The 72,089-nt window shown below is 33.9% G+C and overlaps 5 protein-coding genes across 12 annotated transcripts in view; 2 read left to right on the forward strand and 3 right to left on the reverse strand.

Moving 5' to 3' along the window:
• The first annotated feature begins 2,620 nt into the window (after window positions 1-2,620).
• LOC105344633 (heat shock 70 kDa protein 12B) lies at window positions 2,621-9,095 on the forward strand. Of its 3 annotated transcripts, none has more exons than XM_066084421.1 (5): window positions 2,621-2,759; window positions 5,687-6,054; window positions 6,248-6,469; window positions 6,846-6,990; window positions 7,250-9,095. In XM_066084421.1, the coding sequence occupies exons 2-5, from the start codon at window positions 5,701-5,703 to the stop codon at window positions 8,299-8,301; spliced, it is 1,773 nt and encodes a 590-aa protein (XP_065940493.1). In that variant the 5' UTR covers window positions 2,621-2,759; window positions 5,687-5,700; the 3' UTR covers window positions 8,302-9,095. The 3 variants fall into 3 exon arrangements, with proteins under 3 accessions (XP_065940493.1, XP_065940494.1, XP_011450748.3); XM_066084422.1 differs by lacking the exon at window positions 2,621-2,759 and adding an exon at window positions 2,977-3,099; XM_011452446.4 differs by lacking the exon at window positions 2,621-2,759 and adding an exon at window positions 4,194-4,497 and having other exon boundaries at window positions 7,250-9,094.
• Window positions 9,096-11,188: 2,093 nt separating this feature from the next.
• LOC105344635 (uncharacterized) lies at window positions 11,189-28,059 on the forward strand. Its single transcript, XM_011452449.4, has 12 exons — window positions 11,189-11,569; window positions 16,663-16,851; window positions 18,142-18,201; window positions 19,848-19,910; window positions 20,872-20,949; window positions 21,396-21,485; window positions 21,862-22,080; window positions 22,531-22,569; window positions 23,258-23,488; window positions 23,809-23,838; window positions 24,546-25,028; window positions 26,092-28,059. Exons 1-12 carry the CDS (start codon window positions 11,482-11,484, stop codon window positions 26,763-26,765), a joined length of 2,244 nt encoding a protein of 747 aa, XP_011450751.3. The 5' UTR covers window positions 11,189-11,481; the 3' UTR covers window positions 26,766-28,059.
• Window positions 26,319-38,796, reverse strand: LOC105344634 (cytochrome P450 3A5). Its single transcript, XM_011452448.4, has 14 exons — window positions 38,522-38,796; window positions 36,386-36,482; window positions 36,130-36,182; window positions 35,036-35,132; window positions 34,037-34,159; window positions 33,729-33,820; window positions 32,120-32,274; window positions 31,470-31,594; window positions 31,185-31,266; window positions 30,858-31,039; window positions 30,579-30,667; window positions 29,111-29,248; window positions 28,680-28,842; window positions 26,319-28,587 (listed from the first exon to the last, which is right to left on the reverse strand). Exons 1-14 carry the CDS (start codon window positions 38,575-38,577, stop codon window positions 28,507-28,509), a joined length of 1,533 nt encoding a protein of 510 aa, XP_011450750.3. The 5' UTR covers window positions 38,578-38,796; the 3' UTR covers window positions 26,319-28,506.
• An 8,985-nt stretch (window positions 38,797-47,781) lies between these two features.
• On the reverse strand, window positions 47,782-53,727 carry LOC105344637 (nucleoporin NUP35). The gene is made up of 12 exons (XM_066085208.1): window positions 53,604-53,727; window positions 53,336-53,445; window positions 52,954-53,054; window positions 50,613-50,727; window positions 50,458-50,518; window positions 50,073-50,175; window positions 49,896-49,949; window positions 49,725-49,794; window positions 49,639-49,642; window positions 48,773-48,885; window positions 48,205-48,339; window positions 47,782-47,934 (listed from the first exon to the last, which is right to left on the reverse strand). The coding sequence occupies exons 1-12, from the start codon at window positions 53,632-53,634 to the stop codon at window positions 47,857-47,859; spliced, it is 975 nt and encodes a 324-aa protein (XP_065941280.1). The 5' UTR covers window positions 53,635-53,727; the 3' UTR covers window positions 47,782-47,856.
• Window positions 53,728-56,837: 3,110 nt separating this feature from the next.
• Window positions 56,838-72,089, reverse strand: part of LOC105344638 (calponin homology domain-containing protein DDB_G0272472) — a 23,045-nt gene continuing 7,793 nt past the window's right edge. For 2 of the 6 annotated variants that reach the window (XM_011452453.4, XM_011452452.4), the window contains exons 3-4: window positions 60,964-64,784; window positions 56,838-58,436 (exon numbers count right to left, since the gene is read on the reverse strand). In XM_011452453.4, coding sequence (XP_011450755.3) covers window positions 58,433-58,436; window positions 60,964-64,769 — 3,810 coding nt within the window. In that variant the 5' untranslated portion in view covers window positions 64,770-64,784 and the 3' untranslated portion in view covers window positions 56,838-58,432. Of the gene's footprint in view, window positions 58,437-60,963; window positions 64,785-65,313; window positions 65,458-65,638; window positions 65,757-66,125; window positions 66,299-70,861; window positions 71,045-72,089 lie in introns of those variants that run through there. The other 4 variants (XM_011452451.4, XM_011452456.4, XM_034469109.2 and 1 more) reach the window with 4 other exon arrangements.

Genomic DNA, 72,089 nt, shown 5'->3' on the forward strand with positions numbered 1-72,089 from the left:
AATATATATTTAAACTCACCAATATTTTGCTTTAAATAAATTTCTACTCATATTTTTCAAAGTCACACTGATAAATAATTGTAGTAGACCCTGTATTCTCGTGAAATTTAAAAAAAGACATGAATAAATCTCGACAGCTCGATAAAATGTGAGTAACAGTCTGTTTATGCAATGTAAGAATCCATAAAAGCGATATCAGCAAGCCGTAATATTTTCGTTTAATTACATTGTATTTCGTTGTGTTAAACATTTGATTCGACTCTCAGTTACGAGAGTATTTCAAAACGAGCCAAGAATGCCGCCTTTAGTTGAAGGCGGCGATTTTCCAGTTTTCATAATGTCGCCGGTTCCGACGTTTTCCTGGTAAGTAAATTATCAATATCCGTAATATAGCCAGGAAAACGTCAGGTATTATGTATTTCAGACTTTTTCGTCCGTTAACAATTTTACATTTTTAACTTCTTCTTGAAAACTACAAGGCCGATTGTTAACCATTTTTGGATAGAAGCATCTCTAGGATATCAGATGTTATATAAATTGTGACATTTATGATCATATCACTCCAGGGGCTTCATGGGTGGGGCCAAATGAGCAGAAAAAGGCCAAAATCAATAGTCTTCTTCTCTACTCTCACACATGTTAGGAAATTAATAGTTATGATTTCCATAATGCCTTCTACCAAAATAATGAAATTCATGGCCCTGGGTTAGAGGTTCAGCTCCTAGGATATGGCCAGTATGATCATATAGTGAAAATGTACTAAATCTTAGAAAATCATCTTCTCTACTCCAATATATTTTTGAGAAAATCAAAATGCAAGGTTATGATGTACATGAAGCCATCTACCAAAATTATGAAATTCAGGGCCCCTGAATCTGGGGTTCTGGCCTTAAGGCAGGGTCAAAATGGTCATATATACTAGTAGTGAAAATGTATTAAATCTTTAAAAATAATCTTCTCTATTTCCATATATCTGTGAGAAAAACTAAATGCATGGTTATGATGTCTATGAATCCATCTACCAAAATTGTGAATTTCGTGGCTCCTGGTTCAGAGGTTCAGGCCTTTGGGTAGGGCCAATATGGCCATTAAATAAAAATGTAATAATTCTTGAAAAGTTTTCTACTGTACTTTCACAGTCGTGAGAGATAAACTAAATCCGGATCCATTGTTATTATATCCTTAATGTCCTGTTCTGCATTTTATGAAATTAATGTCCGTTGGGTAGGGGTTGCGGCTTTTCATGGGGAGGGGTGACAATTATGGCCGTGTCGTTAAGATAATCATGTATTTTTAGGTCACTTGAATCACTAGAGTAACCCCTTGTCCTCGTTTGTATTCCGTAAATAATTATATATTTTTAACTGCGTCTTTAAAAACACACGGTACTAAATTGTCACTAGGCTATATTAAATTCAATATGTGTAATATTTTAGGAAATCTACGTTTATTTAAAGTGCATTTTATGCTTGTAGAAATAAACTGTATGCATGTTATGTGCATTATAAACGAGACTGTGAGTACATTCTATTATGAAAGAGTGACCTTTCAAGGGGCATGGTCACGATTTTGGTTAAATTCTATTTTTCTGTTTAGGGAAGAATTTCTAATGATCACACGAAATTTGAGCCAGTCGTAGAGTTATAAGCAAGATACAGGTCTCACAATTCTTTGTCATGTAAACAAGGCTCGTGCCCTGTTTTTGTTCACATATGTTCAATATACCAGTAAGAAATCTTTTTGAAGCTAATTTGTTTACATTTATTTTCATTTAACCATTATACATAAATAGTTCCTAACTCGAACACATTCAGTTTAGGTGTAAAACTGGAATTTTCACATCAACATTCAAAATATACACAAAAACTTTGTTTACATAGCAGATAATTGTAAGCTGTTTAACTCGCTTATAACTCAATGAATGACACTCACATTTTGGCTGCCTATTAAAAATGCCTTATTGAAGCATTGTAATTTTAAAAATCGGAAAGATAATTTTCGACCAAAATCGTGACCATGCCCCTTCAAAAGCCCGAAGTTCTCTTTTTACCATAAGTTGACACATTTGGCTCCTTTACTAGGTACTCAGGTTACCGTCAAGGTATGTAGGCCTCTTGTTTTTGTTTATAAGTAAATAGTAAAGGGACAATACAGTACGAGTTCTTTCCGATTTTAATAAATAGTTAACCAAATTAATGTCGTGCATTACTTTGTTGTGTCAAACAATTAAAGAACGATATGTAGCTATAGGAAGAAACACAACCCGCACATGGCCTGTTGTATCGTATAAACTTGTTATTGAGACTCTATGATTCGTACGCCATCTGATATAATAGATCATATCAGGTCATGTATCCTTCTGTTTACATGGAATAACTGGTTGGCCATTGTGTCTGAACATCATGCAACAGGAAATATTTGAAGCATTCTATTGCAAATGCAGGTTTCACGAGTCACTCAAATTTTCACTAAATGCATATACATGAATGTGATATTTTAATTCCTGATCTCATGTTACTGTTAGTAAAAGGTATTTTAAATGCCCTTGGGTATTGAATTTGTCCTCTACTCCCTGACTTCTTCATTGACTGGGTACATAACAAAAGCGCTTTTATGACTCTGAATTCAGAGTTGAACTCATTTTCAGAGAAAAAATAGAGTTTCTGTCTGTTTCCTTTATGCACAATACTAGGCGGATGTTAAAATTAAAAGTTTATATGCAGACAAATATGATAAGAAAATTGTGTTCCTTTTCTAAGGTAGGGATGATTTATTTGATCCAATAATTATCTATGAAATAATAGATTCAGATATAGTCATATTTCATTTTATAATATGGGTCAGAAGTGAAAGAATCGTAATCATAATTATGATTTATAGATAAACTAGGAATAAACTTAATCCTCTATCTGTATTATTTCTTATGAATCGATTTATAAAATAAAAACAGAAAAATGATTCTTTATTACAGGACATCTACGTTGTCGTTGCACAATTGCACTATCAAATATTGAAATTATTCAAAGGTCTATAACATACAATAGATGGATGTAACTGTAACAATATAACACATCGGTGTTGACAACTTTAAATATTGATGTAAGTCATAAATGAAATATTGTACAAACATCAAAGTATATAAATTATATATATTCATACACTTAATCTGTGACAGTAACTCCTCTGGTCAGAGTCACACAGAGAAGTGGTTGATATGTTAAAAAAAAACAAATATAATAATTCTGACAAAACTGAGGTAATAATTTGTTTTTAAAAAAAATATACAGGAGCAAGCCACTGAAATTAAGATACTTGATAGTCAACCCCACTGTTTTCAGAAAGCATTTAATTGGAATTGTGTTTTTTAATTAAAGAATAAGATATTACTATTAATATATTTATTTTACAAGCTCATACTCCTATGCATCATTTCATACATGTACATGTATATTCATCCATGACATCCAGAAGTCAGGGACGGGCATCAATTGAGAACTTCAATTAAAATGATATGAAAAATAAGATATAAAAAAAATTCGCAGCAGATAAAGGCTAAAATTTGTTATATCAATATGAAAGCAAGCCAGTTCAGAAAAACCAAGATCGAGGGGAAATTTTACCATGGCGTTTTGGGGTGGGAAGGTAGCACAAATGGACCAAAAGTGACATTGAAAATGTAAATTGACATTTATTACAATTTGTCCTGTATTCATTGTATTATTGTATTTGATGTAGTTTAAGATACTTTGCACTATAACTGTGTTTGACGTTATAATCAGGTGAACGGTGTGGTCTATGTGCCTTTTGTGTGTGAACCACCTTGCCGTCGTAGCCCAGTATCGTCCTCACAAACACCAATACAAACTGTGTATTCATTTTTTTAGTTTGGGAAATCGTAAATGGTTTCAGTTTCAGTTTCAAAACTCAAAGAACATATTTGAGTAAGGTACAATGCTTTGACATGGCGCTTCGAGTGCTCTCTGACATGATCTACCATCGTGGATTATATCTCTTATACAAAATACCTCAATGTCTAGTATTTCCGATTGTCAGAAAAAGTAAAAAAGAGTGTCTTCTGCAAATGCAGGTTTAATGAATCACTACAATTTCCCCTAAATGCATTTCCTGGTATGTGATATTTAAATTTCTTATCTCATAGGGGTGTAAGTAATAGGTATTTTAAACGCCCTTGAGTATTGAAATTGTCCTCTACTCCTTGACGTCTTCGTTGTTGTATGACTGGGTACATAATAAAAGTGCTTTTATAACACTGGATTCAGAGTTAAACTCATTTTAAGAAAAAAATATCGCGTTCCTGTCTGTTTCCTTCTTGCACAATACTACTATTCAAGTCGGATATTAAATAGAAACAACACAGCAGTCACAAAGGATAACAATACGTCACAATACTTAGTACTCAATGCGGATGTTAAAATTTTTATAAATTTACATGCATATGAGGCAGATATGATCAGAAAAGGACTTTTCTTTTTTAAGGTAAGGATGATTTATTTGATTCAATATAATTATCAATGAAATAAAAGATTCAGATAAAGTAATATTTTATTTTATAACGTATACATGTGGGTCAGAAGTCAGAAAAAAAATTAATAAAGGGCAAATTAAAGTAATTTGATTTAATTGATTGATTTCAAATGAACGATAACAAACACTCAAATGTATGCTTAAATAAAACACATGAATTACATGCACTAAGAATAAGAATAGGTTCAATTTTTCTTAGAACAAAATTAGGTCAGAAATACATTTAAGGATCATTGAAAATTTAAGAGATATTAAAATAAACAGTATTTCCTTTTGAAATGGCATCTATTTCTCCGAATGTTTTTATCAATAAAGATTCAAAAGGACCAATTTATAGATTGGTCAACTATTTTGCATATCACATACAGGTACAAAACGGAGTGAAATGTATATCATCCTTTCCGAAATTTAATCCCTTTTTTTTAATTTCGTCTATTCACACGAAGAGTTTTCATAATCATATTCAAATCTAATATGTTTAAAGCCTTGACAAGCAATCTTAGACAGAGTCCAAAATGCAGGTATAACTTGTTCACGAATGAATATAGCTTTTATACTGTTGTGTATGAAAAGACATGTGGTGAAAGATATCGGATGTATCACTTATTTCGCTCTTCTTATTAGAGATAATGTAAAACTTTTTGCTTGTAATCTCCCTAGATCTATAGAACTACTCAACCTTGATATGATAAAAAACATTTTACGTTATTCATGAATATTGAAGTGAAAATGCATGTTTGTAGTTTACAACGGATTTAAATTAACGGGGGAAAATAGAAAAAAAAATTATTGAATCAGAAATGAATGTAACCAAATCAAAATGTTTTGATGAAAAAATTGAATAATTTCAATATTAATTAGTGAAATTTTGCAACGACAACGTAGATGTTCTGCAATAAAGAATCATTTTGTCTGTCTTATAAATCGATTCATAAGAAATAATACAGATAGAGGATTAAGTTTATTCCAAGTTTATCATTTTATTAATCATAATTATGAATTAATGCAAATGAGAGCAAAATCATCGAAATATTCCTTTGTTTAATAATATACGTTTTACTTTAACAAACATCAGTCCATACCTTCTTCGCTGATCAAATTTCATGGATATAAAATGTATATGCTGATATTAAATTTTCAGTAATCCTATGAAGAATGGCAGAAGCAAATTCTTCAATGTCGTCTGAGACAAAATCAAAAATCAATCCAGATGAATTCCTCTTTGTCATTGCTTTGGATTTCGGAACCACATATTCTGGCTATGCATTTAGCTCAAGAAGTGAATTTGAAGACAATCCTCTGAAAATTCAAAACAATCAAGAATGGATTGCAAGTGGAACGTCCTTACTTTCGCTGAAAACACCCACTTCACTTCTGATTAAGAAGGATGGAGGCTTTGTTGCTTTCGGTTACGAGGCAGAGGACAAATTCTATACTGCGCTGGAAAACGAAAGCCATAAAGATCTAATGCTTTTCAGAAGGTTTAAGATGAAACTTTATAATAAAATGGTAAACAATGTTTGTTATTAAGAGGATCACAACTGATTTATCTTAAATTTGCGTTTTGAAAGAAAAAGACTTTCTATATTACAAATGTATCCTATTTAACGAGACCTGTATCTCATAATTATGCATTTTTTTTTTAAATATTCGAACGAATTTTCATTATGATGTTATACATGATATGCAAAGTGTTTTAAAGGGTATAAACGAAAGCCTGTTGATAGAAGATGTGACAGGAGAACAATTTCAAGGAAAGCACATCTTCACGATTTTCCTTAAAGCGTTAGCAGACCATTTCAAGACGAGCATTCAAAAGCAAAAGCTTACCATAAATTTGAGACATGACCTCAAATGGGTATTAACTGTTCCTGCTATCTGGAGTGAAGCTGCCAAGAAATTCATGCGCCACTGTGCAATAGATGTAAGTTTGTGGTCTGATGTTAGTGTATTTCATGGAATATTCATTTTAAAATAGTTAAGCATGATATCCATATATTCACATTGAAAAGCATTTAACTTGATAATTATTGCACATTTGTTTAGTCAAGATATAATACACAAAGATGTCTTCAATATGAATACCATGCCATTTAAACGCTTAAGTATTTTGTCGATGAAATCAGCTTTAATAGTTTGTGTGTACATGTAGCTACAGGATACAACATCTTGGAACAACCAATCAAATCCAAAACTATATATATATATATTAACATGTATATATAAACATGTATCCTATTTAGATTTTGCACTCATTACTCGTCAAGTATATGTAAACAAACATGGTTGTATCGAACTAGGCTGGGATACCAGACGAAATGCTGATGATAGCCCTCGAACCTGAAGCTGCCTCCATTTACGCAAAATACTTGCCAATCGAAAGGTACCCAAATGGGTTTGGAATGACCAAAGACGGAACCAGATATATGGTGGTTGACATAGGAGGTTAGTTTATCATTATTTAAATACTTTACATTAGTGTTGAAAATTAAAGATGGAGATTTTAAAAAATATAAGTACTAGTTCCATACTAGATTGCATTGTGTAATATGCATTGGTAATGACATTCAAAGAATACGCATAACCTAAACACAGGAAAACAAGTTTAACTATCTTTCTCACAAAAGATATCATTCACTACCTTTAAGTACCTGCATGTTTTGTAAGTGTTACAAGAATTATAAAGCAGTTGTTTTATTTACAGGCGGCACAGCTGATATAACCGTTCATGAAAAGGTAAAAGGGGGTAAGCTACGAGAGCTTCATCAAGCTACGGGTGGGGCTTGTGGCGGGACAGCTGTTGATGCTGCCTTTGAGAGCCGCCTTAATGACATTCTAGGAGAGAAAGTCATGAAAAGGCTCCAAGAAAAGAAAACAGAAACATATCTAGACATTTTTCGTGAATTTGAAATAGCCAAACGAGCTCTTCATCCAAATAAAACAGGCACTATTCGAATGACGATTTCCTTTGTAAGTCTGAATGAGCTATGCCAAGAAATTGAAAAGAAGACATTGACAGAAATGTTTGAAAATGTAGAAGGAATGTACATAAAAGGAGATAAACTGCATATTGATGTGGAGACCATGAAACAATTTTTTAAACCATCAATTACAGAACTAATCAACCACATGCAATCTATAATGGAAAATCCACAAGCAGATGGAATATCTATGATATTGCTTGTTGGAGGATCGGCTGATTCAAAACATCTCAAATCAGAAGTGGAAAAAGCATTTGATTCCGTTCAATTGATAGTCCCCCCAGAGGCGGGATTGGCAGTACTTAGAGGGGCTGTAATATTTGGTCACTGTCCAACGGTCATAATGTCCAGAATTTTGCGTTTCACCTACGGAACCGCTGTCGGCAAAGAATTTGATCCAGCCATCCACAGGGAAGATAAGAAGGTTACAATAGACGACAAAGATATGTGCGTTGATTGTTTCTCTACTATAATCAGTGCTGGCACTGAAATAGAAATAGGACATAAGGAAATGGCGAATTTTTCGACCACTTCTTATTACCAAGAACTTGCGACGGTCAAAATATTTTGTTCCCCACATAATGAAGTTCAGTATACAGATGATGAAGGATGCTTTAAGCTTGGTGAACTGAGTGTTTCTTTGGATGGAGACATTATGACTCATGACTTTGACGTTATATTCGTCTTTGGAGATACAGAACTACAAGTGATGGCGATAGAGCATGGCTCAAGCACTCTTAGTGCTTGCACGCTTAAAATGAACGAAGAGTCATGAGTATATTAGACATAAGTTAGAGTAAGAACAAGATGTCCTAATGCTTAATAATAGAGTGAACTATATACATGTATATATTATTTATTGGAACTATGTAAATGAAATGACAATTTTAAATTATAGGAAAGGTTTGAAATTATTTCGAACAATTATATGTAATGTCTTTTTTATGGGACTTGGACACGATAAGAGATCAAAAATTTTATTTTTATTTTTTATGTATAAAATGGTTTACTTGTGTATTTTAAATGATTGATCAAAATATTGAATGTTAAAAGTCAAGTTACAAGCGAGATACAGACGTAAGAACTGGTTGATATGTAAACAAAGCTCGAGTCCTATAGTTGTTTACAAAAAAATAATGTAGAGAATTACCATTTCTTAGACTAAATGACATGTAAAAAACAATTTAAACTAACTCAATTATTATTATTAGGTATTACGTAATACCTTAATTAAATTTAAAGTCATCTGCTCGACAAATGAAACTTACAAATTACATTTGTCTCTATATTTGTTTCTAGAATTGTCTCGCTTATCAAAGAAAGTCACCGCCTGGAGAAAAAATGAAAAATTGTGTTTGTTGATATACATGTATAATATTACATAACTCGAGGATTGTGATTGCAGACATTTAATTGAATAGATTTAATTATAACAAAACGTTATTTATATGAATAATTGAATATTGGTATTTGCGATATTAAAAATTTTTTTAAAAAATAATATCGTCCGAATTACATTATCTGCAATCAATTTTGTGCAAATAAAAAATCATAGCAAATCAAATTGTTTCATTAATTTAACTACAGGTCAAAAATTAAAAAAAAAAAGCAAAACTATTTATTTTTCATGATAAAAGAAAATAAATGCATCAAACACTGAATAAAAAATAAAACTCTTTCCATTAACAAACGTTTGTCATGCAGACACTAAAAATCATACCATATAAATACTCAGCCAAACGTAAAGTGGTTATAGAAACCCCCCAAAAAGTAAAATCTTTTCTTATTATTTATCAAATATAAAACTGAAGCAAGATTATATAAACCTCAAGTTTATTTATACCATGATCCTCGATAGTCAAATGGGCGATGATTACAGGTCCAAATTGAAGTTCTAGAGGAAAAAATGAAGGAAACAAATTGTGAGTGAAATAAACATAGGATATTTTTAAAATCAATAATTTTAAAGTGTTGAGGGTCAATATTTTGAACCCCTCTCCAAATGCAATTACAACATGGGGTAGCGGTTTCGTCAAGTCGAATCCCTTGGGAAAAAGAAGTTTCAATAGTAAGGGATTCATTGATTCATTCTTTAAAAAAAGTGTAGGCTTTAATATCGGAGGCGATGATGCAGGCAATTGCAATGAACTATAAGGTATTTTGTTTTTTTATTCCCATGGATCATAAAACAACAAAGGGGGCCAAGTTTAGAAAAGAAAATTATCCTTTAAAATATTTTTAAAAAAAATTAAACATAGGCTTTAATTAATATGTGAAAGTAAAAGTAATGGAAATCATTTAAATAGTTACCATTTTTTATATAAGGTAAAAAAAAGTCACTTTATGGTTGTATCGGATTGAATAAATTAAATATTAAGGGAGCTGGTTAAGTTGATTATTGTTGCCCGGGTAGGCAATGTATTCCATGGGCCTCTTTTACAGTGTAGCCAACGGAGCACAGTCCTTATTCAAACTTTCACAATTGCAGATTTAAGCGTCTGATATATTCAAATCTAACACTTTGTGATTTTTTTTTCTTTGGATTTCTTCTATGTTTTAATAACGCCGTATTATACATATATGATGTAAAACTAAGATTGTTGGTAATTTTTCATTTAAATGGATGACAATTAAGTAAAGAAAAAATACCCAATCTAACTCTTCTATAAGATTGGACCATTTCTATAGAGAATCATCATTTTGCTATATTAGGGAGACCCTCTTGTTGTGTGTAATACAACAAATTTAATGAGGTTTTATCGACTGTTTTTAAAAATATAATTTCAACCCCCCCCCCCCCAAAAAAAAATCCATATAAAAGAATTAACAGCCAATATTGGTGTCTTATTTAAGAAATCATTTAAAAATGATCCTTAACGTTTTACCAATAATATATTGGTGTGTCGAGTCATCTTAAGCTTGAATTTATATTATGCATTTGAATGTGCAATGTGCAGAGAATCATATTAGACACCAAGTTAAGACATTTAATTCTTTCAACTACAATAATTGTACGTAGTCTTAGAAAAGTTTCTGTTTCAAATCAGTAAACATATGACAAATTTTGTTGATTTTCAATTTAATTGAGTAGTATGTTGTAGATGGGGTTTTTTAAAAATCACATTATGTATGTAAAGTTAGTTTAGCATTTTCATACTCGAATATTGTAGAATCAATACCATAATACATGTATGTCTAGTGACCGCATCATTCTTCCATATAAGATAAAAAAAAAAAGACATTGACAGTGATATATTCTCAGCTTTTACGGGGTTTTTTTAACCAAGTTTAACTTGTATGACTAAGACTGAGAATATTCAAATATTATATTTAGTCCATCACTCAGTACCTTTCGTTAACAATCAACACTTAATGCAAACCACACCACTGCCAACAGGATAATAGGAAAACAGAAGAAACTACAAAAACCCGCAATAATGTAATGCGGTTTCTGTAATATGGTAAAACATAAGAATTGCTGGAGTCTGCAGAATATTAGAAAACCTATCCCATTTTGGTTTAGGTCAATACCGTTATCACATCTCCATAATTCATGCTGTGAGTCAAACTCCATCGATCGAGTCTTTCGAGTTTTGCCAATCTGAACTGTATCGTCGGGACCAAACTGAAGAATAAAAAATATTTCAAGTTCTCCTGATGATCGATAATTCGCTGACTAACACGGAACCAGTTCTTTTCTCTCTGTGTGCTGGGATCCGCTGATGGTAAGCCGGTGTCGTATACGTGAGTTCTCCCATCGATCTGCGCAGAAATTCCTACCTCCAAGTATCACTATTTTATATTACATTCCTGGATTCCGCACAGACATTTATTTATCATTGCTGCATATCGCTGGCGTCCGTTGACTAGGACAGGGAACCCGGGATGCGAGTTTGAGACAATATTACGAAAGACTTTGCAGAAGTTGTGGACTAACAGTTAACAGCGAAACAAAATGAAGCCAGCTTTGACTTATTTGGTTGTGTTTGGAATATTTCTTACCTTTTTACACAATTCCTATGAGGAACAGATTAATAAATCAGGTATGGTTTAGAATCCATCTTTGTCTCAAATTGTAACTTTGTATATTATTGAGAATTTATTAATGTAGTACCTGTAAGTATTGATACATGAATATTGAATAAATTAATTGATTCGATACATTTATGTTTTCAAATATTAAAAGTTAAAAGGACGCTTACTCTCCTTGCAAAACGAAAGCAATGTTGCGCTTCTAATGTCTAATGTCTCCTGCACCATCACAGTGGCGACATCGATGAAAAAAAGGTGGATGCAATTGTTCTCTGAAACTTAAACAGATGGTCAATGTCAAAAATTTGTCTTATATGTATATGGTGAATACAAAATACTTTGGTTGGATATTTATATGGTTTTCTTAAATCAGATGAATTAAAATTGCTATAAATACTATGAAATTATTTTTCATGTCTTTAAAATATTAGCGATATATATAAATTATGGTAATCAGTGTATTGTTCTTGTTTTCTAAGAAATACCGAATTAACTATGATTTAGGGGTGATTTTGTAGTAGAATAAGTTCTATGACGGCGACAGTCAAGGTTTATAAATCAGACGCCGGTCGTGCAGTATTTAGTCGCTTTACTGAAACTTCACAAGAACCAATAACTGTAAAGACATAAAAAGATAATTCTAGTCTGACAGGCATAGAGAATTTATAATGGCGCATTTCTATCATTATTATTAACGCGAGTTTTTGAATAATCGATATGCGATTTTTTTTTTCATGTAGCGCAAAACCGATTTAACTTTTAACATGCTACCCAGAGCGAGAATTAAGAAAAGAGCCACCAAGTGATGCTTATTAACACGCATATCATAAAAAGGATAAATTTTGTTATAAGCAACACTAAGACAATAGTCAAAGGAGGTTGATTTGAATGCAAATATTTTTCTGCCTATCAATTTTCGATACAGTACCTTTCTATTTGGTCATTTACCATGATGTACTAATATTGATTTTGCCCATTAAGTGTTTAGCCGCCAATTAATGGCATTCAGCCATATTCCGATGGGGAATCGGCATTAGATACCAAGTCTGGTCTCCAATCATTGATGAAATATCAGTGCTACTGTTAACCTCGGTATCCCTCCCCCGGTCTGATGATTCAGGTTGACAGGCATCAAATTTGGTATCCATTTTTCTCTCTATACATTTTAAAAACTTTTAATGACCGGTAGGGTGTAAGGATTGGACACTGTTCATTCTTTACAAGGCAATCTATAGCTACATTTAACCTAATAAACGGACAATGTAAAGGGTTTATATACTTGGAGCATAGAACACCAGTATTTTGCCACTTTGCACTCTATTTTCTTTTCTTTTCATCCCTTGCCAACTTTGTAATAAAAAATAATTTAAATTGTTCAGTTGCAGGATTAGTACAGTATTAGATGTCAATTTTGTATGACGTTATAAGAAGAAGAAATAAAGATATTAAGCGATCAATTCTCGGATATGGAATTGTGATTGAGTACTCACTTACTATGCCTGGGTTGTATCGATTATGCAAATCACCCACCTCGTCTTAGACAAGCAGATTATGTTGGTCATCTTTATTACCTTATTATATTCAGACAATACGATATGTTGGTTTAATTACTAGTATCCTATGGTTAAAAAAAGAACAACCATCAAATCAAGAATGATTATGTTTTAAATCAGTATGTTACTTGATCGGAACGGTACTAGTATTTATTGATATGTACATGCAACTAACATAATTTGACAAATTTGCCCTAAAATGAACTTTTTGCTTAAAAATAATTAAATGTAAAGAAATGCTTTTTATATACTTGGAGCATAGAACACCAGTATTTTGCCACTTTGCACTCTATTTTCTTTTCTTTTCATCCCTTGCCAACTTTGTAATAAAAAATAATTTAAATTGTTCAGTTGCAGGATTAGTACAGTATTAGATGTCAATTTTGTATGACGTTATAAGAAGAAGAAATAAAGATATTAAGCGATCAATTCTCGGATATGGAATTGTGATTGAGTACTCACTTACTATGCCTGGGTTGTATCGATTATGCAAATCACCCACCTCGGATAATTTTTTTTTTTTTAAAAGAGGAATTGTTTTATTAAAGATGTTCATGTATTGTATATAAAAGAGGACATTGTCGATTTTTTATTTAAACACTTCATGTAAAAATCTTATGACAAGTTATTTCTTATTTCATTCATCGCTTGAATGATCTCATTATTTTAAATACTAGTACAACATTTAATCTTCTAGTGCGCTCACTAGCAATTGTAAGGTCTATGTAATACGATTAAATTTAGTATGGTAGTATGTTTAAGGTCATTTTTTTTGGTCCCGAACATGTTCTGAACAAAAAAAGAGGCCACTAATATTCGATTTGTTTCATATTTTGAGTGCAACGGCACTGCCATTTTCTGGCTGCCCTGGGTAATCCGTGATAATCGTTTGTATATCTACCCACCCACATCCAATCTCTCTCAGGACTGCAAATGAAGGCAACCAACTAAAAACGGTTATCCCGTTCCGTCTGATATAAATGCCGTGTTCTTTGTTCAGCTTTGATCATATTAATTTCAATGTCACTGCTGGAACATTCAGGATGCTGACGTTCCAGATAAATTGCTTTTTTCCCCTTTCTTTATTGGATGCTGTGCTTTCGTCATCCTTTTATTCTAAGCAATGTTTCACCATTGTTTTCACATCTTCATCGTTATGACAATTGTGACTTTATAATAACTCAGTTTTCAGTAATTTTTCATACTTACTAGTACGTGAATATATCTGTAAGGCAGAAACCAAAAATCGAAGAATTTATTATCACAATATGTATAATTTCTTAAAATTATTTAGTTTGTGGTTAAATATTTGTTTGAACCATCCTTTTACGGCGTATTTAGAGTGAAGTACCCCTACGCTTTACTTTCTATGTGTAAAGTATATTTGGGAATGGTTCTTCCTAAGCACTTTTAAGCATTCATTTAACACTTACCATGAATGCATATATGTAATAAAGCGTTTCCCATTTGGTCCAATAGTCAAATTATAAACCCTTAGAGATGTGTTACATACATAGCTGAAACCCACGTTTTCCATTGTATTTTTGCTTGAAACAGTCCATCAAATTTGCAGATGTCATTTTGTAATCTTAGGAATGAAACCCCAACATGTTTGATGATAAGATTTTATTTCATCATTTGATGATAGATTTATTCCAAGCAAATGAGTTTATTATTAGGTTAAAAACGTGTTGAGCGAAAAATTATTAATGCATTTACATGTATTTTAATCTATAAAATGTCAGTGACAAATCAGCTGATATAAAAAAGAAAACATTTAATTATAGTGTTGCCAATGCGTTTTTAATGCGATGTTTCATTTCACTCTCGTGTTTAGTTACCTCGTTAGTATTTCAAGATACTATAAAACTAATCAAATCGACCAACATGCATGCACTGTCGTCATGAATTGTAGATGAGACATGGGGGATGCCTTAGGTCGATATCACTGAATTAAAGGCCCCTATTTCTGTCCGCCGTACGTCTTATTCAATCAGGATGATGCCACGATGGCGGGTCACGAAGCTTCCTAAATATTTAAACAGCAGAAAACTTCCTTTTCGTATTTTGTAGATCTTTCATTAGCTTGTACCATTGTTCATTATATAAGGTAACGGCCTTAGGGTGGGGCCAATATGGTCATATATTGGGAAAATATTCAATTTTCTTCTTTACTCTCATATGTATTTGAGAAAAAAACAGATGCATGGTTATGAAGTCTTTAGCAAGAAGGTATAAAATTTTAATTTTTTTTCTGTACTTTCACTGTTTTGCGGGAGAAACTAAATGCATTGCAAATGTGTCCATAAAGTTCACAATTTAAATTATGACATTCACTACCCATGGGGCAGGGGTTGAAGCTTTTAACTTTTTTTTTCAAGGTCACTTGAGTCACTCGGGTAATCTTATTGCCGTTGGTTGTACCTTTAAGGTAAATTGTCCTTTGGCCATTGAAGATTAAGTACATGTTCTATTTTAGGAAATCTACTTTAATATCCTGTGCATTGTTCATTATAAATGAAACCTTGAATATTAAAAAAGATGTACCAATAAAGGCCTGTATGCCTATTTTTACCAAAAGTTTACATTTTTTTGGCCCATATAGAGCTAGGGGAGAGATGATCCGAAATTGTTCTGACACTTGCCCCCCCCCCCCCATGAATTCATTTGATGTTTGCAAACGTAAAATAATAAAAGTGGGGATATTAGTCAGAGGAATCTCGAATTAGCTACAGGGTTTAGACTTCAAAATGAAGCTGAAACTGCAAACATGAGATTCCCAGGGATGGTCATCTAATAGTTCTACTAATAAGTTGTATAATTTTTTTCAGTCTTCTTAAAAAAAATCTTTTTTCCTAATAAGGTAGACCAGTAATTTTATAAAGTGTTTAGTCGATGGTATTCAGATTTCTTTCCATATTTCATTCAAAAATATGTTTTATATTCCAACCTCATACATAGACGTACGTATCAATTCCATTCTGTCCGCATATGATGAAGAAATAAGCCCCCAAAGTAGTCGTAAATAGCGATAAGTCATAGAAAAAGGGGAGCCTTCCATATCAAATGAGTTCGTTTCGTGTTTCAACTATATGTGACTCATTTTTTTCCTGATTACAATCAGCCGGAGACTGGCTTGAGGCTGGCAAACTCTTCAGTTTGGAAGCACTGGCGTAATATGATTTTGATATCCTTTAGCTAGGTAATTTATTGGGATGTCCACTCGGACAAATTTGTATTTATCCTGTCCTGTGGCGAATGATGCAGTTCGTTAAATTTCATTCCGGATCCATAAATTCAGACTAGATGTCTTCATTGATTATACTTCACGTACATCGCTTTCCGGGAATCAATAAATTCGTGCAAGTTTTCGCAACTAGTCTGTAATTGTTTTTGTGGAAAAGAAACAAGTCGTCAGAAATTTCTCATTAATTTACTACTTTCACTTAATTGGTATGTCATCAAACTAAACGAGAACCCTGTGCACGGAAATAATTAAGATTACCGTTCGTGCAAGAATTATATATTAAGGATATTCGTTTGTGTTCCAGATAATGGTCCTCGTCCAGATTTGATAAACATAGACGAAGGATCCCAACATTCCAAGGCGAGAGCTAAACCCGCCGATAATATTGACAGAGATGACGAAGACGGAGACGATGATGAAATCGATGGTTCCGGTTCCGGGTCAAGCGAGGTCAAACAAGAGACAACAACATTATATCCAACGCAATTCCCAGGTCATTTCTTGCTCTAAGAAAATTAATTTTATCTTTAGAATGTACTTTTAAAGTGTTTATTACACTAGTTATGACTTGTATTCCTTTCACGGTAACAGATTTCTGAATCAAACAACAAAACTCCCACTACAACTAAACAATCAGAATGCACGAAATAAATTGTAATGTCCTTGATCTGATTTTTTTTCATGATGGTTTAACCCAATGACATCAATTTACAAAATCGGTTCGGTACAAAGCTTTTAGCTTTTTTTTTAAAACAGTCGTTTTGGAGTGAACTCGATGTAATTATCCGTAATGATCCATAAATTGGCATCGATTCTTTAAATGTGAAGAAACAGTTGTCATTTTCGTCAAATTATTCAAACATTTCGATGAATACATTTATTCTTTGGAATAGTTTTACATTTTATCATCAGATAATTTTCAATTAACACACTGACATACCTATTTCAAGCCTGTATATACATGTATTATTAAATGATACCTGAATATAATGAATAAAAAGGGCTTCAATTTGTTTAATTTTACATGTAACAAGTAGTAGCTTTTTGCTGGATAAAGAAAGCTGTTTTCAAAAGAATATCTTAACGTAGATGATTTTAGATTAATATACGTGGTGTCAGATACATTACTAGCGCAAATGCCGTATCCCACGAGCCTTCTTTGGTCTCAGATGTTTGCCTATGAATTAATTACTTCTGATTGTGCCCATTCCATGCATGAAGTCAGATTAACAAATACCAAACATACAAGAAACTGTTCACAAAATACATAAGCCATCAAATATAAATGATGATCAGAATTGGATTTATTTAATTTCATATCATCTGTATAATTTTATTCCTCGGGAGTTTTCAGCAAAAAGTCGTTGCTTAATGAAAAGGTCATCTAAATCAAGTAACTAACATGTAGGTTTACTGGTCTTCTATTTGACGTCAACCAAATTCTTAGGGGTGAAAAACACTTATAAATAGTCTGATATGACAAGACCCGTACAAATTTTAATTTTGATAAGTTATTTTTTTTAAAGTTTGAGGTTTAGGGCCAAAAGGTTGTTTAGAGTTTTCCTGGTCAATTTAGTTTTTAATGGTTTTTGTAGTAAATAATAATTTCTTCTCTTTAGTAATAAGTTAACAGGAAAATTGTCTTCTGGTATGAACATTCTTCGAAGAATAAGCTTTTTGTATGCCTTGATGTTCATGCGTATCAATTTAATTAATCAATCTGGTACGTTATTGTAAGGATATCTATGTCATCTTCTTTAAATAAGATATCCTTTTCATACAGGTCCAGTTGTCATGGAAACACCAGCATCGTCATCTTCCATTGACGACAGAAAAATCAAAGGTATGATGTAGGCATATGGTCTCCAGATAGTTTTATATTTTGCTCAAAAAAAATTTTTAAAGGAGAAATGGACTGCCTAGACGCAAATAGTTGCTTAATTGTTGACTTAAAAGGTTTGAATTTAGACGTTTTCTTATAATATTTGAAGTTATCATAAGAATTTGCTTTTTTGACATATTATTTTCGCGTAAGATAGTGCCACATAAAAAATAGAGGACTTACATTTTGCTATTCATATGTGCAATTTTTAACTATAAATCAACTAATGTTAAAAAATATATATTTCCTTAAAGACTGGGACTTTTTAACACTAACTTTTAAATCTTAAGGTCAGGGCTACAATTTCATGCCAATGATATTATTTTGTCTCGAAAAATATAATTAGGCTCCAAAGAGTTGATAACCTTTGTTTTATTCCCGACAGTGACTCAGCAGTACATACGATATGTTCTATGACTCAATTATCGATTTGTTCACAGAAAGCTTACACTTTGATGTATTCAAATTATTCTCGAAATATGTAAAACGAACACTATTTTCAATTCCCTTGGTTGTCATTTGTTTGGGTTTTTTTTCTAAATGATGCGCCTCTCAGGACAACATCTCATATATTTTTCGTAAGATCATATACATGTATAGGTTATACGTAGTGAATTACAGACGATGCATTCTTTATGACATACTGCTGACATAAACGATGATCCCTCGTGTGAACCGCACAAGTTTGTATGCATGGTTAAAATACAATTGATATATAGACCCCTCCCGAAAATAACTGAACCGCAAAACATATTCTTCCTCAAAAACCAAAACAGAACAACAATACCATAAGAATTGCGGGAAGGGGTCAAAAGGTTATCACTCGTAAGTAGTTTATTGGAAAATACACTGCATAAGTTAATATATAGATCTTTGGCACGGAGTGCTTAATAATGCATTACTTTGTTTCTGTGGATCTCGCCTAAGGACCGCGTTATGAAGCGCTGATTGATATATATCAATTAGTCAAGTCTTTGTTCACCGGACACACCGCGACTTGATCCCTCCGCTAATGGTGTCTTTGACACCCGATTCCATATAAGGTAATGAGTCTGTTTGGCAAACAAGATGAACCCGGGGATTAATTCTCACATTTCCTCCTCCATGTTGGCTTGAGTTTGTAGACGGTGTAATTGACCGGTCACGCGTTAAATAAGCCTTTGTCACCACTTTATTGACACCATCAAGATATAGACTTCTGCTGCAGATTTTGTTGCACATAGATCTTTATGATTGCGGCAATAATGGGTATTCTCGTTTTCCCTTGTCGATTCTAGAATCAATAAACACCACAAGGTAATACCATGGGCTTGAATGTATGAATTTGGGTTTTCTTGGGGGTGGGGTGGGGTGGGGTGGGGAGGGTGGTATGGGGGTTGATGGTGTCTTGTTATAATTTTATGTCTTGTTTTCGTTTTATAAATGTTTATAATCTGTATGTTTAGTTTTAAATTTTTAGATTTAAACTTGATTTATTGATTACCCCCAAGTTAATTAAGCCGCTTGTTGTTTGCTTTGATTTTAAGAACAGCAATCAAATAACTTATTTACGTCTACTAGCATTTCAGCACCATGGAATTTATTTCAGATATTTTTTTTTGTTTCAGAAATAATTATTCAAGAAAAAGGTTCGAAGCTCCTTAAAGATGTTACAGATAACAATACAAAAGGTAGATATATATTTTTACTGTCTATGATATTTGATAAACGTACATGTACAATGGATAATTTCAAAACACCTTGCAGTGAATTCATTTCAGACAATCTGTGGTATAAATGCGTTTGTAATATAAATCAGTAAAAGGTTATATATAGTTTGAACAGTTAAACAGTTTATTTTATCTCTTAGGTTCATAGAGAATATAACTAATACATACACAAATTTACACTTTATGCGTAGAGAAAAAATAAACATATATAATCATCTTGTACAGAGTATATATGAAGTATGTATGTAGGAATTAGTAACCAGGAAGTTAGAATTCTCGTTAACAATAAATTCACATAACTTGCTTAATAAGCTTAAATTGTTTGAGGGAAAAAACGCATTAAATTTGACATTATTTGGTCTAAAAAAAAATAGAATTTTAGTAAATACGTGTACATTTGTCTCTCATTTTTCAACACGGTGCATTTCAACTCATTTTAAAATACGTTGTTTATCTTGTTATTGTAGTGACGTTTTAATCATAAACTAAATTTATGTCGGTCTGAAACATAAATTCGGTTAAACTCGGTAAATTACAATCAATTCGATCGAACATCGACTATTAGTAAACAAAACACTAGATTAGGATGGTTTTCAAAATGAGATTAACAAGACAAAAACCTTTAAAATGGTCTGGATTTAGTCTTATTTTGGCATTGTTCAAAGACCGAGAGAAATCACAATTAACAATATCTGCATAAGATCTAGAGGTAATTGTCTGACATTTTCTCAGACATTTGGATAAAATCTTCTCCAAGGCAAACGTATGATAAAAGCCAGCTGATGTAATAATCTACTGTTTCTGGTGCAAGTTTCGATTCTAGTGTTAGCCTTTGTTTTATCAGCTTTCATCTGAAAGGTCATTGATTTGTAATAAGACTTTAAGACCTTGATGCATCGGGTTTCTTATCTTTCCATTCCAGTACTGGTTTATGGCAATAATGTTATTACTGTGGTATCCGACGACAATGGTGATGATAAGCAACCTTTGACCAATAAAGGTACATATTTACTATAGCAACTTAGCAACTCTTTGGTATAGAAGATTTTCTTAAGGAGGTTCGATGGTTTACAAATTAACAAATAAATATGCATTGAAAATTCTAATACTGGCATGATATTTTGTTTATTAACTATTCATAAGTAAAGAAAAGTCCAAATATTTTAGATCTACAATTTAACTATTTTCTTACATCTTTATACGAAGTTTTCATTTGAAGGAAATTAATATAGTCTAAAATGTCCAGGACCATCCGGTTTTTAAAATATTAGAAACAATTTGTAGTTCTTACATTAATTTCATTGAAGGTTTGCGTAATAAACAAACACCTTTCATTTAAGGGTTGACAGTGGATTTTCAAAAATTATTTTGAAAAATTCAAAACATTTTGTATCAACCCAAATAGGTTAAATACAGCTTTTGATCATATCAATGATCTTTTTGCAGATAAGAAAGTTGCATCCAATTTGTTGGCTGCAAAGATTAAGGAAACTGGTTCAAATCCAAAGCGACCACAGGAGAACCATTCAGAACAAAGTACGTTTGTCTCAACAATAAGCCAAACCTTGACAACAATTATATTGCCTCTAGAATATAACATTTGTGAATGTTAATATTTGTCTGTAATATGTCTGGATATTGCCATTCAAATGTCAGACAACATTATTCATGTAATTCATCCCGTGAAGATCAATATTATAACGTCATCGTATCAATGGAATATCAACATACAATACATGTTTGGTAATTTTATTTTCATTAGATTAAGTTCATTTTAAATGAATCCAATATTAATTAAGGTCATTATTATGACATTCGACATAGTTTAAATTTTTAGACATACATGTATTAAATGAAGTCAACGTTGCAAAAATTATACATTTTTCATCACCATCATCATCTTTGTTTGTAGGGGAGAGGATTTGCAAAGCTCTTGACTGTAAATTTGGCGCAGAATGTGTAGAGAAAGAGCCGTTAAATTTTGAATGTGTTTGTCCGGTTGGTACATGCGCAGACGAAGAAGGAGCGGAAGTGTGTGGTTCTGATGGGGTCACATACAGGGGGTCATGTCAGCTGGGGATGGAGACCTGCAGACAGCAGAAGAACATCACAATCGTCAAACAGAGAGGATGTAAGCAACGCCATTTGTTTCAATTAATTCCTATTTACTAAAATACTTTCGCTAATACCCGAATAAACGTAAACTCAAAAAATATGATGCAAAATTGTAGAATTTCTGTACATGTGCTGTTTTACAAAAAAATCAAGGGCTGAGCGCATTCAACCGATTGGCAATGGGTGGCTGTTCTTGATATGATTCTATTAATGATACATGTTTTATGACAAAGTTAATTATAACGAATGGCTTTCGTACATTGGTTCATGTTTTACATGTACTCTTGGTTTGTATAGAATAAAACTATATACTGTAATTCATACTTTGTCAAACGTAGGTAGAAAGAAAAAATGTTATGTTTACATCTACAACTTATGAAATGTTTTACAGCTCTAGAACAAGTGCGCGGTGCTCCTATTTAAAAATAAACACTTACTTATAATAATCATAATTAAATGTTTGCAGGTGATGAAGAAAATCCAGAAATGTGTCCTATGTTCCCAGGTTGGTGATCAGAATAATATTTCATAACTTTCACTTCTTTTAAGTTAACAAAATTACGTGCAAGTGTGATTTTGCTGAAATTATGATTTCTTAATATTTACATACTGTGTTACATTTTCCCTAGAAGAAATGATGGATAATCTGTCTGTCAAGTATACAAAGCACTCGGATAACGTGCATAAATCACTTAATAGCCGGTTATAAAGTCTTTGATAGACATTAGCCCAGATAGTTTTTGATAGATTTGATATTCCTGAAGGACAGTTACAAAGTGTAAAAGGCCCGAGAATATTCCATTTATACAGCTGATCCACTCAACATTAAGCTACATAATACAAAATCTAGAAATAAAGCGGCTGATTTATTCGACACATCTCCATTTATGATTTTTATATCATTATATATATATTCATGTCAACGACTTTACCATTTTCGAAAATTGGCGGCCACCTTCAAGCATTGACTTATTTCAAAAAAATATTTTTTCATGATGACATATATGTAGATGTTTTAAATTTTTCCTCTAAATTAGAACTTAAATATAACTTCTTAGTAAGTATATTTGAACATTAGCGGGACTTAGCTGAAAACAAAGTCCTTGCCATAGGCTTGCAAATTGCAAGTGTTTCTATAAACAGCACAACAGCAAAAGTAAAAAAAAAGTAAATAATAAATTATGTATGTTTAGTTCCTAAATGGAGTCCGTGGTCTATGTGGATCCAGTCCGGAGCTTCAGAATTCCGTTTCCGGGTCTGTCTTTCTGAAGAGCCCGGAAGTCCTGGGTGTGTCGGGAAGTCAATTGAAGAGAGGTCGTGTAGAACTCGTCGCTTTGGATACTGTCAGACAGCACTCGGAAAAACTGTTTCCAAACAGGAGCACAAATGTGATGGAACTGATGTGATCGACTATACAAAATTAGGTAGTGCATATACTAGTACTCAAAAATTTAAATGCGAATCAATTCTACCTTTCAAACATTATATATTTTGACGTTACGTATAGGTAATATCAATTAAGTTGTCATTCTCATAGAAATCATATTAAGTTGATTTCAGATTAAAAAAGAATCCATCTGTTAAAATTTTTAAAATTTAATGCATTGTTTATAGATTGTTCAACATAGATGAAACAAATCTTGATTGGCCAAATACATGTAAAATATAACCATATTTACATTATACTCTGTAGAAATTATCAAATCAGAATTCGTTGTTTTTAAATATATTTTTATTCTAACAGATATTCTGCTCCCTGAACTGATGAAAGAAGGTGAGTGGGTTCTACTGTAAAAAAAAACAGACTTTGAAATATGATTGGTTTATGGTTCCAATAACATCCAATTTTACGTAACCAAGTTTGCGCAGATCTAAAGTGCTAGAGTCTCGCGCTATTTACATGGCTTAGCCAAGTTATCAATCCTGGGAAATTTCCTAGGTCTATGAGCTGCACTGTAACTTTGATGATCTGGGTAATTGCTTCATATGGATGAAATATCGAGGGATATGACTCATGAATTTATCAGGGATCTCCATTTTGTCTCTTTGTAAAACGCAACACGTAGCCCTCATCTAGAACCATATCGATTTATTCGTGCATATACTGCAAAACAAAAGCGTTTGATTCATGGTACTTTCATAAATCTGTTGCGTGTGGGCTTTTTTTTTGTTTTTTGGTTTCATTAAATAGTATAGAAACTATTGATGGAATTGAAATTGTTCAAAAAATTAAAATGATGTATTCATTATTGATTTAAAATTTAACTATCAAACAGTCCATACATATAATAGGCATATTTTTAAAAATTAAAATATAAATGCAATGTAATTAGATATTTAATCTTCTGTTTTGAGAAAATGTAGTTCCTGTTAACTATTTTTTCGGATTTAATTTCTTTCGATTCTCAATTAGTCCTAATTTTCTCTAGAAATTCTTAACATATATTTAAAAATCCATGTCATTTTTTCTTCTTTTTGCAGAGTATGATTGTTTATTTTCCCTCTACGATACGTCGGATTCTAAATTCGTTCATACCAACTGGACGCATGCCCAGCTCATTAACAAGGGAGACCCAGTGGTTTGGTGTGCGCATAGAGGCATGTTTATCCCTTTCTCATCGGGACACAAGAGGTGTACGCAAAAACTAACAGATTTCTGCGCCAAGCCCAAATCATGTGGGAAAAGAAGGAGGAAAGGCCTCAAAGACCGTGGAGACTTCAAGAAGAAGTGTTGGAAAAAGTTCCTTCTTGGAGAAACTCTCCCTGCCGCTCTTCCAACTCACGACAAGTATTTCATTTGTCAACGATTCGCAGACGACACCGAGTTTGCCCAGATTTTTGGAACCAAGTCTATGTATGGCACAATCTACGACACGCGGAATAAGATCCCTTTGATCTCCTTTGGTCGCTTTAACAGTCTGGGAGATGCTTCCTGGCCAGCAGTATCTTCTATGATCGAGAGAGGTGAGATATAGTGGCCAGATCATTTATGTTGTGCATCTAGCTTAATATTGTATCTTGAATTAACTTTGAACAATAAATATTCATGTATATATTAAATTATCAAAGTCGGGAATTAGAATCCAAAACTATTTGTATATGTAACTGGTATACCGATTATGTTGGCAAAAGAGGTGCAGGCAGCCTTATTTCATTGGGTAGTACTGCTGTATTTTATCCCGTTTCTTTCGTTAGCTGAGACTATGCAAAATCTTTCTTCTTGAATTTGCTGGTCTCATGATTCTGTTGCTATTATGTTCTTGTCAACAAACGCAGTTACTCAATTCAAAACTTTTCCGACCAGTAGTCTGCTTGTGACATTCCTTGCATACTTAATGAACAGAAATACCGGTAACCTATTTCAAATCTTTCCATTAATACGAAGATGAAGGGATAAGATAGCGCAAATGCTCAATGACATTTGGTTTAGTTTCAAGTTTTTGTTTTTTGTTTTGTTTTGTTTTTTTTGGGGGGGGGGGGGGTTCAATTAAATCTACTAGTTTTTGATAGTGTAATAATACAAGTTTCAAACTATATTCAGTTTTGAATATATATTTAAACAGACAATAAGAAAAAATATTGCCTTTACGTTTTTTGTAGTATTGAACCCACTACCTAAAAAGTCTAGTTCAATAAGGTTACCTAATGTCTGGAGCTGTAACCACTGATCCATTTCAGTCTCAACAATATGCGTTGTTTAGATTCTATATGGGACTTTGTCCACGAATTTACAAACTTGTATTTTTATTCTAAAACGTTTGATTGTTGGGATACAAAATGATATTTTTAAAGTATTGTGGGTCAACGTTTTGTTAAGTATACATTGTTTTGAATGGTTAGATTTGTTGATATTTTAATTTTTCATTATCTTATCCGTCATTTTATAGGCATTTCCACGCCTTATCCACCCATCTTCTTTTTGTTAAAGCCATATCTATGATTATCTTTTTTCGTTTGCATTCATTTAAGACACAAATTAAGCTTGTTTTGATCTTAGTAATATCACACTCCACGTATATGTTTTTAGGCCTCAAGAAAATCGAACCGATGGACCTTGGTCTTAAGAAGAAAAGAGAATCTAATGGAGTACAATTTATAGAGACAGCAGATCTAACGTTTGATCAGAGGTGTCAACTTGGAGAATACCAAGCCCTAGAGTCTGATTACAACAACCAACCATACCAGCTTCAGTACTTGCTGGCCCCTGACATAGCAGGGAGCGAAACTTCTGATCGAATAGCTACGCTTTCGCTGACCAACTCTGTCCCTATCCATGCTTCGATTTACAGCGCTTGGAAACAAGCTTTAGGCAGTGTACGAAAATACTCAATTGATGTATGTGGAGTAGTCAATTTGGACGGAGGCGAAGAAAACCATCACAGAAGAAAGAAGAACGACTCCCCCGACATGCATATTGTTGCTGGAGGTGTTCCATCTACGAACAATACCATCGGAAATGACGTAAATGTTCCTGACGTCATCTGGTTGGCCGGGTGTTGCGTGAGAGGCGGGGAAACTAAGTCATTTGCTGTCTACGTCAGAAATGTCCAAAATGGACAAATTATATCAGCCCCTGTTGAACAACTCGAGGTCCTTCTCTCCGATCTCTACAAATCGGAACCGACCGTTCGGCTATTTCCGGCACTGAACGGAATGTGTGCAGACTTGCAGAACGATGTATCGAAGTACGTCATGGTATGAAAAGTATTGCTGGTGTTGTGAATTAAAGACGTTATTTATTCGTTTTTCCGTCACAGTTTGGGAATAATACTCATAGCTACAGATTCAAAATGGAGTTATCAAGAAACAGTAAGTATAATAAGATACGCCTTGACTAACTAGCTATCTTTAATCAAACAGACTTGCAGGATCGAATATTAAAATGTTGCTACCTGCTAGGTTTAACAGAAGAAGTTATAGATAAGTTTCGTTTCATTCCGACAAGTTAAAACAACTACCCAACAAAGCAATAGATTTCATTTTGTATCATGTTCATGCTCTGTCTGTATCGTGTCATATTTGGTGTTTGATATTCTACATCTACAGTCAAATAGTTGAGTGTGTAAAAACTCTCTATAAAGTATTCTAATGAACAATGATGAAGACTCGCAATATCTGTTTTTATGTAGAGCGAATGGTACAGAATCTTTAGCACATTTGTGCCCAATTTTCTTTTCAATTTTTATTGATGAAATAAATGTAAATGAGGACCAAGAAAGAGGGATAAAAACTGTGAAATACATGTACTATGACGAAGTTAGGTACTGACAATTTTCGTTCTTTATCGCCGTTTCTGGGATGATTTTTCTTCGTGGTTCATAAAGGGTAACTGCGTTTACTGCTTTCGTGTACAGTTTCCTCTATTTGAATAGATCATGCTTTTGTCATTGTAAGTTATTTTGACGTCGATAGTTTTTATCCCTTGCATTCTATGTCTATAACAAAATTCAATCGCATCATGAAGCTGTACATAATGAATACAACCTCATAATGAAGTTCACAAGTGTTTTATGCTTATAACCTGCATAAATCTTCGTATGAAATCACATAAAAACCCTCAACAGTTCGATCACAAAATGAAAAATAATAAACATTAATTATAATACTGCAGTAACCAAAAATGACGGACCAATCATTTTATACCAAAAACTTGTCTTGAAAATCTTGACAATTTAGAATAGATCTTTATTGGTTCAAGTTATAGCTTATAAGCAAACTTGTGTTTCAGTGTTCTTAGTAAATAGTGAACCTTTTGAAGGTGTCTAATAGAATATATAGCAATATATAATCTTGTCCAATGCTGAACATTTCTTATGTATCAAAAAATTAGCTTTAGCAACCATGTTGTTATCCAATTCATGTATTTATCTATTAAATTTAAGTGTACATGTATATAACTACTGTATTATTTGTCATGTATTGTTAACATTCTATTCCATTTGTTCTCATTCCATATTCTGTTCGTGTTATTGCTGAATAAAATTGGTTTTCTTTCGTTCTTGCCTTCAACATCTTTGACCAAAATGCTTCGAGAGATCGATGCACTATGGTCCATCAAGGTGTGGGAGACTGGCAGTTTTCTGGTGTGTATTGATCGACCTTAGATGCAGATGAAAGAAAGAGACTACGTTTTCAATTAACTTGTACGTGAACTTGCTCCAAAATGGTTAATGAAACGGAATCACTACAAGTACGTATAGAAGAAAAACATCGTACAGGCCATTGACTTAGTTGTCCTTTTCATGCCAAATCCGACATCTGATACACGTGTTGATATCGTTATATCACAGCCATAGAGATATCACTAACAAGTGGATTTTCTTTGATCATAATTATGGTGCATTCGTCAAGCTCTTTACATCTACACTGTCCTCCATGTAGCTTGACAACGGTTTCACTTTTTGTCATTTTCTATTGGAAACTGTGTATAATTCATTTTCAGTCACTGTTTACGCTCTGAAAATTTCAGCTTGATTCCATTTTCCGCCTTGGAAAAGTTTCCTTTTTCCAGAACTGGTGGATACTGAAAAACAAATAAAGGAGTTATTGATATCACATTATGGGGCCATTAATGGTTAATATTCTGAATATTATGATGTCTTACGTAAAACTCACTTCTGTCTCAGGAAGTGTTGAAACTTCATATCGCTGCAACAAATGAACCAGCGCTATTTTAACCTCCATTAGAGCAAAATCCTTCCCGAAACAATCTCTTGGACCAAGTCCAAAGGGTAGGAAATGGCTTTTTTGAGACGGTGTGAGCTTTTCCTCCGAAAATCTAAATAAAAACGGAAGTCTTAGAGGAAAGTATAAAATGTCGCTAAGAACATTAAAATCCTATCTATTACCTTAAATAAGGTCAACATTAGAATTCTATATCGCCAAAAATAGAAATAAAAAATGAAACTGCACTGATTTCTTTTCCGATGCTCACCCTTATTCAACACATTATTTATTTATAGTCGAGCAATTTTGTACTAGCAGTGGGAAGGACTTCGTTTCATCTAGGGGTGGGTTGGTTTGAAAGATTCATTTATAAAATATACCTGTCGGGATCGAACTTCTCTGGCTCATCCCAGACGTTACTGTTGTGATGAACAGCATACACAGACACGGCGACGTCAAGACCCTTCGGGATCGTTATTCCGTTAATCAAGCTTTCCTTATTCGTGCTTCTATTAAACCTGTTTTGGAAAAAAAGAAAAAAGGGAAAGTCGAAGAATATTATAAAACGTATTCATCAGACTCGGCACAGAAGCCAAAGGGGGCCAATTCGTAATCGAAGTATGTCTATTTATGGGTATGGCCTGCCTCACGTGTTGTCTCTGTGGAGGTGGAGAACGGTCTTAACAATACAATAACGGAAATTTGAAGATGGGTGAATAAGGCGTGTAAAATGCCCATATGAGGAATGATTAGATACTGCAAAATTAAAATATCATTAAATCTGATAATTTTTGAATAATAATTAAAAACAGTGTATATTTCACGTAACATCGGTTTGTAACCCTTAAATATTTTAAATACGTGTAATAAGTTGATTTAAACTAGCGTATGCGTGTCAAAACCTCCAAATAGAGTCATTTTTATAACTTCAATGCCTTTTCTTTTATAGAGTGGGTCTGATCTCCATATTTTTGTCATAGTCTAAATGCGGTTTAATGGATTTTAAACCGATTTAAATCAACAAAAATGTGGAGAGATGACCCACTTTACTTTTAAAATGTCAGTTTGTAGCCCAACAGTTGAACGTTCTAGTAAAAAAAACACAAGTCCGTAAAACCGTGGTCAGTGTCTCATATAGCATTTAAACAACGCACTGTGTTGTGAATGAAATGGCTCAGTGGTTATAGCATCAGACATTAGGTAAATTTATAGATCTAGGGTTTTTAGGCTGTGGGTTCGATATCACCATAGCTTAAGGATTGAATTTTTTTTTTCTTATCGTTTTTTTTAATTATTACAGTCAAAGTGAATATAGTAAAAGTTACCCTTTTGTAAACTTGAATTATAGCATTTCAAATATATTTAATTGAAAAATGTTAAATTTGGAATTCTATTTTATGACTAAACCGAATGGGCAGTTGCGCTATCTTATTCCCCCATCTTCTGTTTATGAAATGTAATGGAAGTGTTGCCAAATATAAGCAAATAAATAATACATATACATTGTTTTGTTTTTACATCGCCAAAAGTATAACTAACGCTATCATGGAAGTGTGAAAACAATCTTCCAGACGGAAAATGTGAAACTAAAAAGAAAACTGAGATTTGTTGCGATCCAAAACATATATGTGGAGCATTACGTTTATGTGAATTTAGACGTTTCATATCCAGTAAATGAAACGGGTGATTCGTTGATCTCTGTTTTCAGGTTCAAACGAGATATAATAGAGAGTACATAATCTTCATACACTAGTATTAATAACATTGGAATAGAATCAGGTATACATATATCAATGACACTTATATATATATTTATATTTTACTCAAAACTTAAAAATTCAATGTTACCTCAGAAATGGTGGAAACAGCCGAAGACTTTCATTAACACATTGATCTAGATATTTCAATTTCTGTATATTTTCGTAATTTGTCAAATTCTGCAAAAAATAAGATATAACCAATATTGATACAATTTGTTTTTTTTCGTGTATGAAATAATACCATGTAGCAGTTCTGGCAAAATAATGATTGAGACAAGAAAGGCACACTTTTCATTGGAAAATAAACCTTAATTATTCGTAGATGTTTTTATCGTTGTCATTTCCGCTTGTCGGCAGAGATACTCACGTCTTTCTGTGGTGCAGAGTTCCTTGTCTCTAAACCTGCTCTAATTTCGCCCGTCAATTTCTTTTGGCACTCAGGATGTTCTGCTAGACATAAAACTGTCAGCGCCAACGCATTAGCCACTGTTTCGTATCCGGACAAGACGAAAAATAAACTATTAGCCGTAAGCTCGGAAAGGCTTAGATCTGAAACATCAAAGACGTTGATTTTGCATCAGATCTGGACATGGATATTTCTTTGACAATACTTTCGCCAAAGATCTCATTATACATCAAAGCATTAGCGATTGTTGCATGTCATTCGTAAAAAGAAAATAGTTTCACAACTAACCTAGACATTTCCCGTTCCGGTCTCCAGTAGTGTTTGAATTGCCGTCAGCCTCAAGCATGCTTTGCAAAAGATCCTTGCATCTCTAAGAGATCAATATACAATACAGAAGGTCATTATCTTGTGTGCAAATTGCATTTGGATTTCTGATCATAGAAAAGACAATATCATCCTTGTCGAAATTTACTTTGATATTAATATGGTATCAATAAATCGCCATTAACAGATTAAAACGTCTAATTGTTAAATATCAAGTCTGTTGAAAAATAATAAGTAGTTGATTCTAACGTTCTCAACGGTGCCCCTCCTTTCTATCTCCGCAATCATGTGACAATCAAAGAACTCGCGCGTCTTCTTGGAAATTGGGTTGAAATTTCGATACCAGAACCAATGGCGCAATGCGGGAAGTATTGCTAAAACATCAAAATTTAATTGAAAGGTTGAATGTTTCAAAAAAAAGATGATGGTTACCGTAACTCATTTTTAAATTATTTACATTTCCCATTACAGTATTAATCAATTTTGTAATGAATAGTCAAATTCATTTCATCAATGACTATTTAATATTTAATCATACAATCGCTGTAAATATGAGTAATACGGAATCATTCCTTGAATATTATGAGGTGATTAAATCTGTCATAAAGCCTGGTTTTATTGGATTTGACTACTCTGACCGTATTTGATCATCTAATAACACCAAAAGAATGATTGATTCCTTATTCCTTAATTAAATACCAAATTTATCAAAATGAAATTCAAGAATATATTCTTAACTGAATGAGCTTGCTAGTTCAATTACATGTACTAGAATTTTATCCTTGAAGTTTTTAAGGTTGTAACAGTAAGAAAGCGGATATACAACTTAATCTTTTTATTTCACAAAATGGCATGTTAGAGAATTATAATTTTTTAATTCCTATAAAAAAATATCTTACCACATAACGTAACAGGTTTAATGATTGTTTTATTTCCAGCTTCGAACGCTTCAAGAACTTTTTTGACAAAATCCTCTCCTGGGTTTTTATGACTTGTCACGTGGTGCCCAAATAGTGATGAGCACAATACGTCCATGGAAAAATATGCACATGCCCTAAAACAAATGTTCCAAACAAGAATTGTGTATTTGAACTTTGAATTATAAAGACTAATAATTCAATTAAATGCTTTCTTTTGTGGTTCCTGTAAAAAGTATATAAATTAAAAGTAGCGAACATTACAGAAAAACAATTTTAACCCAAGTCAGAAAGTTAAAAAAAATGTTCTTCAATAATCGCTAACGTCACTCATAGCCCTATGGACCATGTACCAAAGTGAGGTTTGTTTGTTTTTTTAATCTTAACATTTCCACTTAATTAGTCATGAAAGTAAGTTAATGTATGGAGATTATTGTTATTAACTTAACAACCATTGAATGAAGATCTTTTTTGATTTATGGAAGTTACTACAAGACAGACGAATGGGAACACCTGATTGGACGACTGACGTCAGACCGTGCATTCTGAATCAACGCACAGTAACGTCAAAGGTATGGAATATAAAAAAATCATTTTTAAAAAAAACCTGGAAAATGACGTGATTATTATTCTAGACAAAGAGTTGTCATCGATGGAGTATTTCATCCCGCCTAAAGTGAAAGAAAGTGCGGTCAACTCTTAAATCTAATTTTGATAATGTTTGTTGGTAATTTTTTTTTACGTCTTTTAGTTTTTTATGATTTTTTAGCCGGGCTCTGCTAAAAGCAGAGTCCTGGCTATAGGCAGGCAAATCGCCAATGTTACTATAAATAGCACAACTTCAAAAGTAAACAAAAAACCAAACAGCGTCAAGGTAAAGCTTCCGCTATGCCAAATAGTTACACAAAGAGCCACGTTTTGTCAAAAGTGTTGGCATTTTGTTTCTTTTTTTAAAATTTCGAATGAATTGTCTATCTTTTTTAGTTTTCTTATTAATAAGGTGTTTTTAAAACATAACTATGCATTTCGGACACATACAATGTGCATGAATTTCCATGAACTACTCTGCTGTGCGATGAAGAAATGGGGATTGAATATATAATGCTTGTTGCAAAATTCAAGGCAGCAACTGTTGAACTTTTTAACTTCTACTAGACAGACATATATTTTGTTTATAGCCGCTTACAAAATTTGGTCGCTCTCTGATGCTTTGCCGACATTAAAGCATGAGAGAGAGAGAGAGAGAGAGAGAGAGAGAGAGAGAGAGAGAGATTTTTAGTCTTTACTACACAATATGCATAAAGACACACCAAAAGAGCCCGGCTCTCAGTACTTCAGTACTTTGATTATTTCAATGTTATCAAACATCAATTGGCAAAGTAGTAGATAAATAATACGTGTACTTTACCAAAATGCAAGACTCAAACTGTATGGATTAAATCTTTGTCAACACATTGTATTAATAAGATTTGCTACCTGAACAAAATGAATCATTCTCATTTAATCAGTCTTTAATTTTGATATCATTTGTAATTATTGGATCCATTATTTTCAGTACTTTCAGTTCTTTGATTTGCTATTTCGTACTCACGTATAAAAATCAAAGTATTTTTTCTCGGACGCACTTAGTTCCTGAATATAATCTGCTAATTCTGCGGCGCTCTCATTCACAATAGCTAAAACCTGTAAAATATTAAAATCGATAAAGGACACCAAATATTAAGAGAGAGAGAGAGAGAGAGAGAGAGAGAGAGAGAGAGAGAGAGAGAGAGAGAGAGAGAGAGAGAGAGATGTGGAAACCATGATGATTTGTTCAAAACGAAGTAATTGTTTTACGGTTTATTTAATTAATTTGACCTAGACATATAGTCCGGCTGTTAGAATTATCTTGCTACTCACGCCCGACGTTTGGAGTTTGGAGGGTGAGAACAGTGGCGCTAACCTTCGGCGGAGGAATTCCCACTTCTCATCTTTGGCCAAAGCAACTGCGGCCTCTAGAGTACAACCCAGGTTTAATATACTCTACAACATTAATAATATTCTTGTAATGGTACTAGAATACAAATGTAAACCAACAGTTGTCGCTCGTCAAAAGATTAGAGCAACGAACTATCAAATATGGCCTCATTTCAAAGCATTATTAAAATTCCGACAGCCATACATATAAGTACATTGTAGTACACGTATCATAGATAATGTAAATATTGTTAAATTAAAGCAATTAATTTGAAGTTTATAGAAGAACATTGAAATTAAACAGAAGTACTGAGAGCGTGGGCTAAAAATACATTTTGACACCTCCCCCTATGTAATTTTCGGAATATTAATCAATACACATTTTATGTATTCTTGCTCCTTTTGCACAAACCATTCGATCAATTAAAGAGTCAACAGAAAGAAAGTATTGATTATGGAAGAAAAGATCTATGTAACATTCTAACACTGTCTATTTTAATTTCATTTACCGCTACCTTCAGATCGAAACCAAGTTTATAATAAAAAAGTTCACACTGTATTTTCTTTGTATGCTTACATGTCAATTATTAAGGTGGAATAACACATCATCACAAAATGGCTGACCTCTTGTCGAAACGACATTTCCTCTTTTAAAAGGAACTTATCGACGTTGACATGTAACTTTCTTCATAGCTGAGTGGATAAAGTGTCGGTCTTGTGATCCGTACATCCCGAGTTCGAATCCCGCAGGGGCTTTTGTTATTATTTACTGAATTGAATTTTTTAGATATTCATTTTTATCCAAAAACTGCAATTTGTTCGCTTATTTGACATATGTACAGTTTGTTTATCATTATATCTTTCATGATCAAATTATTTTCTGTTAATTTGAGCGACTTTTTCCAGGTGTGTTATTCCACCTTAACAACGATCGCCCCTTACCGCTCTGTTCCGGAAACATTGGAACTTCTTCACACACACTTCTTGAATGACGTCAGCATCACTGGTCAGCAACACTGGCCTGTGACCGACAAATACACTGTAAGTATAAAATCCATGTCATATATATATATATCGAGGTTATCTTTCCTATGTGGTTAATATACGCGATTAGGGATTTCTGCAAGTGCATTTTATTGTTGTCTTTGAGCTTATCAATACGACTATACAATGTTTGACAGTGAAACACCAAAAAATATGCATATGCAAATAGTTTCGTAACTCAAAGTTAAAAGCGCGTTGGTGGGGGAGGGGAGGCAACTTTGTAAACTAAAAAACAGAAATTGTAGAACATCAATTATAATTTTTTAATCCGTTAGTGGTGGTGGATTGGGGTGTGGAGAGAGTCGTTTGATTGTTTATTTAATGAATAAATCACCGTTTGCTAGTTCTTGAAAGAATTGCAATTACGGTCCGAAAAAGGTGGCACATGTATGGAAAATTTTTCTTTCCAAATTATGATAAAATAAAGAAGTACATGTAATTTACTGTGGGAAGCGTATCCCCCCCCCCTCCATTTCTTGTGATATATTTATATAAAGACTGTCGGGGGTGGGCTTGCTATATAATGTATATCAATATAACTACATGTAGCAATACGATAACATCGTGAATATTGCATACATGTAGATCTACCCACCATTTTCGAACATATTTGCATTTAACCTTAACTGGAAAGTTTAACCATGTTTCATTTTTATTAACTGTCGATGGCAACTGTCGATGAAAAAAAAAATGAGTAGGCAAACTAAACTCTCCGCCGATGAGAAGTGGTTTATTCCTTAGCGCGTTACATATGGTTTCAGTAGTAAATCAATTCTGGCAGGCAGCGGCGACTGAATAGCAAAGATCGGTGTCAAACAGGTTCCTGTGTGAGGTGTCGTATATCTTGTAGGAGCAACACCTCAAGAGGTTTAAACTGAAGGCCTTTTTTTACAATTATAATGTTTTATGACCTTTCTTAGATAACGCTTAGAGAAAAGTATGTTGAGTGTTTTTGATTTTGCGTGTTTTCTCTGAAATCAAGGTGTTCTTACCCTACATTTTGTCCATATTTCTCAATTAGCTCCAAATCTGTTTTAGCAATGCCCTGTAAAGAATAAAATACACACTGAGTTAGAGATCTTGTTGACATGAGTTGGAATGTTATTGATGAAAAATAAAAAATAATCGCTTGATTTATAAAATTACCAAAATCTACTGCCAAAAAATAATGGAATTTTATTTATATGTTTTAATTTTACATTTTGTCAAAAATCTGTCTGAAGTTATAGATTATAGGAAAAGGTATACCTTTTCTTTGATTTGTGGAATGATTCCCAGGAATCTGGTTGGTTCTGGACCAGGGATGTTCAGCTGTTTAAAGAGATTGTGTCTTCTCCTGCTAAAACTGCAAACAAATCAAATCAAAAATTTAAAATTTTACTGTAATTTTTGGAGAGAAAAAAACCCATGAATTTACGTCGAACAAAAAAGAAATAAAAAGAGTTGTTCATGAACCAACTGGTTACCGACAATAACAAAGCATCTTGTAAGTTAAAAAATAAACATTCCAAACTGGTTAAACTGATTATAAAAGCACAAATAATTGAATTGTGTAAGAAAACACCATGTTAGCGTCTGGAAATGTTCTGGATTAATTATGTTCTTTTCTCTACGGTTCTTACGAAACGGGATTGATTTTTTTTTTTGATTCAATTACGAGGCGATCCCTTTTTTTTACCATAAAAAGTATAAGAATGATAGACTACATGTTTCCAAGAGTCTCTTCTGAACATCTACATGGTCTTTGGGCATTCTTTCGTCTTGTTTCTTGCGTGGGTGGGTGGGGGGGGGCTGCCAAGGGGTACGACAGCATTTTTTAAAATTCTTTTGCAATGTGACTTATTACTTCGAAACCTTATATAAGCTAACTAGGATATTGCTAACTGCAGCTAATAAACGGGATATGGGTAATGGTTTGTGGCCTCGCCTTATTTTTCAAGCTAATACAATTTCTAAAAATTTTAATTGAAAACCGTTTGGTCAAAAACTGCACCAAGATATTCCGCCGATTTTCATATATCTAGAGCCAACTGAGATTACAACTAAGTTTTCTAACCCTGAATACTTTATAAAGCTAGGATTTACTAGTATCGTCCAAATATTTAGTTATAGAAATTAAAAATTTACAAAAAAAGAAGGAATTTTAGAATTTATTGTTAAATTTTCGAGGTTGAGTTAACGAGCAAAAAAGGACATTTTAATATGCATCTCCAGGATTCGCCGTCCACATGCATCAGTGTATTACTCTATTAAATTATGTCTCATGAAACAATCTGACAACAACAAAACGAGTCTGAAAGACGTAAACACAAAATCACGTTCAAGCGAAAATTGAAATCTCTCTCTCTCTCTCTCTCTCTCTCTGTTTGCTTGTTAAATACAAAAACAGGTCGGTATCAAACCCCAAAAAATATTGTCGGGCTGGGGATCATTGTTAAAATACTCTCCTGTGTCTAGATTGAGCGAGAGCTCGTTAAATCCCTTTCAAATTCCTACACAATGAAATTTAGAGTCTTGGACGAGACCTCGTCTCCAATTACAACAACATCTTAGATCTGATGTTCCCGATAATACCCTTTCCTATTATACAGTTAAACTCCATGAAAAAAAATAACTGAAGGATCAACAGCTGCTATATATGTACACCATTTAATATTTTAACCAAACGGTATCTAACCATTCAAGATCAAAAGTTGCACAGTTTATTCAGCTGTTTTAAACTCTGAAATACATACACACTAAACTGAATGAAAATTCTATTATTGCTGTTGTGTATTCTTGAATCTAAAGCGCCACAAACCTTATTCTCTACATGTAGGTCTGTTCTGGTTTCTGTACAAACATTTTTGTCGATGTTTAATCTGACAAAGCAATATTTCCCCGCGTAAGTAAATACAACTGTCAACAAACTGTACACTAATGTTGACCGCGCTAGCGCTTATCAATGCAATGACCAAGTTTCTTTCTCCAAATGTAATAGGGTTTTCTCATGTATTCTGTTATAAAAAATTAAGTTTAAAGTAAAACGAATACAAGTATTGGATTTTTCGCCTAAAGAGGGACGCGCTTACATAATTATATATTAGAGGTATATTGTCATTTGGTTGTTGTTTTTTTTTAATATCCTCATTCAGATCATGGATTCATCGGCACAAAATGCATGTCGTGCCAGAGTACTATCAATTAAAAGATACAGGTACCTAATACAGGTACACATCCTATTCATTGCTTTCATTCCTTCCTGATGATGACCCCTGTCTTTAACTTACCAAAAGCCCATGCATTGCAACAATCCAATTTTCAGCAGTATTGAAAGCTCACGTGTTCCAGTTGACACCAAAACAACACGTACACACAGACAACAAAAATATAACAAGTACTTACACAAAGAAAGCAATCAGTGTGACCAATGCGAGGACTAGCAGTACTAGTGTCACCATCTTCTCCGTTCCCTCCGTGTGTCCGCTCGAGTCCGATTAGAGCGAATTTCTGTATGTAAGAGACCCAGCAGCTGTCTTTCCGTCGTAGTTCCGCCTTCCGCATTCGAAATAATTTAAACCCCAGGCCAGGCACTTCTTTTATTCTGTGTCGATTGTCAGTCACTGCTTATTCAATGTAGGCGATGCGATGTTTTACAAATTGTGTCACCTCGCCTTATCCTGTTAATAGGATTATAAAATAATTTATTGTAACGTTTCCTTGTGCTATCCATATGCAAGTCGAAATGCATGGCTTAAAGTGTAGACATTTTTAACCTTGCGTTGAGCAGATAAGCAAATAAAGGCTTTATTATTTGTCATTTTTAACACGAGTACGATTGTCTTTGTCCCATGTTTTTCTTCAAAACTTGATTCATCTGATCTTAAAATCAGTAGGTTTGTTTGGATAATAACGTTGCATGTAATATATGCAAGTGATTCAACTAACACTGAATTAAATTACTCACTGCACGTGATGTGTGTGGGAATAATAAAAAATTAACATAGACAAATGATTAAGTAGTTCAGTCACTCAAATTTACCTATAATATCGCTTAAAGGTAAAATAGTTCACTTTCAATCAATCGTGTGATGACTTAATTCCCCTTTGTGTATAGAGATTATTGAAATGGGCAGATTCGTGAAACTGAGCAAGACTATAGCCCCCGGCATTGTGTATTTTACTACTTACCGCTCTGTCAAATTACTAAATCTTGGACTCTGTGGATCTACCTAGATGTTAATATCGAATAAAAGTCTAGCGTTGCGATCTCACCGAGCAGAATAATTCGAATTCAAGATTTTTTTTCTCGGCAAAAATTCTTAATTCTTCAAAGATTACGGCGCTGTACTCCTTATAATGATACCTCCTGTGTACCTAGTCATTTTGTTGTCATTTGATGAGCCATAACAGTGCCTTGAAATTACAGGTTTCTTGCAAAGGCTTTGTCAAATTCAACCATTTTAAGAGGATTTTTCCAATTTAAATATTTCTACTGTTGTGCGAAAATATTTTCGCCAATTGTGCATTCGCACATGTTTTAAAACAGACAGACCTAACTAAAATGTGGATATCACAGAAATGGTAAACATCTCAAAGAGCCGCGCTTTTTGGGGGGTATAGGCCATCAAGATAAATTTATTATGTAATGGTCTATATTTTGACTGTAATCTCTTACTTAAAAACTTAATTAATATAACACAATTTACTCATTGGCACTTTTTGGTTAAAAATTAACCATGTAGGATAAAGAAGATTATATCTGCATGACATGGGTTTTATACAGGCACTGATTTGACGTCGACCTGAAGGTATCTCACTCCTCACGATTTGATTTCAATGATATACTTCTTAAGAAATTCTTGATACAACATTGAGGAGTGGGATAACTTATTACTAAAACCGATTTGGTTTGACTTTTCCGATCGTGTCGCGTTCAACTTTTTCAGCTACGTCATACATAAACAATACCCGCACCTTAACCACAGTTTTTTTATTGGTGGATTCAGCTTACCGCTGATTGGCTGCTGGTTAACTAAGACTAAATTATGCACGGACAGAACAACAACATATCAGAGAATGAAAAATTCACATGGGTACTCGTGACTGTCGAAATTGGGCTATTTTTCGAAAGTGTACACTTGTGATAAAACAATACATACGGTACATAACATATATAGCTGTAGTTCTGTGTATAAATTTTGGGTTAGAAAATATAAAGCTACAGTGCATACAATACTTACATGTACAAAAAAACTTTACGGCAATTTGCCGCGTATAAAAATAACACTATTTTTAAAAAATATTTACATCATACCATATCACATTTTGTGCAAATAATCCATTTAAATAATTCATCATTTAGTTTACTACTGTTAATAATTGTAGATTTACCCGCCCCAAACTTTCTCCTATTAAACAACCTTTAACCGTACTCGGAAAGCGGATCAAGAACTGTATTTTTTATGTATGTAAACAAACCAGTGTTCATGTATGGAGCGGGTGATCGGGGGTTCAGAGACAGATAAAATAAAGAAATTTGCGGTAAATGGTTTGTGGATATTTTAGTATATATATTTACACCGAAAGTGATAGGGCAACAGAAGAGAAACGAATCGGACACTTGCCTAATGAAGACGCACATGTACAAACCTCCTTGCACTCTCCACTTCCGTCTCGTTCTTTCACACCATCGTTCAATACTTTTATTGACTGTCGATTGCCGATCGAAAGGTGTAGAAATCGAGGAATTCATACCTATCACTTTAACTGGCAAGTTAGTAGGTAATACATGTGCATTATACATTTACAGTATTTACATGAAATGAACACTTAGCACATGCAACTTTTAAATATTATACTTTTTATAACGCCATACTCTGGACCGTAGCTTGAGGCTATGGTTTAACGCCCGTTTACACAGAGAGAGAGAGAGAGAGAGAGAGAGAGAGAGAGAGAGAGAGAGAGTTTAGCACAGAATTTAAACATACGGGAAAGTCGATTTTGAATGAATAATATTGGGGGGAAATAAACTGTTCTGAGAAATCCTTCAGCTCTGGCATTGCATAAGAGTATACGGATAACTCGGCCTAAAAATAGGAGTTAACCAATCATATAGTTTTCACACCGGCGGCGTGAATAATTTATGCATGACGTAGCTGACAGAAATGATCGTGACGCTATAGGAAAAGTCAAACCAAATCGGTTTTGATAATAGTTTGTCTTACACTTTTTCCCACCAGGACTCTTTTGGTGAAGTGTGAGCAAGATTGGGGCCAGGACAAGAGAAAGTATATAATTATGGAACAGACGGACGGACATACATGTATAGCGTTCCTGTTTTTATCAACAGAGCGGTGAACTAATAAACCGCGTATAATCACCACTCTAAGAAAAAAAATCTGAAAATTTTCAAGATCAAAATCAGAAATCCAATTTTTAAAAAAATGAAGTGAGTGACATAGCACTATGAAACGCAAAAAAAAAAATCACGTTAAAGAGGAGTATAGGATAAAAAAAAGTACATATAAGATAAGAGTGTGTTGAATCTGTGCCGCTACATGTATTTGTCAGACGTCCCCCTCCTGCTATGCTGTGAACTTTTTTCATGATAAGAAACAAACTGGTGGAAAAAACGCTGTTGTTACCTTTGAAATTAAATACAGGTGTGTCTCATGTACAACAACGAAAAAAGTCTTCATTGCGAGCAAAGACAGAAGGGGTTTTTTTAATCGTGACAAACACGAATAATAGTGGTCTGATATTTCAAAAGCAAACTGAATGCATAACTTTCTCAATCCCGAGGGCGTTTTTTTTTCAAAGATTTAATCTTAAGATGATATTTATTTCTTTAATCAAAGTAAAAAAAAAAATAAACTAATTTTCAGAGCAGTGAGATCGTCGTATTACATGTATTTGAAACAAACAGTAATTTCCGAAGTATTGAAATCACTGTATCCTCTGATGCGTTATCCCTTGATGGAGATAAATTGTATTTCTATGGGACGAAAAATAAAACACACAAGTGCAGCTTGCCATTTGACGCAAACCCCTCGTTTAAACAGTGATCAAAAGTAGAATCTATAGGATGGCAGCCGACACTTCAAAATAGAAAGAGGAACAGAATTTGGTAACTCTAGCTAGAAAATACGTGGAAATAAAGAGACACTGTGAAATTTTATAACACCATTTCAATTCAGTTTACAATTTAATTTATCTGTATCCGAGTATCTTACTAACAAGCGCATTAACTACTTAATTACAGGGTTCTTTTGATGGCTTTTGTTAATCGCCAAGAGAGCAGAAAATTACATGTATACACCTCGAACGCACCTTCCGGCAGTCAGACCACCAGTGTTATTTTTCAGGCGATGCAAGGTGACCGTGTTATCGACATTTCGTACCTATAGTCATAAAGCAATATGAGCTGCAATTTTCATGTTGAAATTTTTTTTTACGAAATTGATATTTTCTACTAAAATGACAAAATATATCATGGTTTTTAGCTCACCTGAGCTGAAAGCTCAAGTGAACTATTCAGATCACATTTTGTCTGTCGTCCGTCTGTCTGTCCGTCTGTCTGTAAACTTTTCACATTTTCAACATTTTCTCAAGAACCACTGGGCCAATTTCAACCAAACTTGGCACAAAGTATCCTTAGCCTAAGGGAATTCAAAGTTGTGAAAATTAAAGACCACGCCCTTTTGCAACGGGAGATAATTAGGAATTTATGAAAATTTCGAGAAATTTTCAAAAATCCTGTTCTCACGAACCATAAGACCAGGAAAGCTGAAACTTGTGTGAAAGCATCCTCAGGTATTGTAAGTATAAAGTTGTGAAAATCTTGACCCCCCGGGGCAAAGGTGGGGCCACAATGGGGGGTCGAAGTTTAACATAGGAATTTATAGAGTAATTTTTTAAAAAATCTTCTTCTCAGAAACTAATCGGCCAGGAAAGCTGAAACTTGTGTGGAAGCATCCTCAGGTAGTGTAGATTCAAAGTTGTGAAAATCATGACCCCCTGGGGTAGGATAAGGCCACAATGGGGGGTCGAAATTTTACATAGGAATATACAGAGTAAATCTTTAAAAATCTTCTTCTCAGAAACTAATCAGCCAGGAAAACTGAAACTTGTATGGAAGCATTCTCAGGTAGTGTAGATTCAAAATTGTGAAAATCATGACCCCCTGGGGTAGGATAAGGCCACAATGGGGGGTCGAAGTTTTACATAGGAATATATAGAGTAAATCTTTAAAAATCCTCTTCTCAAAAACTAATCGGCCAGGAAAGCTGAAACTTGTGTGGAAGCATCCTCAGGTAGTGTAGATTCAAAATTGTGAAAATCATGACCCCCGAGGGGTAGAGTGGGGCCACAATGGGGGTCGAAGTTTTACATAGGAATATACAGAATAAAACCTTTAAAAATCTTCTTCTCAGAAACTAATCAGCCAGGAAAGCTGAAACTTGTGTGGAAGCATCCTCAGGTAGTGTAGATTCAAAGTTGTGGAAATCATGATCCCCAGGGTTAGAATGGGGCCACAATGGGGTTCAAAGTTTAACAAAGGAATATATAGAGTAAATCTTTAAAAATTTTCTTCTCAGAAACTAATCAGCCAGATGATTCTTTATAATTGTTAAGACTTTGGCCCCAGGACAATTCTTTGGCCTCACAAGAAGGTTCAGAGTTTGATGTACATGTAGGTTTATATCCCATATATAATCTATTTGTTAAGGATCTTTTTGAGAACTGCAATACTCAACATGTAATGTGACTATAAAATCATCCTGTTAGAAAAGGGACTAATGATTATAAACATAAGAATATCCAGGGGGAAATGGATTTTATTTATACAGGATCTACTTGTATTATTGTACATTGTCCAGATAGGTTGTATTGTGACTCCATTAAGCTGATTTTATCATACCTATTGTTCCTCGGGTGAGCGATGTGGCTCATGGGCCTCTTGTTAAATTTCTGTTAGCCATATTTTTGTGGGAAAAGCCGTTAAGAAGCCTTAATTGGAGTAAAATTGAATTATTGTCGTCATGTACAAAAATTGATATGATACATATTCCTTAGAAGAGAAATCTTTCTTCTGACAAAAATTAATAATTTTTAAAATCTTATTTATCATTAAAGCTTAGGTTACATGCAGACTTATCATTCTAGCAGCTTTTTGCAGCAAAATAAAATTCGAAGAAATACAGCTCATATTGCTTTAATCATTTTGATGCGAGACTGACCATGCACATGTATATTCCCTACATTAATTGTCAATTATGAATCATTCAGTGCACAAATCAGAGTAACGATAATACGGTTAATCGCAAGTTGTCGAGTCTCTGCAACAATTTAGCGAAAACCCGGATCCGGAAGGTCAGGGAAGTTAGATTGCAATGCAGTACAACCATGCAGATAGGAGGAAAGAATCTCTTAAACTCTATAAAATTAAAAACATTGAGCGGAAATTCAGATGATTCAAATTTGCTCAAAACAGGGTGGCACTGCTTGCTGCGATTTCCGTTCATATTTGATATCATCTACAAAGCTGCAAATCTGCTCCATGGGAAAAGAGCAGGCATTCAAGGGTCAGCCATCAAAGTTAAACTAAGAGTCACGACTGTCTTATGATATATGCATAGGCAAAGTTATATGTTCTTCTTTTACAACGAAGGTATAATACCCACAATCATGTACTTATATAGGCAATATCAATAAGATAAGAAACTTTTGTAAAGTACATTTCAGGCACCTAGCATCGATTTTGAAAGTGTGGGGGGGGGGCAGACTCATCCAAAAAAATTTTGACAGGCCAAAAAAAAAAAAAAAAAAAAAAAAGGGAAAAGGCAGTTTCCCAAAATCTTCAAAATCCTAATCCGGGGGGGGGGGGGGGGCCGCGTAGATCTATAAATTATTACTTCGAATACTCCCAAAAAAGTGGGGGGGGGGCCAACTTTATGGTAATTCAATTTTTACTATGTAAATTTCAGAAAATTGTTTGGTGCGAGAAAAAGTGGGGGGCCAGGCCCCCCCTGCCCCCCCCCCCCCCCCCCCCCGATGCTACGTGCCTGCATTTACTTTTATCCGTTTTGGGTCGGAACATCTTTTTTCATAACGTGATATACATGTATTACATTTAATAATCATAAACGCTTTCTTTAGCGTTTCATGTGGGTATGATGATAGCGAGCATATCGTTGAAATGTTTCGTGTGGAGTTTTTAGGGGTACACTTAAGAGGAGATGTCGTCTTAGTCGATTACCACATTACACAGAAGAAAGAAAGGGCCATTATAAACATTATGTATTATTATACTTTCATGTTAAATACTGAAATCTGATTGGTTTAGACGCAGTTGGTAATCCGTTCTATTACCCTCAGCGTTAGCAACACACTTGGCAACGGGTAACACAATGAATTGTTACATACGCGTAAATTATGCGCGTACGATTCGCCGTAGAATTCACTTTAGCAGTTAAATTTTCTTTAAAATTAAGACATTCAGTATAATAAAATAAATAGTGCCTGTTTGGGAGGATAACAGTTGAAACTGACAAAAACCATGATGAAAAACCAATCTATCAAATGACGTACACTGTTGGGGTTTAACGAAGAATTTCTGAAAAGGATGAAAATATAAGTAATAAGAAACCATTTTTTCTCTCACTTTTATGGGGTTGATCTTTACAGTCGACACGTGATCAAATTGATCACATGTCTGACTGTCATGTCCCCCCCCCCCCCCCCCCCTCCAAAAGTCAAAGAATGATTCTTAATTACAAGTAAGTTCATTGGAAGAAACGTTAAAAATTAAGTAAAAGTTTAGACAAATTTATTCACACTACATATAGTTACATTAAGATCGTATTGGCTATACGAAATATCATCGGGCTTCTTTTTTAAAAATAGTGGAGAAAATGCTAAAGTGTAGGTAAATATCACATTATATAACCTTCAGTCACTTGAATACTAAGATTCATATGAAACGAATATCATACAAAATGAGAAAAGAATTATCAAGCTCAATATCAAGTTCTTATATGGTGTTAGGTCTACAAAAGAAAAAAAAGGTATGATATTTTTATGCAAGAAGACATAAGTGTGTTAATTAAAATGTTGCACTCCCATTGCATTTTACCTTGAATTTGTTGCAGCTCTGAAAGGGTTTTTCCCTTGATATCAGTGTCAAGATAAAAATAATCGCCATGTGATGATACAAGAATCTCATCTATCGAAATTACAAAAATATGATCCGCAAACTAGAGGGGGGATATAGCAGTATTAAATATACTATTAAGATATAAATTATTTTTCGTTTAAAATTCTCTGCAGCCTGTGGCTTCTAAATAATCTAATTTCAGAACTTCTGGTAAGAAAATATGAATCAAATTTCACATTACTCGACGATTTTGCGCGAATTGACGTTGAAATCTGACCATGTAAATTAATATGCTGACCTAAAAAAATCTAAAAAGTAAAAAAAAAAATACTGGGTTCCTAGATTAAAAGTTTTTCTAACTCCGTACCTTAACTAAAAGCCCTTCACCTTAGCATCTCAATGACCTTCAATATGATAATTAACTGAGATGGATGTATTGTAAAATAAAATTTAAAATTCATCAATCTTAGTTAGATTTTTATGCTAGGTTTATGCTGTTTTGATCAGCGGGACCCAGTTTTGTACCTTTTGATGTTATCAGAAAAAGATGAATATAGTTCCCCAAGAGCCTTTTCAATTTGTACAAGCGCAACATTAAACTTTGACTGTACACATGCTAAATGTAGCGCCACAGCAAGTTTTTATCAGCGCCATAGTTAAGATTAATCCCTCTTCTCATAAATATGCGCTACTACAATAGGGTTTGTCTGGATGTCGGGGGTAAAATTTTCCTGAATAAATTAATATTTGTGCATATCGAAAATAGGATAGTAACTATAAAATAACTATAATAACGAATATCTATAGGCATATTGCCTGCTGTTCAATCCTAAAAAAATGTTGTTAGGCTTTTTGCACTTCAGCTGTGTTCTTGACTAACTGCAATAAATCTTTAAAATCTAATTATAACTGCCAAGGTTTGCAGCGCTGATAACCCGTTTCGCATAGAGCCAGTACTACTTGTCCCTGCTTTTTGTCAAGCTTACAACTTTAATACTGCAGTAAAAAAAAAAGATATACATGTACCATTGATTTAAATACACCAGAATTTATTTTTACAAAAAACAATTATAAGTAAAATTTGCATCAATCACTTTTTTACCAGCTAAATTTCTAGATGCCTGCTAATTATCCTCAACAGATGTGCTTCCTTCCTTCTTATCATTTCACATCCTGCAGTCTGTGGTATAGAAACTATTTTTAATCATCCGCTAATTATTTAAATTTTAACATACAAGATAAGTTTTAGGATTTTACAAGTATCAATAGCTTCTGTTGTTTTTTTTCATTTTGGGGGGTGTTGGGGGGGGGGGGGGGGGGGGGGGGGGGGGGGGGGGGGGGGGGGGGGGGGGGGGGGGATGGGCAGATATTCTCAAGTCTCTTATACTGTAATTATTTTGTTTGCAGTTAAAAAGATTTCTAGTTGTATGCTATCTCTAAGTACTTGATACATGTATGATATACTTAAAGTTCACTTAACTGACAAATAATGCACAACTACACAAAATAAAATAGATAGATTTAATAAGAAAACATTTCATTGCACCAATACATGTGTATAAAATGATAGTCCTCTGTTGTGTCACCAGCCAAACATATACTCCATTGTCTTGCCTATAAATGTGGAATTTTTTTGTGGGGTCTGGTTATTCTTGACAACCTAAAATTTAAAACAATAAAATTGATCATTTATACTAGCATTAAAAGAAAATTTGATAGATTACAAAATCATAGTATGACAGAAACTGAACACAGAATTTTCGTTTTAAAATACTTTGTGATCTTTATATTGAAACTTGTGCTACACAAAAGACATCAGAAAAGGGATTCAATTCAGCAAGTCATCAAAACGTTTGAAAAAAACTGAGCAGCTTCATGTTGATGCAGTAATACAGCAAGAAAGGTAACTCTGTAAATTGATTGTTCTGACCTCATGGTCACTCCTGGCAGCCTTGTAGGCTGCGGTGAGGGGGCGTATGGGCGTGTTCCTTGCGGCTGAGGAGGTGTTCATGTCCAGGGAGTGTTCCTCAGCAAGGCTGGCCTTTCTGTCTCTGTCCATAACCACCTACAGCAATCCAAAACAAGAATAAAGGACATAGAATACTAAAAAATAACTTACCGGTATAATAGAAATGTGTTTCAGAAGGGCACTTGACATTATAAACACTTTCCTTAATTTTATATCATACAGATAGATAACTCTTATATAATACTAGTACCAATAATACTTGGTAATACTATTATACATTTTTATTGTGTGGGAAAATAGCCATTATTGTAACATCACAATAGTAAAACAAAAACAACATGCAAAATATTTTTTGGTGCTGTAGTGAGAATTGCATACTGCCATACCCTACTTAATATGCACATAAAGTGGTTAACAGCAAGCTCTATCCTGGGATTTTTAATATACACAGACACTGTACATGTAAAAACATTAACACAAAATGTCTTTCCAAATCTTATCTTGTAGATCAAATCAAAATTTAAAATACCTTATCAATACAAGGTTTGACCCCAATCATCACACAGTTATTGAAGATTTTGCCATCCTTGCTGAGTGCTTTCTTTGCCTGCAGTTTAGACTGGGTAACAAATGAAAATTTACCTCAGATGAATTGACATTTGATTTTAATACATATTCAAACAAATTTTCACCTTGACATTTGGTACCAACAGAGGTGTATCATTACATCAAGATCCCGAAAACCAACTTTTATCAGCATGTTAGAATTTTTGCGAGGTTCATGGGATCCCTGTCGCCATTAATATTACTCAGTCTTCCTGCAAACTATTCCTCAAATGTGTCTAATATATTTTCCCCAGGAAATCTACATCTTGATCACTAAAATCAGTCACCAGGAACTAATTTATCTCCAGTAAATTGCAAAATAAAGACATCACAAATAAAAGCTGATTTACAGTAAATGAAATGTGAAACCAATTCAAATTTTTGTCAAACTCAATGAAATTTGATATCACCACAGACAAATCCTTAAGGTGGTATGAGACATCAGTCAATATTAATGTGGATTAAAGTACATTATCATTAAAAATACTTTCCCCAGTTTAGAATTTTACAATACATGTATTTAACAAAAAATTGCTTTTAAAAATATTTGGAGTGCTAAAAATTGTAAAATCCCAGCAGGATTCGAACTCATGACATACAGATTCGTTGAAAACCCTCTAAACCACTGCACTACGCTGTTGATGACAGTGTTCGGAAAGAAACAACTTATATATTTACACTTGGTTTTATTGTTTATTTTGATAAACAATATGTCACAACATGGAAGTGTCCCATACCACCTTAGTCAGACCCACAACATATGATATCAATATGGGCAAATCCTCATGCCTGACTCAACGACATGATAGCAAGTTATCAACATATATAAATATACCTGGTAAATCTTTCATCAAAAATGAACATTACTGATTTACCTCATATTTCAAAATGTTGCCATACTGTGAAAACTGTTGTAGGAAATAAGAAGCGGCAGCAGCTTGAAATCTGCATGAAAGAAAATAACATTTATCTTATTTGTCCCATTCTGCATTTAGTAAAACTTTATTAGAATGAAAGTACAAAACTATTTAAAAATCTGGACATACCCAAACACTGTTACCCAGGTTTCATCTAAGGCATCATCAGCTGTCAACATTTCTCTAATCAAAAGAGGAAGTTAAAATAAAAACAGATTCAATTTCCTTGAAAAGAACAAGAAATATCCACATACATCTTTTTTTCCCCCTTTTCACCCATCTATTCAAATACTTATATATATATACCCTTGAGTATAAAATGGATCAAGTTGTGCTGGTGAAAGACCCATAGAATTGTCCATCATAAAACTTTGACTTGCACCATGGGGAGTTTCATTGTGTAAAATACCTGCAACAGACAGACATCAATTCATTTCTTAAATTGGATGCTCTAAACAATGTAAAGAACAGTATAATCAATAAAAAAAATAAGCAACTTAAATAAAAAATTTATCAGCCAAGAAAATTAAATCTATACATATTTTTTGTTATTTTAACATATTTTATTGTAAAGGACACCTTGATTAAAAGTCAAAGGTCTAACTGACAAAAATATAAAACAAATACATTTTACACACAAAGAAAAACACAGCAAAATTATAAGCAAATAACTGAACATAAAGTTACTGACTTGCAGTGGGTGGAGCCCCAGTGCCTGGTGTGTGAACTGACTTCATGTGTAAACTGTGGTCCTGAAATAGTTTGAAAAAAATTAAAACATATTACCTTAGCTCTGTAAAAAATGAAGAATATTACTTAAAAACAGTTTGAGTTGTAATTATTTACATGGTGTGATGTGTGGTGAGTATGAAAAGATCCAGACATGGCACCGCTTGGACTTGTTAAAAGACTTTTGGTGGGGGGTGCTCCAATTCTGTCTTTTGGGCGCAATACCTCTGGCCTAAAAAACAAGTACACCATACACTATCAAAGCATCTAGAGTCATACAGAAAAGAAACATCCCTGTGTGTTTAGATACATCTGTGCAACACTTGACTTGAAAAATTGAGTTTTTTTATTCAATCAAGAATAAAATCAACCAGTCTTGTAGCTTAAAAAAAACATGTTCAGCAAAACTCTTGAATCTCATATTTTAACATGTATCAGTGATAACATAAATATTATTATCTGTGGACTGTCAATGTTAAGATCTTTTACATGTAATAAGAAAAACCTAACCTTTCTTTTCAAATTTACGATACTCAATGAATACAACATGCATGTATATCTACAGACCCTGAAACGTACTACTACACCACACGCTCGCTAAACGGTTCACACGAAACGCTGAACGGTTTACACGAAACGCTGCACGCTTTGCCTGAAACGTTAAACGATTTATACGAAACGCTGAACGGTTTACACGAAACGATTCTCGCACGAAACGATTTGCTCGCTTTTCACACGCTTTGGACACGCTTTTATCCTGATCGATTCGGGTCCTCTCGGATATTTACCCTGAATCTGTTAGTAAGAATTAATTTTAAGAAAACACGAAATAATAGAAATACTGATATTAGAAAACATATATATACATAAGTATTGAACTGATTAATTAAATTAATTTGGTACTTACATTTAAAGCAAAAAATTTTTTATTTACAGATTTAGCCAAAAATATTACTTCTATAAATATATTTATTGCTCAAAAGAAATATCCATGATTCTTATTAGTGCCGTAAATAATAAAAATTCCAGAGAGTTAAAAGTTACCCTAACACAATATTCAATACCAAAAATAAAATCTGTATGATTACAAACTGAAATTGGTTTTTCAGTATTCGGCGGGATTTCTTTTTTCTTCTCACATTATGATTTTTATTGGTTTCAGAGAATACGATGTAAAAATACAATAAATAAACCTGTAATTATTTACATTGATAATTTTGAAAGTTACATAAAATAAAATTAGTCACATAAGTTAGAAAAATGCTATAAAACAACCGATTATTTTTTTTATTATGTCGTATCATTCGCGTAAATATATGTTCCGTGCATAAAATCACAGAAAAAAATCAATCGATTAAACAATAAAGAAAGTTGTCATTATTATTTCAGATTTCGGAAAAAATAAAACTGATTTAAATTTTTGTCTCAATATTCATATACATAACCGGCACCCCGCATAACGGCATACAATATATCTATCATAATCTATTTGAATTAAGTACCATGCATATAGATTCCCATAATAATTAATTGCATGTGTACATTTTAGGAAAATTTCAGTGTGTAAATTACTTGTTGTTTTCCGTTATCAGTGTTTAAATAATTAAAATAATTACTTGTAGAAATTTTTTTAAATGGGATTCAGAAGAATTTACTTCCTGCATTTCATACAAATACAGTATATTTTCTATCTATGTTTACGTTTAACTTTGTTCAAATTAATGTTAAATAATCTATCATTTAAATTGTGTGTATCATCAAATATTGATTCCGATTACCTTGAAGTCATTAAATTTTTATTGGCTATTGACAAAAGAAGAGACGCATGGCCGTCCAATGAAAACGAATACACAGAGTTTGATTGACAGGTTCAGCCAGGTGCAGATCTTACCCGATGTCCGAGGTTATGTGTGCTGGTTGTACACAGCCGAATAGTCTCAGTAACTAGTCTTCTTTCAATACGCGTACTTTTCTTTTGTTTGTTAAGAATTAATTCAATTTTGTAAAAAGATAAGTATATCATTACTTATAGATTTTTTGTTAACGAGAATATCTACGAAGGAGTTTTGCCAATCACAAACAGTTTTAAGTAATGTTTTACACAAGCACTATTTTGAAACAATTAAATTGTCAGAGAGTTCCGAATGAAATCTGATGAACGTTTCACACGGTTCTCGCACGCTTTGCCCAAAACGATTTACACGCTTTGCCCGAAATGCTGCACGCTTTGCCCGAAATGCTAAACGGTTTACACGAAACGCTTCACGATTCACATGAAACGCTAAACAGTTTACACGAAACGCTAAACGGTTTACACGAAACGTTTCTTGCACGAAGGTCGCACGCTTTTTTGGTGTAGTAGTACGTTTCAGGGTCTGTAATATGAAGCATACGACTCCATTCAAATAAAACTACAAGCAATCTTTTGATCAATTCCCCAAAATGTTAAACTTAATACCTTGGCCTTGATCCTAAGTGATGTCCAGTAGGAGAGGTGACTGAGGGAACTCTTGGTGTAGAGGAAGGAGGGCTTGCTGCAGACCAGTGCTGGGGACCTGGCTATTGAAACAGATAATGTCATGAATAGATATGTTTGTCTCATTCAATCATGGCCAGATGAAAAAGGATTGGAGTACGTACCCTGATCTTGGTTTGCAGTGATTGATTTGCATAGGTGATTAAGGTGAAAATGAAAATTGTAAAGAAATTCATTTCTGCGATTTAGGTTTTTACTTGTATTCCTTTAATTTCTATGGTTCCCCTGTGAAGAATTTTAACATACAGATATTTCAATGTCACTTTTCAGTGAATAGTAATCCAAATATTAATGCAACACATACACTATGGTGAATTGATTCTCCCATCAGAAAACTTGGCAAAAATGGTGTCTGGTGGGGAGAGGTTGGACTTGTTGGGGACCCCATTGTCATTGGTTCAACTCCGGAACTACCTGTGAAAAATAAGAACTAACTGTGAATTTCAACTCTACCAGATAGTGCAAAGAAACTTACTTTCACTTTAGGATTTTGACTCAACTTTAACGTGTAAAAAGAAACAGCTTTACAAAAAATTAAGGATTTCACAGTTAACAATTTCCAAATATGTTACCGTGAAGATCAAATCCTTGAGATGAAAACATTTTGAATTTTGTTCACCGAGGTACATGTGATTTCCGGTGTGATAGGTGAAAGGTAAGTTTTACCACAAAAATTCGTATTCATGCCCCCCCCCCTTTATTTAGCAATAAATTAAAACTACTTAGTGTCTTAAAATTATATATTTTAAACATTATGCGACAGACATGGGTTTTAACATTTTTTTAAATCACAAAGCGGTTCTCAAAAGCGGAATAACTCAATTTACTTTAAGATAAAATATGTGCGACACTAATGGTCCTCGATTATAAACCTTATTTTTTTCCTAGAAAAGAGAAACCCTGCTGTACTCAAGTTTCTTTTCTTGATTATCCTTTTTTTCAGTAAGTTCAGTCACCAAACATACCGGTATCTTTTTCATTTGTTCATTTGGATCATACTAAGAATTTATTTTTGTTCATGACCAACACAAGGGGTCTGTATATTATTGCTATTGCAATAGAAATTCATTTATAATTACAATGGAAATTAATTTGTAATTAAAATAGTAATTCAATTGTAATTACAATTCATAAAGGACAATAGGCATTCGATCCTACCTGTATATTATCTAAGTATTTTTCTTTAGACCTTTAGGGAATATTAATTACATTAGCTGTGGAAATTATATATATATATATGCAATGTGAAATAATGTTGAAATGTAATGCTCGTGTGGTATACTTCCCTCACCGACTTTCATTGTTTAATTGCAGGAGTTGTCGACAAGAACATTTATCACAATTATTTTCTAACGTGGTAAGTGATTTTAAAAAATTGAAAACGTGCGATGAAGCATGGATATACATACTTCTTGTGTCTATAAAGCACCGTCTTTTGTATTTTTTATTACATAACTTGGTATTCTAATGATATCAAGGTAAACTCGTTATTTCAATCAACCTTTAAAAAAAGAGTCCAGTAGAAACTCACATTGGCTTTAATCACATGTACATGTAATTCACGTTTCGTTGTTTCTTTTTTTTTCCAGAGAGCCTGAGAGAGAGACAGAGAGGGAGATATACATTGTATGGGTGACTCATCATTCTATTCAACACTCTACATGTATAAGAACATTATTTTCAAAGACTAGTGCCATGCAAGTAAAAAGGTAACCAAAGTTCATGAATTATAAGCAATGGCACTTGTCCAATGCATTAGAATAGAAAAAAGAACAAAAGTCGCGGTCCAAATCAGCCACAAGCACTTCTCCTGCACCCCTCGTAAATCAGCAGATAACGATCAGGGGAAGGCCTGAGACCCGTAAACAACTTTGTAATGTACATTTAATGTTTTGACGCGTTTTAATTGGATTTCTCACAGATGTCATAAGTTTAAAAGTTGAAGAACTCTCCTTGAAAGAACTTTGTACTCAAGTTCGTCAAAAGAAGAAAAATACATTGATGAATCACTTCCCGATTGAGTCTGGCCCGATTTTTTCCCCACTGTGCTTAAAGATTTTGGCAAAGTTCCTGGTGATATTTTTGTCAAAATAAAATTAATACAAAAAAGTTCAAAAGAATACCTGTCAAGAAATTATGTTCACATGTACGACTTGTCTTTCTTTGATTTGTTCCTGGGTTTTCACAGTTGCAAGGGGAAAACAACTTCAAAGAAAATTCATGTAAATGATGTTCTAGGTTATAGCCTTTTTTTAATTAAGACCAAAAGTTGAGATTAAAATTGACATTAAACGACATGTGTAAATGCTCCCAGCATGAACTTACTTTAAAAAAAAAAAGATCTGGGAATACAGAATTATTATTACGCGGTACATGTAATTAAAAAGTATAGGTCATATTAAGTTGGAGATCTTTTAATATTTGTTATTCAAATTTGAAATAATGTCTTTCGTGATTGCGGATACATGTAAAAACGACAAAAAGCCAGATAAATTGAGTAATTTTTAAATGAAATTATGAATTTATCATGAAAACGCAGGTTTTCCATAAAGTTCACATTTACTAGTATTTGCGATTCGTATAACATTTCGGGGCATTGATTATACATGCATGAAATCTTCTATGTAACAGATATGAAATAATCTAGATTATTTATATGGACCAAAATCTATTATCGTTTTGCTGATTGTGAGGAAAAACTCAAATATTTATGTATACACTCACACTCCATTTCAAAAATCCCTGCTACGGGCCTGCAATACCTATAATTTCCCGGTGTTTTCGTGCGTAGTATCGGGGAGGGGATGCTGTTCCCTTTTTCTGATAGTCTTCTTTTTCTTACCAGTATATATTTACATTCCAGCGAAGTGTACCCCCCCCCCCCCATCATCGCAAGCCACGGCCAATAGGTACGATCCTCTGCCATCTAGACGGAAGGAGAGAGCTATGCAGACTCCGGACCGTGGCTTGAAACGATGACCCCACACCCCACCTCCTTCTGAACTGTACCGATCGACACGTAATATTTTAATAAAAATGCCTTACATACACATTTAGTTTTAAAGCAATATGAGCTGCAATTTTCAGAATTTTATTTTGCTGCAAAACCCTGCTAGTATGCATAGTCTGCATGTAATTTAAAGAGAAATTGAAATTTGCAGCTCATATTGCTTTAATGAATTTGCATTCCGTGCTGGGTTTTTTTGTTTGTCAAGTTATATTGGTTAGATCTACTACACCCATCCCCTTTGAACAACATCACTCCTGTTTCTGTCACAATAGAATTATTGTAGGTTTAAGGTCATCAATAATCAACTAAAGATGTTACTTTATCATGTACACCTACACTTATGTAGTTTTTTAAACGATATGAGCTGTATTTTTTAGAATTTTGTTTTGGTTCAAAAACCTGTTAGAATGATAAGTCTGCATGTAACTCAAACTTTTATGATAAATAAGAATTCAAAAAAATCATTAATTTTTGTCAGAAGAAAAATTTCTCTTCTAAGGAATATATAGCAGATCAATTTTTTGTACAGGCGGGTGACAATCATTCAATTTTGCTTCAATTAAAGCTTCTTAACAGCTTTTCCCACAAAAATAAAGCTAACAGAAATTTAAAAGCCATGATATTTTATGTCATTTTAGCAGAAAATTAATAACATTTTCGTAAAAAAAAAAATTCAACATGAAAATTGCAGCTCATATTGCTTTAAATGTTATAAACTTAATGGAATTCAATACAGGCACGTAAATACATGCAAACATGTATATCCCAATCTAAAAGTAAAAAAAGGACACAAAAACAAGTTTTAGAATATATATATTTAATATATTTATAAATATTAGCATTTCATAGAAAAAATATGCTTGACATGTGATATATGATACAAAAATAACCAACAATTGTGATGTAATGTATGCATGGATATACATATATAAAACAAATGATATGTTTTACATTGGATATCACAACTCAGAGAGAATGTTCTTAAATCAATGAATGTTCGTGGAAGCAGTGATCAGTTTCTGTAATTAAATTAACAACAAATAGACAAAATAACAATTTTGTAATCACATAAACAAATAATTGAAAGACATTGTATACAGATTGAGAGATGTTGGAAGAGGGAAGGGGAAATCTACTGGCCACTTACAGGACAATGAATATCATATGACCTGGCGTGCAATTATCAAGGAATCATTTTTATTTTGTCAAGATGAATTTTACAGTTTATCAAATGTAGAAAAGGTTGCCTCATCCCCATTTCTTACAATAATAGTTATAAATGTATTACTGGGGAAGATCACAACTCTAACAGTTTGATTAACAAATATCATATCATATACAAAAATAAATAATTCACGAATAAGGCCCATATGACATGTATAACAAAGGTGGTGGAATTCCATATATACTGTATACACATGTGGCTAGGATGTGGATATAAATAAAAAAAAATCATCATGATAGAAAGATATTTAAATCCGAATGTGAATATAAGTAATATAGATACATGTATATCAAAAATATGTAAAAAGACCCCATACAAATACTACACTATATGTTAAATAAATGTGACACTTATAAGTGTGTAAAATTTAAAGATTTTGCAATCTTAAAAAGAGCCCATGTATATACATGCACAATATTCTGCAAATTTGTTTTTCTACAAAAATAAATCATTGCATAATAAATATACTAATAGGGGTATCTATACATAGCTATGTGCACCCAATGTTATATTCTAATGCAATCTGCCAAGTTGCAAGAATTTTCTCTATATTACCCCCTAATTTAAGGAGATTTTAATTCAGTTAGAATTGACAATTAAATTTAAAACAGATGTGATCAATTTGACATTTTTCATGTTGAAAGTTTATACATATATGTACACATATACATTTAGACTAGAATTATTGTTAGCTGATTATTAAACAAATAAAGGAAAGCTTGCACAATATGATCAATTGTTCATGGAACAAGAAGAAAAATTAAACAACTCGATAATTCAATCTTACCTAGCATGTATATTTATAAACTACATGCAAAATCATTTATGACCAATGGTTTTCAAAATTAACACATTTTTAGGATCAATCATCACTCATTTTGATTACAGTATTTCATTTTTCCATCAGAGTACCTAGTTAAATGCCAATGTGATTGATCTTCATTTCACATGCATATTGAACAGATATGCATTTAGCAGCTAAATGTATTCAACTCCTGTCACTCTGTTTTCATGGCTCAAGATTGTCTCTCCCTCTTGGATTCAGAGCTAGGACATGTTGATTACCGTAACTGTCGGCAGATAATTAAAATTAGGTTGTGTCTCTGCTGTGGTTTCAGTATTTTAGGTAACTCAGGTGAGTATATACGTACATGCAACAATTAAGGTTACCTGAAAATAAAAAAAAAATGTGAAAATTAAACGGCATGATAAAAGGTTCTACTAATTATTTGTCAATAGTGATATAGAGCATACAATTAGTTGTTGAAACAGCTGGTTTTTTGTGTGTCTAAAAACAAATATGCATAAGAAATAGTGGGGGGGGGGGGGGTCTGAAAATTTGCCTTCCCTGGAAAACAAAATTAATCTTCAGACCCTTCCCCATGGGAAAAATTTCGGCTTCTAAGCAAGATAGACTGTTAACATTATTCCATTGACTGCCTCTGAATAACCATCCCAGCATTGTCCTATTATAATCCGAAAGGTCATTTCAGCTTACATTATGGGGCACATAGTTCTAAAACAGTGAGGTAACTGAACTTTTTATGGATATACTGAATGACAAAAGATTTAACAATAGATAAGACAGAGACACCTAAAGCTTTGTAATTGCTAATGGGTACATTGTAATGGTTATATGATACAGGTGTCAAAAGAAGCACATGAAGAGAACGTCCCTTAAGTGCTGGAGATCAGCCCATTTTGCTCACATTGTTGTGTAATGGCAGACTGACACAGCATTGGTTAATCTGACACCCAGCGTGCTAGCTAACAGACAAGAGGCGTGATCTATACTGCTGTCCCCAAGAAAGTTCCTTTTAAAGTTATGTTTCCAAATGTAATTTGTCTGAATGTTTAAAATGTATACATAAGTACACATATTGGTATTGGTATATAAATACACACACCATTTCTTAAAATTAACACTTTAAAATACGAGGTACGTAGCAATATCTGTGGCGGGTATATTTATAATCTCCCTGCTGAAATTCCACTTGTATTTAAAACAGACAAAGGTAGTGATTATGACAAATATTTGGTCTTCTACTCTTGGCTTTGTGTGGGTCTCGGACGAACAAGTCTTTTATGCCAGGGCCAGTGGTTCTGGGCCAACGTCTTCTGTTGACAAGGCCGACTGTGTAACTGTTGTTAATCTCGAAGATTAGAATTGTCGTGTTGACTTAAAAACTCCTAGACATAATCATACTTAAGTCACACTAATTGCTAATTACCCTGAAAAGCATGTTAAGGGGATAGGAATTTTAACATGGTGTGATTGTTTTCTTTCCTTCAATTAGAGTAAAAAAGCCAGTCTTTTAAGTGCTCACATGTAAAGGATGAGTCATTTTATCTACATTATAAATCAACCATGGTCGAGACATTTTAAAGCCTTAAAACTTTGATTTTCTCATGGAAAATTTCTTTAATAAACTACGGTAAATGAAGGAGTAATTACGTCCTTAACAAATACACGCATATAGTGTGCAATTAATTATTTCTCTTTTGTAAAATCCTTTTCAAGAGCTTTGATGTTAAGTGTAAAATACATGCAGTGTATGCATCAGTGTATCATCAAGTGTGGTTCATTATAATATTAATTCTTGAATTTATCTTAATCAATCATGGCACTCCTTAATTTGTTATTCTTTAACTCTCTGACATAATGTCACAAAATACACCAACATGTAACATGCATGAAAGAATTGAAATTCCCCTACGGGAGTGTTTACATACGTAAATGAAAATTACATAGTAAACAAAAACCAAATATGCCTTGGAACCCTCCCCCCACCCCATCTGGCAAACCTAATTATCCCTTGTACCCCCTTGTACAAATTTTCTGGATCTGCACATGATATACAGGAACTAAAATGTCTCCATGTAAAATCTTGATCTCTAAAAAGAAATCACCAGATCTCTAAATGGGTGGATATCCCCTCCCACATCTAAAATAGCCATCACACTGAAAATTGAACCCATGAAAAATGTTTATGTCAAAGAAATTTCTATTTCAGTTAATCATCTGGTATAGATTCTCCCAATGTTTGTCAAACAGTTTCATCATATATAATTTTGTGAAATTTAAACTGCATCGGGAATATTTACTATCTTGTCAATGGGGGTATATCTTGCCTTATTGGAAACCTAATTCAATGTTGAGATTTTCACCTTTGTTCCAAGCAGACAGTTTGTCTCCAGAACGATTCCTCTTTACACTTATTTTTAAAAAGAACACCAGGAATATATCTTCCAGTCTTTATCTCACAAAATTTGAAAAAATGTTTGGTTTAAGTCTTCGTGAGATTACATCAATATTGAATACACTAGCTGAAGTGCACATATTTTGAGCTCCTATTAAGAAGGTAAAAATATCCAGTTTTCTTTCAAAAAAGTGCATTAAATTAAATGGTTTTTGAAGATAGAAACAGGAAAAACTTGGGAAATTTGCACAATTTTCTATGGATTCAAAAGCATATCGTAATAATTTAAAGGATCATGAAAGAGCATGCTTGACTTAAACTGAGAATAGTACATTTGAAAAAAAAAGTAGAAATCCCACCAAAAAATAAGAAGAAAAAATAAATATATGTCATTGCATACTTTAGAATAGGGCACACAATGATTAAAAGCCTCTATGTCAATAAGTAAAAATTTTAAGAGGGCACTTTAAGATACATAAAAAGAAATAAAAGCATACCTGAAGTCGCTGTTTGTCTTTGATGTAGACAGGTTGGGAACCGAAATGGATGACTTAAATAATCCAGCATTATTTTCTGTCACTGAAGGCCGAAAGTCCCCAACCTTAATCTTTGCCACCATGGAAGACCTCAAGGGAGACAATCCTTCTGATACAGACGCATCCGAGTTGGAGTCATCTCCCTTTACACTGGGATCAATAGCACCATTGGAACGATATTGCTGGCTGGTGGGATGCTCACCCGACACCATGTATTTCTGTGCAGTTCCTGAGGCTGCAGAATTTGGGTTGGGTACCACTTGCTTAGTGGGGCCCTGCCATGTCTTATATACCTGATTTCTCTGAGAATCATCAGTCTGCACACTCCCGTTTGGCATTTTAGAATAGTCCACAAAACCTTTGCTCACATCCATCATGGGTCCTGGCCAGGTCGGTCCATTCATCATGAATCCATAAGCAGAGGTTATGTTCTGATTGGGTTGCATGCCCTGCATCATTCTCATGTAGTCCGTTAGATCATAGCTCATTCCAGGAACTCCAGCATTGAACAAAGGTCCACCGTATGTTGGCTGACCTGTGTAGGGTAGACCCATCCCACTTTGCTGAAGACCAGGCTGATTCATCAAGTTTGAGAACTCAAAAGCTGCAGGGTTGTAGCCCTGCTGAAACTGTGTGGGTGGGGGTAGAGGTGGTGCTGAGAGGAAACCTAATTGTTGCTGCTGTTGCTGTAGCAATTGTTGCTGCATCTGAGCTTGGAGTTCCAGACGCTGCAGCCTGTCCCTGGCTTCCAACTCCCTCAGTCTCCGGAACTCCAACTCTGTCTCCTTCTCCTTCTTTTTCTCTTCTTCTCTTTGTTTTTCTTTTTCTTGAACATCTTTTGAAATTATTTCCTCCTTCATTTCTCTTTCTTTTCTTCTCACAGTCGCATCATATGTAAACTTCTTTTTCTTTGGAATTAATTTCGGAGCAGAGCCTTCGAACTGTTCCGACCCATGTCCATTGACACTTTCATATTCAGGCAATAACACAATTTGTCCCTTTTTGTTGACATAAGCCACTCCAGCACGCTTCATTGTACTAATGTCATGTTCCTTATTATCATCTTCATTGTCATCATCATCACTTCGCTCATCATCTCCTCTCCCATTGCTCTCTGATGCCTTGTGACTAGAATGACTTTCACTAACACTAGATTCTAACACAGAAGACTCATCATCATCAGAACTATCTTCCCGTTCTTCCAAGCCATTCGACATCATCATTCGATCAAATGATGGCTCAGAGTGAGAAGCACTCAGCTTCCAATTCCTTGGCACATCCTGAACCACTTCAAAGTCTTCAGATTTCTGCTTCTTCATTATTTTACCAGAAGCTTTGCTTATGGAACCAAAAGCATTTCTGACACTTTTGTGTACAGATTTTTTGAACTTCTTAATGCTATCAAACTTTCTTCTCTCATCAGCAGATGAGTCTGAATTTTTCTTGTATTTCTTTTCCTTGACTTTAGGAGCTTTGCCCTTTGTTTTCAAGTCCTTGACTTTTTGTGGAATGATGGATGTTTTGAATCCTTCCATACCATTTCTGGGAGAGGTCATTGTCTGATCATCAGACAGATTATCATCTGAGAGGTCATCCTCCGGCACCCAGTCATTCGTTCCGTACACCGAGTCCCGATAACTCTTACTTGCATCCTCCTCATCTGAGTCCGGTTGACGTTGCCGAGAATTCCTGACATTAAGTCCACTAGGAGCAGTAGAACTTTTCTTTATAAATTTTGGTCTGGGGAAATCATTATTTTCTTCATCATCTTTTCCCAAGTCCTTAGTTTCACTGACTTCCCCGTTTTCTTTGGTGCTCTCAGAGTGCCTTACTGTGACTGTGTCAGATTTGAACACCAAGTTTTCTTCCTGCTCCTGTTCCTTCTTTTTCTGCTCTGCCAGCTGAAAGTCGATTGTTTTACCTTCCTTGCATCTAGCTTCTCTCTCTGCAGCAGCTTTCTGTAGTTGCTCCCGGAAAACTTGTGCAGGGTCCTTTGGTTTTTCTTTCACAGGAGTCGTATGCTTCACCATTTTCGTTGCTTTGGCCTGAGCAGCAATTTTAATATCATGTTGCAGCAAGGAGCTCAGTTTCCTTGTTGCTGCAGCTGCATTGTTGCTGTCATTAGATGACACACCACTAGTTGTGGATGTTTCTGATGGCTGTCTTTGAAAAGCTTCCACTGGCTTCCATGTTTCGATATTTGTGTTTGTACTCTCAACAACTCCTGAATCAATAGAACTTTGCCTAACAAGTGGGGGAGGTTTGGGGGAATATTTGTCCTGGGTCTCACGAGGTGTAACAGGAGCACTTTGGTAAACAAGATTAGGTTCATCCTCTGCCTTTGATATATCAGTAAAGTTAAGATCTTCCACTTTTTCTGCAGGCTCCTCAACAGGAGGAGACTGATCCTCAGAGGCTTTCTTCTCTGTTTCTGCCTGCTCGGACAACTGTCTCCTGATCGAAATTTTTTCAGCTCTCTTCTGAATTTCCATCAAGAATGGGTTTGACTGATTTGCTTTAGCAGCAGGTGGAAGAACAGGAGGGGATTTATACAAGGAGGTAGAACGAGGGGTTGTTGGTGCACTATGTGCTGTAGTCTGTATTGCACTTTGCGGACGCTGACTGTTCTGTCTAGTTGGTCCACTTATGGGTCCTGATTTTTTCAAAATAGATTTGGTTGCAGGGGGAGGGGGAGGAGGGGCAGCTGGGGTGCGTAAACTGTGGGAGCGTTTCACTTGTGCATTGTCCACTACGTCCATATCATAATCTGCTGGAGGTTCCTCAAAGGAATGTGCCTTTTTCTGTGGAAGGTGAGCAGGTCTTGGTGGAGGTTGTGAGGAGGAGGTTTTCTGAGGTGATGAGGTTGGGGGTTGAGGTGGTGGATGATTGGGGGGTGGGGGAGCCCTCTTTTTCTTTTTGAGACCAGTGTCTAAACTCACAGCACTTTTCATGCTCCGCACTGAGGGTTGTCTGGAAAACGATCCTTCTTCTGCATTATCTGCTAGATCATGACTTAGATCCTCTAGTTTTTTACCAGTTCGTTTCTCAATATCCATTAAAGTTTTGCTCCTTCGAGCTTCAGCAAGTTGGGCATAAGTCATATTATAGGATTGATCTAAATCAAACGAACTTTTCACAGGAATAGAAACTTGCGAAGTGTAACTAGTATCCATTGAAATTGGATCAATTTTCCCACGAACATCCAGAGATTCCTCATTTGGATCCTCGGGAATAGTTTCACGAATGTATAGACTAGATGTGGCTGACATCTGTCTGCGATGCCCTCTAATTTTCCCAGAAGCAGATTGCACTGGTGTACCATTATCAGCAGTACTACCACTTCCGTACGATGAGGAATAAGGCAAGCCGTTTGCCAGTGGAGAATTATGCACTCCTGGGTACGAACTAGATAAAATATCACTGCTGTCATGTCCACTAGATATATCATCATGTGACAAATCTCCATTTGAAATATCACCATTCAATGTCACATTTCCCGAATTAAGATCATTTTCATTGGAATCAGGACTAGAAAAGATATCCTTGAAATCCGGATGATATTGAGAGAGTTCCTTGGACACAGGTCGGAGTTGTACATCCTTGAGTCCTGTTAAGGCAGAAGGGAGCACACAGTTGGCTGGGTTGTAGTAACTTGGACCCTTTGGACCTAGGTCACTCACGAGGCGAGAAGTTGGGCGCTCTGCCGGTCGGGGAGGGGGGCCCTTGATCTCCTCCCGTGGAGTTCTGGTAGATTGATTCTGACCCATGGCTAAACGTCAATCCTATAAACAGAAAAAATGAATACTTTGAGGTTTGTATCGATTTTTCCCCAGTAATTTTTTTCTAAATTTCTTTTTAACATGATAGCTTGATCTTGATGTAAAAAAACCCTCATTTACAACATTTTTCAATTAATTCATACTTCAGAAAAATCTATATTAGATCTATAAACATTCAATCATAACATTTACATATCAATACACTTCAAATTCAGATCTTTTCCTAAAATGTTTTGGTTGATCAGTTTTCTACTTATTTACAATTCAACACGATATCAAATGAATAACTGAAAGAATCTGAGTCATCATTCACAAAATATTATCCTTCACACACACACATTCATAAACCTACTTAATTACGAAATTTGAGAATCTCTAATAATGAGAAATTCATTATCATTTGTTATCAAACACATATTAATATGGAACTCCATATCGGATACATGTAGTTTAATTATCATTCAACTTTCAAATATTCATGTGTCTTGCATTTCCTGAAACATAAACCATAACTATGTCACCTGTTTTTCACCTTTTTTAATCCATGTGGGATGTTTAAGGCAAAATTTCCAATTTACCATTCAAAGGAACATATCCTTTTCCGAAATAATAAACAACTGTAGTTCCTGAATCCTAATAAGACAGCAGTTATCCAATGAGAGGTGCTTCATTCATGTGACACATTGTACATCTCTACTGATGTGAGAAATGGAAACTATAAGCTTTAAATGGTGAATCATGGACAATTTTTTACAAACTTTACACCCACAGCTGTCTCACCCTGTCTCACACTACTGTCATTGCCACACAATACCCTGTACACACACAAAAAAAAAATCATTGCAACTGCTCCATACCTGAATTCTGTAACAAAAGAAGAGTTCACCCATATGACACAGTTCTATTCCCCACCTAAGAAATCAATCTATCTTTTTAAACAATAGCCAGGGTGGGAGTCTTCTTCTTTATAGTTAAAAAAAAAAGTCCAGTTCAGCCAATGATAGTCCTCAATTATCTATTTACTGCACAGCCAAAAGATAGGTTTGATTTATAAACAGTTTTCACCTGACACTCTTTTTTGGTCAGGTTACCTAATTCTTCAGGTGGAAAAACTTAGTACCACAGGTCAGGTGAAAATAACGATTTAAACTTGGCAACAATCGCTTTGTAACACACCAGATGAGATGAGCAACAGTTCACTTTAGCCAGCCAATAGGGGGAATGTCAAATTTTAATATCTTGTCAGGTGAAAAAGAAATGTTACAAAGATATCAAATAGACATTCTTTTACTCAACCCAAGTCCATTCAGAGTATTCATAAATGAAATAAATTACCTTACTTACCAAGTTTGTAATAAAATTTAATACCATCCTTAGAGTTCAAACAACCACAAATTATTTCCAGTGCTTGGTTTCATTTTGTCACAAGAGAAGCCCCTCTTTCATATTTCCCATCCATCCCCATTGACTGCCTTATAACCATGAGCAAGGCGACTACAGAACCTCAATTCCGTGATTCATGCCTTCCTTTAAATTACGCCAGACCCCCCCTTTTTTTTTTAACTTAAAAGTCATTGATGCATTGAGCAAAGGCTAAAGGGTTCCTTATAAAATAATGACATACTTTTTTTTCTCTCACTCTTACTTTGGATTTAAAAGGTCAGTGTTAAGGTTCACTTACAAATAAAAACAACCAGGTCATAACCTTGTATGGACAAATACCGGGGACCAATATTTGACAACATTGCTCAATGACAGTGAAGTGTCTATTGTTACACATTAAATCAGATATTGGGAGTGCAACACTACCTACAGGCAAAATACCACAGATCAGAATAATAGAAGATATGTAACCATAGTTTTAAAAAATACACAGCGTATTTAACCACAAATTAGAAAATCCTTGCGGTTCTAATTAAGACAAACATTTTTTATAGTCACTGCCTAACAATTATATTTCATAGCAGAATTCAAAAATTCTAGTAGAGGTTGTTTTGGGGTAGGGGGTTAAAAATAAGTTGAATTTACACCTGTGCATGGAAAAAAACTGTCAAAGCTATATTTTTTGTTTATCACTAACAAGGTGGTCCCGTCATATATAACTCTGAATGTAAATGTCAATCTGTTTTTTACCATTCCAAAGTTTTATGACTTTATTACATTAAAAACAAAAATGCGTAGATAAAAAATCAGAGTTTATTGAAGAGTGTCATAATTTTATATACATGTATATGCATGGAATAAAGAAAAATACTGGATTTTTAAGATTTATTTTGGCTGTTTATTTCATCAATTAAATCAAGAATGTTGAAGCATTATGTATTTTCAATGATTTTTTCAAAGTTACCTTTATGTACCTAAAAATTTGAACTTTCTTTTTGTTGATGAATACTTAATCCTAATACATGTATATTAAGGATCGACCAAATAGAAAATTTCAAAAGCACAAAAGTTTGTTTCTGCATGCTCAAAAAAAAGGACAGCATTCATTCCTAAGGGTCAAGTTTCTGTCCTTAATAGACTGATCAAAAAATTATGTACATATGCTGTAGAAGAGTAAATATTCAGTTCTAATAAGTTTTTAAAATCCTAATTTACTAGCACTTCACAATGAATCTGTTAATCAAACAGAGCCCCTGAATTGAACCAGTAAATGCAGGAAATCACATGTACCAGTAAGCAGCTCTTCTAATCTATGTACACACATTTCACTACATGTAATTAGTAGAACATTATCACTTCAATAATGTTAATGTTCTCAAACAGCACCCACTTATCCCCCCTTTTTGTCCCAGGTATATAGCCAAGGTGAACACATACAGGTGTGATATATTTTGTGCACCTGCTAATCAACCTGGCCCCTATTCAATTTCGATACAGTCAGTTTGTGTATTCAATTCAAAACTGTTGTTGAACTAGTTTTTTTAGTATTCTTTAACATGGAATTTGAAGTTATGTTGTATTAATAATTGTTCAAACTATCTTGTTGGAACGTTTCAATTAAAATTGTTGACTTAGAATTCAGTCTATTGTAGATTTTGAAACCAGGTAAGCTAGTATAAAGCTATTTTTAACCTCATGGGAACTTAAAATTCTTAAATGGACTGCATGTATTTGATTTTTCGTACACATCTATGAATTACAAAATATTTAACGCTATTGCTTTATTAGAAAAATCAAAAATTGGATCAAAGGTTAACAAACATTTAAATGTGGGTCTCACAATGATTGAGACAGAATAACTATGTAATAAGTGCTGCACAAAGCAAAGACCAGCCATAAACTGTATAATCATTTAATATAAAGGTATAGTTTTTTAATTGCCAAACACTCCAAGAAGGATATTGCATTCTTCTTTGGTATGTACGACCCCTTTATAATTAGCTGAACTATTTACATTAATAATAAATACAGAGATCGATTTCTATTGACTGAGGCTTGAATGGGCCTATTGTCAGAATTCTGTCTTAATTCACCCCATTTGACTGTACCACACAACACCCGGCCACACCGTCAAACATAAACTTTCCGCTCATTGTTAAAAAGTTTTGATAATCAAAATGATTTCAGTCACCCGATGATACGATGTGAAAGGAAGCAATCGAAAATTGTTCATTGACCACGGGTATATATACAGTTCAATACCAAAGGTGTCAACTCTTGAACTGTTCAAATCCCCTTGCCTCGCCTTTCTATTTACTCAAAACATAACAAATAATCTGATAAGGTCCGCTTGGGTAAAAATTGGTGGAATAACTGTTTCATTAAATCTAAATAAAGTCTATTTAATTCAACATTCCAGCATTGTTTAATCTTATTTTCTCTTCATTTACAAGGTTTGCCAGGTCATCCATGTCAAAGAAAAATCGCCCCCAGACCCCGAGATGGTCAGTAAATGACACTGTATAAAGGTCATTAGGCAGGGTAGCCATTCTGGGTGGAAATGGAGAAATCATTGCCAGGACCACTATCCAGGGGTTGCTGAGGAATTTAATTTCTAGGTGACAATGAAGAGAGGGATAAAATCTGTACCCAATTGCCTTTTCGTCTTGACTCGATAAAAGGTATTTGTCCATGCAGGCTGACTGGGCTTTCAATGTTCACTTGGGAACAAACACTGGTAAAATGAGGAAAGCTGAGCAACCACAGTTACCCTGACTTCGTGACATGAAAAAATTCTTAATCATGAAATCTGGAGATATATATACAAAAATAAATAATATTTGCAGAGCAAAATCATCCCTCTTACGTCGTTTTATAGGTTCTCAAAATATCTCACTGAAGAAGAAAAATAGATGGTCATTTAAAGGTTTACAAAGCATCTATACTTAAAGAAACATGCTTGCTCAGCATACGTTGTTAAATATTTGAGGTACAATTATTCCAGTAACTGGATTCTTAATCTGCATGCTGGGTATGCGAACATGAGACCCTCTTGTGTGTGTGCAGCTTTGGGCTAGTTATATTACTGCAACATACAGGTTCTTGGTAACTTTAAACTCCTTTAGACTTTTTTTTTTTTACATAAACATTCCTCAGATAAATAAAGATTGAAAACAAATATTAACCATGTTGGTATCATTCTCTGAAAATTGATTGTGGACATCTTAAAATCATTTCTGAATAAATTATATCATTTTTTTTCAGAAACTGATCACTTCCTTCAAGCAATCACTATTTGCATGCGGGTGTACCATGTACATAAATATCAATCTAACTACATTTACCAAATTCATAAGAAACAAGATCTCCTTACCAGGCTTAACCAAGTTCAGTTTGAAGCAGAGGGCATGTATCCATGAAGGAGCTGATTTTAGTGCAAACGTGTAAGTGTAAACAAAATGTATTTGCTAAACAATTTGAGTTATCCCCTTTTCTGAACATATAGCTAAATTGAATAATGATATTTTAAGATCATAAATCAAAGGAGTTTACAAATATTTCTCATGTCTTAATGTAAAAAAAAGAAACTGTTGCTAGGATTTGGTTATATTCTCACACATATTGCGTAATCTTGACGAAACCTAGCTGTCACCTGTTCTACCCTTCCTGGTGTATTTATATATAAATTCTTTGACAGCTGAAATTTTCAAAAAAAAAATATTGTTACCACCCTATGTAAACATGACTGTTCACATTTCTATAAGTTTCAAGGACACGATAATTTCAAAAGATTGTAAAGAAAAGCCATGGCTATTAATATTTTTTGGTGAGAGCAAGACATTTTTCACCTGAAGACGCAGGAGCTTAAAAAAAAACATGACATCGACACCATAAAAGACATTGCTTCTTATAATGCTCTGTGATTGATGTCCATAAAAATCAGTTCATGAGAACCTAAGATCAAACATATATCCGTTCAAAAAATCACAAAAAAACAATTCTGAGTTTCAAGTACTGGGTATAAGTAGTGAATGTTGGGTCCTTTTCTCAATTCTTCATAAGCAGTGTGTTATTAAAGAGGACCAACTCAGCGGGGGTCGGTCAATGAAGAGGACTAGGTACTCCATTACCCAGACATGCAGAAAAACTAATACAGATAGACCTCTTATAATTGTCAAGTGATTCTTGGTTTTCCCTATTTACCAATACAAAAGAGTAGCAGTACATTAAACAATAAAAGGAGGTTATCAGATAAGGCAAGAACTCTTCACTTTCTCTTTGTGCATACGTATATACTTACCAGGTTTCCGAATAGTTTATAGGTAAAAAGTTAAAACCAAAGCCCAAATCCTTATCCTTCAATTGATAATTAATCTGTACTAGTAATATTGTTGTATACTTAACAAAGAATTAATAATAGTGACTCATGAGGAGCTTAAATGAGAAGTTCAATGTAAATAGAATTAAATAATCCTATAAAACCTTAGAAGAACTCGCTCAGCTTCAAAACTAATTGGAACCAATGCATTAAGTTCAACAATCAACACAAGTTTTCAAGAACTGTTCAGTCGTAAAGTAATCCAACACCTGTCCACCCTTGAATCAAAATCTAAATAATGAAATTTTTCTTACAAATAGCAACAAGAACCCAAGTAAAACAACAATTCAAAAATGACATTATCCAAATCAAAACTTACCATATTCCATTAAAACTCGGGAACAAAACAGATACGAAACTCATCGAAAGGAGTGTTAGTTTCTCATTCACTTCATAAATATTCCATTGACAGTCGTCTTTAAACAGCCAAGATCCGTCGACGGATAATATTCTGAGTTAAATCCTAACCAATAGGTGTAAAGTATAAGGACTGCTACGCTCCACTGAAACAGCTAGGGTATACCTTTTTTTTTTCTCCCATTCGCCGTTGTAAGTCTATAAAATAAACCTTGCAAGTTCCTTCTTGCCAACTACTCTTGGACAATGGGCACTTTAAGTAAAATGGTGAAGTTTGTTTATCTGTTTTCAAGAACACAACAATTAAATATCTCTTTCATATAAGGTTCTGAATGAAATGAACAAATATCAAGCACATGTTAACTAGGACAGAGTTGACTTTATTAACAGAGTTTAACTAATGTTGCTTGATACCATCTGAAAAGTTCAAGAAAGAAAGGACCTTAATTTTTTATTTGTTCTTTCATTGTATAAACCATGTTTCAGAGTTTCATTGAAATAAAATCCTCTGTGCAGTAGGGGTTCTATCTGATCAGTTAAATATACAGCACATCGATAATATTGCTGAAAGGTTTATCGATTGATCTTACAAAAATAAGATCTCACGATTGATAAATTCCTTTGTGTCTTAAAGACAAGTATTCAACGGGCAATTTTATTAAGGTATGTGCATCATATAATTAATGACAACTTCCCAGGTGCATATGTTCTGTTTATTAGTATCATATAATTTATACATAATGCAATATGTATTTAAAGGAAAATCCTCCAAATATCAGTATGAAGAGAAAAGGAATTGTTCTGTTTGGGGGTTGATTTCAATGTTTATTAAAAAAAAAATTAAATTCAATAAATCAATACTACACATACCAAGAAAACACCTTCCCTAACCAACAATATCAGCTTTTGAGAAAACATATTTTAAGATTAAAATAGCCAATACCGGTAAATCTTAGATCCTGGTAAAATAATGAGAAGATCCTTATACATAGATAATTAAGCCTAAGACTTCATTATGCAGAACCATCCTTGCCTGAGAACCAATTCTAAGTAGAAACTACACAAATGTGTGCAACCAGAGTCATTCCAGATGACCTGCGTCAAGAATCTGCAAAACTATATCTAAATTTGTAAAACCTAGCATTTAAATAAATAATTGCTCCTGTTGCACTATCAAAAAAATCTTACTT

This window comes from Magallana gigas, chromosome 5, assembly GCF_963853765.1.
Source record: "Magallana gigas chromosome 5, xbMagGiga1.1, whole genome shotgun sequence".
NCBI lineage: Eukaryota > Metazoa > Mollusca > Bivalvia > Ostreida > Ostreidae > Magallana > Magallana gigas.

Bases quoted from the DNA above. Each gene is read 5' to 3' on its own strand.
- LOC105344633 (XM_066084421.1), top strand. From the start codon at position 5,701: ATGGCAGAAGCAAATTCTTCAATGTCGTCTGAGACAAAATCAAAAATC. The intron at 6,470-6,845 runs GTAAGTTTGTGG...GTATCGAACTAG, and splicing joins TGCGCCACTGTGCAATAGAT to GCTGGGATACCAGACGAAAT. The intron at 6,991-7,249 runs GTTAGTTTATCA...TTTTATTTACAG, and splicing joins TATGGTGGTTGACATAGGAG to GCGGCACAGCTGATATAACC.
- LOC105344635 (XM_011452449.4), top strand. From the start codon at position 11,482: ATGAAGCCAGCTTTGACTTATTTGGTTGTGTTTGGAATATTTCTTACC. The intron at 19,911-20,871 runs GTAGATATATAT...TTTCCATTCCAG, and splicing joins TACAGATAACAATACAAAAG to TACTGGTTTATGGCAATAAT. The intron at 22,081-22,530 runs GTAAGCAACGCC...AAATGTTTGCAG, and splicing joins AATCGTCAAACAGAGAGGAT to GTGATGAAGAAAATCCAGAA.
- LOC105344634 (XM_011452448.4), bottom strand. From the start codon at position 38,577: ATGGTGACACTAGTACTGCTAGTCCTCGCATTGGTCACACTGATTGCT. The intron at 36,183-36,385 runs GTATACCTTTTC...TATTCTTTACAG, and splicing joins TTCCACAAATCAAAGAAAAG to GGCATTGCTAAAACAGATTT. The intron at 34,160-35,035 runs GTAAGGGGCGAT...TTAATGTTGTAG, and splicing joins AATGTTTCCGGAACAGAGCG to AGTATATTAAACCTGGGTTG.
- LOC105344637 (XM_066085208.1), bottom strand. From the start codon at position 53,634: ATGTTTTCATCTCAAGGATTTGATCTTCACG. The intron at 48,340-48,772 runs GTATTTTAAATT...GGATTGCTGTAG, and splicing joins TCAAACCTTGTATTGATAAG to GTGGTTATGGACAGAGACAG. The intron at 47,935-48,204 runs GTCAGAACAATC...TTTAAATTTTAG, and splicing joins CTGCCAGGAGTGACCATGAG to GTTGTCAAGAATAACCAGAC.